At 35.8% G+C, this 72,089-nt stretch overlaps 1 protein-coding gene across 1 annotated transcript; it reads left to right on the top strand.

Annotated features, from left to right (window-relative positions):
• Positions 1 to 35,713: 35,713 nt before the first annotated feature.
• Positions 35,714 to 51,532, top strand: LOC140888281 (protein FAR-RED IMPAIRED RESPONSE 1-like). The gene is made up of 4 exons (XM_073295966.1): positions 35,714 to 35,918; positions 49,878 to 50,036; positions 50,169 to 50,929; positions 51,050 to 51,532. The coding sequence occupies exons 1-4, from the start codon at positions 35,714 to 35,716 to the stop codon at positions 51,530 to 51,532; spliced, it is 1,608 nt and encodes a 535-aa protein (XP_073152067.1).
• Positions 51,533 to 72,089: the final 20,557 nt, after the last annotated feature.

Genomic DNA, 72,089 nt, shown 5'->3' with positions numbered 1-72,089 from the left:
AAAAAAAAAAAAACAAGTGCAAAACAACGAAAAAAAGGAAAAAATTTTCCTCCAAAGTTCGGTTTTAATTTTGAGGAAAAAAATTACCCAATTGAAGTTACAAATGAAAAGGTTAATTAAACTTAATTGAATATATTTATAAAAGCTAAAATAACTAATATATCGATATAAACAGTAATAAAATCATAATATTAAATTGGTTCAATAGATTATTCTATTCAATTTACAGCTTATGCACACCCATTAGACCATCACAATCACAAAATATCTTGTCGATGTCATGAACAATTTCAGTGACATGACAAAGGTGAGCATAGAAGACCTTTCAACAAAAAATGGATACGATCCTGTTGCAACTAAAGATGTTTTTGCTGCTATGAGTGCAATTCCAGGAATGACAGTGGATGAGAGGGTCTTTGTAGGTGACAAGTTAGTGGAGAATCCAAAGAAATTGACATATTTCTTCAGTTTACCTGACGAGGCTCGATACTCCTTGGTTAAGCAACTCTTAAAAAAAGAGTGAGTTTGATTATCTTTCCTAGACTACGTGGTGAACTTTTACTTCATGCTAGTGTTTTGATGAATCTTTCCTAGACTACGAAGTGAACTTTTACTTCACGGACTAGTACTGTAGACATTTTATATTATATTGTCGAGAAATGAATTTATTTTGGTAGTTTGATATCTCTTTGTTTAATCAAATGCATTTATCATCATTTTTTAATTATGCTTGTTTAGTATTACATTTTGTTATGTACTAGTTAATTTTCTATATTTTCGTGCAATTTAATTATCGTTTTTATTTATATATTCGTTTTTGCGATCACTATTAATTTTATTATTAGGTCAAAAATAATGATATTTTAATTATTTTTTAGAGAGAAAAATATTTTTAAAAATTTTTTAATGTTTTTTTTTTTACAAAAACAGTTGAATAATATAAATTTTGCATTTAATTATATAGCAGATCCTATAATAATTTGTATTAAAAAAATACAAATTTAATTATTGCATTTATGGAAGTGCAAATCTAAATTTAGCAATGAGAAATAAAAGTTTATTATGATAAGGTTAATTTTTTCATTACACTTCAATATACATTTTCAATCACTCTTATTAGAATCATACCAAACATTCAATATGGTATCATACTACTTTACTTATCTTTAATTTATCCTTATACTATCTATCATGTACTTATCCTTTCATGGATACCAAACTATGCCTAAGTAAATATTATTTTTATTGTTTGATTATATATAAATACATTGAAATTACTCATTTATTTCTTTTAAAGGAGCACGAACATGGATTTCGTACAAATTGGGAACTTGGATTGCATACAAATTGGAGTGGAATCAGTCAAAATCTAATGCAACAATATTTATGTCAGAATTTTTCACAGGTTTGTATTACTTGGCTTTAGAAGGTATGCATATTGCAATTTTATTTTTATGGATATGAATAGTCATTAACTATCATAAACTGGGTGTATTGTTTTATAGAATGATTGAAGACCTCGCTGATTGTGGAACAGATTTTGGAGATTTTTAATGACATGATTAGAATATGATTTTTGCTTATTCACAATGAAAATACTATGTAATTCAACAATTTGTTGAAACATATATGATTGCCTTATGATTATAGAATTATATTTGACTATTGTAGTTTCTCATTTCGTATTAATTTGATATATATATATATATATATATATGAAAATATATAGCTATAACATTATGAATCATTTTATTGTCAATACTATGTCATACGATAAAAATAAAAACCTGCATAACTATTAACTAATTACTAATTTCTCATGTGATGGATTCATAATTTGATGATATAAAAGTAAAAATTGAGGCAAAATAAATAAATAAAATATTTTTGTTCAATATTAAAGTTAAATATACATTTAAAAAACTGCATAAATTTTAAACTAAAAGTAAGTATACGTTTTCGTATAATTGTAGAATTTGGTAACTTTATCTTTTAAATGATAAATATATATTATTTTTAATTTTGAAACATTCAATTTTGAAATTATATTTTAACACATAAATTCATAAAATTTGAGAGAAATAAGGTACACGTAATGTTTGTAATGTTAGAATTTTACGTTATAGATTTTTAATTTTACCATAAATATTGAATTAATGTGTGTAGATTCTATATAATAATATTGATGGTTGATGGTTAAAGAAGAACAATAAATAACCGTAGTTAGGAAGAGAAGGAAACAAGAAAAAAGAAAAAAAAAATAACAATAAATGAGGAAAGTGAAACAAAAGAAAATAAAAAAGAAACACAAAATAAAACAATAAAATATGACACGTGTCATTTATTGAGATAGGGGGAGTAAAGCTCCTGTGGAGCATAGACTCTCCCTCAAATAATCAACTGTCGATCACTGATCCCCTCATTATTTTATTGTTAATCTTTTAGCATTGGAACCGATTTATGTTCAGAAATATTACTTAATTAATCAATTCGTTGTTTACACCAAAACATAGAATCATATCACCATACATTTTATTTGTCAGTTTAATTTACAATGTAATATAAGAAATAATAATACAAATGAATCTATTATATAAAGTAGAAGCATGAGATGAAGACAATACAAGTGTATGGCTCGATCTCATATCACATATATATTGTTATTATTTCAAGGAAAAAATTGTTTTTTTGATCCTGTAAGTTTGTCATTTTGCGATTTCGGTCCTCTATATTTTCAAATTTCAGTTTTAGTTCGCTATCTTTATTTTTTGGCAATTTTAGTCCTTTTTTCGATGAGGCGCTGATGTTGCACCAATACAGTGCTGATGTGGATCTGAAATGTATAGTGCTACGTAAGCATTTTCGAATAAAAATGACTGAAATTGCCAAAAATCAGGATATACATGACTAAAACTGAAATATGAAAACATAGAAGCCAAAATCGCAAAGTGACAAACATACATGATCAAAATTGCAGTTTTTCCTTTTTTCAAAATATTGATTACTAAGTTGTAACCAAATTCAATACAAGCCTAAATATTTTATATTTTTCAGGCCCAATGAGGTTCATAATTTTGATGGAAATAAGTAAAGGTTAAGAGATAGTGTAGAATAGTTAGGAGTAACAATTCGGAAGGATCCAACAAAATGAGAAAACCAAGTAAAAGGGCACACATTTTTCCAGTGACGAACTCTGAATATTTTCAAGTTTAATCGCGTTCGTGCCATTTTCATTTATGTTTCTTGTAAACAATTTCCCGTTTCATTAATTTTGAAGTAAGCTTTGCATTTTAGTTGCCGTATGCGTGTTTGGTTCGGACTATTAGATTATTAAATGATTAGTAAATAAATAATTAAAATATGATTGACAGATAAATGTAATATGTGGTCATAAAATAGTTTTTTTTGTATTAATTTTGTGTAAGATATGTAAGATGTAAGATAAATGTAATATTGGCACACGTCAGTATTTTTCGGGTGACGTGTGTCAATGTCTAGCTGACACGTATGTGTTGGACGAAAATCACTGAAAATTAAAAGTTAGTGTATCAAAACCAAATTTTGAAAAGTAAATGGACCAAAATCAAAACATGGACAAACTAATGGGCCAAAAAAGTATTTCTCCCGAATTAAAATACATAAGATTTTTTGTTAGAAAACATTTGTTAATTCCATCTACAAACAAATAAAAACCAAAGTATTTTGGTTTTTTAATTTTTTTAGAAAACTGGATGAATATTTAATAGAAATTTTTTTAATTTTTTTTGTGAAAAAAATATGTTCACTTTATCTACAAGAAAATAAAAATCAAAGTATTTTGATATTTCAATATTTCTGAAAACTGGATCCTTATCTATAATGCACACACTTTGTCAATTTTGACTTTATCAAAATAATTGATTTTACAAAAACATTCTCACAGAATTTATCAAGTGTGTACAAATCAAGGACAAAATTATAAATACACAATGCAAAACTTTGACTTTGGCTCAAAATTTTATAATTGGTATAGATATGTTCTTTTAATTAATAAGAACATCACTCGGTCATTAATATGAGGGTTTTGGTTGACCCTTAATGAGGGTTTTGGACTAGCCAGAACCTCTAGAGAATTACGTGTAGGCATTTTTTCAACATAAATAAGGTAACACAATTTCTATTAAATAGATCTATGGGGAGGGGAATTACGTCGGGATTGATTGGCTCTTGAGACTCATTTCGTAAATCTCTTAGGGCACGTTTGGTAGGCTTGATAACTCCAGGATTGATTTTTAAGCCCATGTTTGTCTCAATTTTCGAGCTTAGATAAACATATGGATTGATAGAAATATACTCTAGTAGTTGGACAATGAATCTAACACTTTTTTCATGGATTAATTTTGTCCATATAGATTACACATCATCATTTACCATACTACCTCTTCAATACAATAATAAATAATAAAATCACAACTTATTCATGAAGGGGTGGATGAGAGAATTGAGGGAAGTAAGAGTATTTTGATCATGACATAAAATATATATTAATCAATCCCACTAATATATCACACACCAAACATAATATTAACTATCAAATACAAATATAATCTTCTTTTATCAACCAGTTATCAATCAATTTATTAATCATTTAGTTATCTCATCCTCCTACCAAACGGAGCCTTAAAGTATTGATGAAAATATTATTTCTAAGCACATTTTGAGTTGTGTAAACATGGATTTCCCAACTCTCTAGTTTATGTATTATTGAAAAAATTCCAAACACGTTGCTGCGATACATGCATTGTCAAAATATTTATTTGTCACAATTGAAATGATATTGTTGGAATAGAACAAATAGTGAGCTGCTAATTGTTCTACTGAAAGACTAAAAAAGCCCTCTATAGGTCCAACAGTGAGTTCAGTAATGTTAGCCACTGAACTCTCATTTTCTCTGAATCTCCAGAAGTCAACCAACAAGATATGGTTGTGCGAAAAAGGTCAACTGGGAGATTTGACTAGCATCATCTGGATCTGCTGGTGTATGAGAAGGAGTATAAAAGCAGTAGATGACACAAAAATTGTTTCTGGATGTTCAGAGACTCAATTGCTCCTACGTCACCCCTTCTTCCAGTTCTCTCAGAAGGTACCACTAAAGACTTTGAGTATTACAACCCTTGAAATATCCCACTTCAGTTAGGACTTATTCTACTGCCTACAACTGAGACTCCTAGTATCTATGAATCAGTTCTATACTGATTCTTACAAGAGTGTTTTGGTCAGTTCACAAAACTGATTAGTTTACAAAGATTGTACAACTCAACACATAACACAAAGTGATCCTAAGAGATTTGCTATATCTTGATGCGTGTGCTAGTGTTTTTCAGCTTTTGTAAATGTTGTTCTTCTGTAAGCATTGAACTCTTCTTGAATGTATGTAACAACTGAAGGTGTTCAGTTGTTCTTTGTAAGTGGTGTGAGTTCTTGTAAGCCGGTATCTTGTTCTGTATGATGTGGTCTCTCTTTATAGCTACAAGATAACTGTCGTCTTGATTCAAATACATCCGTTGATTAATAGTCGTTTTTTTGTCATTTGGTTTAATGTAGAGAGGTACAATGTGGCTGTGTAAGTCATTGTACTAGAGACCTTTGGGTAAAAGCTTGAACTGGTTAATAGGATGTTTTGTTCTGATCTGATTTTTTTCTAATGTCTTTTATTTGAGTTTTTGATTCTGCTTCTATAGTTTTGAGCTTTTCTGCTTCGCGGTCTTCTACTGCTTTAAGCTTTTTTGCTTCGCGGTCTTCTGTTATTGTTGTTGATGTGCAAAGTCATTTTGTTAAATACCGAAACTTAGGTAACTGATTTCTTAGCATTATTACAGTGGATACATCCCTCATATTGATTAAAATCAAGCTAAAGAAAAAATATTATATTCCTTGAAAAAAAACACTCACATACACAACAACAAATAATTTTAATACCAAACTGAAGTGGAAAGCCCTTGCTTTACTTGTTTCTTGTTTCAATGCAATGTTCCATCAATCTTTTTGCAGAAAATGTGTGGTCAATATGAAACGACCTACTAATTACTTATAACTAATTATTGAATAAAATACGGATTTTCAAAAAAAATTAAAAAAATTCGGCATGACTTATCTATTTATATAGCGACCCACCTGTCACAGACAACCAATTTAAAATGCCAACAACGACACTAAATAAACAAGATCGAGAAAAATAACCGAAAACCTGAGAAAGAGGTTTGACACCACAAACACCCAAAATATTTAACAATTCGATATATACGTGACCACAAACCATTATACAAATATTATCTTTACGTTTACATCAATTAAATTAACAAAATAAAGACTTTAAATCATTAAAATTGAACTACTTTTGCGGAAGACTGACATAGGTCGAAGGGATGTGGCGTGCCCGCATCACACTCCACTCGATAGTCCTGCCCCTCGATCTTTACAATAATTTAACCTGCACCAAGTAGATGTAGTAAGCCTAGGGGCCCAGCAAAAATATGGCACTAGTAGAAAATTTGCAATTTACATTGCCAGTTTTTACTTCGGCAATCCATATTGCCAAAGTAATACATATCTATTTACTGCGGTAATAAAATTAGTAAAGTAAAATGTATTTTAGACTTCATCAATTAGAAAACACGGGCTTCACTTAAATTTTTAAGTCACATTTTACTTCAGTTTATGAATTTGACGAAGTGCAAAAGGGAAAAAATAAAATTCTAATTTTTAATTGGTGAAGTAAAATGGGTAGGACCGACTTTATTTTTTTCTCTCCCTCCATCGATATCTCTGTTCTCTTTGTAATGTGTATCTTCATTCTCTCGTTAGCTAGGGCTTTCTCTCAATCTCTGCTTCCGCCTCTACGACATCAATTCTACTTTATATGATCCCGAAACTCCCAGGTCCTCTCTGTATTCGACTCTTCGTCGGAGGATCAAGCATGCCGCTGATAGGAGGTTTCTGGAGCACTCCAATATTATGAAGAGAAGCAAGTCGGAGCAATCTTCACTGGTAAATCGGAGTGTATTTTATGAATTCTGCAGAATGGTAAGCAATCTTCACTTACCCTATCGATAATAGTGAGATTTCGAGGTGTTTTGGTGTAAATCCGGCTTATTTTTGTGGCCAAATGCTTGTAGTTATCCTTTTATCTTTTTACAGAGTCATCCAACTCATCTTGTGAGTTCTTGATCTGGATTTCGACATTTTTTCCAAGAATTCGTTCTTGCGAGTTCTTCTGAATTGTTATTGCTTACATACAAGTCGTCAAAGATGGTGAGAACAAGGTGTTCAGTCCTGAGGAGATCAGTGCCATGGTTTTGACAAAGATGAATGAGATGGCAGAAGCTTATCTTGGCAAGAAAGTTAAGGATGATGTTATCACCGTACCTGGTAAGGTTTGGTCTTTGAAGTCTTGTAATGTTAGACGATGGATAGCTAGGCATTGTGTCTTTACTGAAATTATCCTACCTTCTTGCAACTTAATTTAATGATGCCTAGAGACAGGCATTAAAGATGCTGGAACGATTTCCAGATTGAATGTTTTAAGGATTATTAATGAACCAACAGCTGCAGCAATGGCATATGGTTTGGGCCAGAAAGGTGAAGAAATATAGTTGTTATTCAAACCCTAATGTGAGTGCTGTTTTGTGTCTTTCTCTTTTGATTTATACAACTAGATTGAAATATAAACTGAAGTCTCTTATAAACGCATGGTTTGGTTTACAAGAATACATAATATGAGTGATTTTTGAATTTATGTGTTTATATGTTGGAAATTTTGTTTTTAGTGTGAAAATACAACAATACATTTGAAAAAAAAAATTCCCCTCCCTTCAAATTTTATATTTATGTGTTTATTTCTCTCTCAACTCGTGTTAATTCTATTTTCGTTTTTATGTATTTGCTGAATTTGTCTTGTTTAGAGTAAATACCGAATGTTGTAAATTTTATTGGTTCTTGACTAAATTTGGCAGCTTATAAACGCATGGTTTGGTTTACAAGAATACATAGCATGAGTGATTTTTAAATTTATGTGTTTATATGTTGGAAATTTTGTTTTTAGTGTGAAAATACAACAATACATTTGAAAAAAAAATAAATTCCCCTCCCTTCAAATTTTATATTTATGGGTTTATTTCTCTCTCAACTCGTGTTAATTCTATTTCAGTTTTTATGTATTTGCTGAATTTGTCTTGTTTAGAGTAAATACCGAATGTTGTTAATTTTATTGGTTCTTGACTAAATTTGGCAACTTAAGAATCATTGTCTGGTGGGTTAACACTTGTGGAGCAACACGCTCCTGTTATCAAGGTAGAGGCCTTTTGTTTTAGTTATGAATTAATATTGATACCATTTGATTTATTTAATCTTTAAATTTTATTAATCTATGCAAGTGCATTGTTGATAAGTGTATTTTATACATTTAATTTATATATGATTTTAATTGTTAATTGTTTATTTCGAGCAGATTTATGTGGTGTTTTGTTGTTTTTGTGCTTGCAAAGAATTATTTATTTTATTTGGAAAAGTGAAGAAAAATGGGAATTTAGAAGAGAAAAGAAAAGAAGAATTTAGAAAGGAAAAGAAAAGAAGAAAGAAGAAAAGAACATACAAGAAACGAGAAGGAAATAATTGATAATGGGCTTTAGTATTGGGCTTATGGTTAGCGCTTAGTTGTAGCGCTAAAGATTCTGGGAATAAGCGCTATCGCGCAGCATTCCTTGACATATTGAGAAATAATTCTGCGAATTAAAGGCGCGCCCGCGCCTTCACTTGAGCGCCCGCCCCGATCGCTGCCATCCCAGATTTTAATTATTTCGGGCAATTTTTATGGGCTTGATTTTGTGTGCTTTTGTATGCGATATAAAAAGAGATTTTTTTCAGACATAAGAAAGAAGAGCCGCCACAACATATTATACGATATATCAGAGTTGATCGTGATTGTGATTTCTGGAGGATTTTGTGTTTAATTGAAGAACGAAGACGAAGATAGATCGACCGGATACGGCGTCGACGACAGATTTGTTTCCTTTAATTTTTATTTATTTTATTCTGAATATGTTTGGATTTTTGAACATGATTTGTTTTATTCAGAATTTTATTATGAACTAATTTTTTATAGTCTAGAGGTCGGATGGAACCTGGTGTAGACGCTTTCATGAATTTTTGATTTTATTGAATTGAGTTTCTTCTAGATTAATTGTTTTTCTAGAATTGATTGTCTTTTCAATTATCTGATCAATAATTGATTTGTTATATTTATTTGAAATCTGGCACTCGGGAGAGGAGATTTTGAATAGACCATTAGAAATTACACTGTTAATTATTTATACAGCTCGGGAGAGTGTATAATTTTAACAGAGCTTTTAAAAAGAACATTGTTTTGTTATAGATCACTGCAAGTAGATTCTTAATAGGGATATTGGAATTTAATTGTAGTTGATAAAAATTATTTGTTGCTCGGGAGAGGGAAATAATAAACTTAAGTGTTCTTGGCTATTAATTGACTGGAATTCATGAAACTAAATTAATTAGGATTGATTGTTGTTGAAACCAGGTGAAATCTATATCTCTAGACCATTTTTTCTGAATGAATTTTATCTGGAAGTTGTGTTCCTGCTTATCAAAACTCACTTATTATTTATTTTTCTGCAAAATTCTGAGTTATTGATTTTTTAGATAAAGTTTGGACTATTTTAATTACAAGCACTGAATATTTTTATTTTACTTTCTGTGGGATCGATATCTGATTTTATCACTATATTAAAACTTGACACTCGTACGCTTGCGAGCAATTTTCACAACAAGTTTTTAGCGCCATTGCCGGGGAGTAAATTTTGATTATTTTTTATTCTTGTTACCAATTAGTCTAGATTTTAATTTAGAGTTTTTTTTAAAATTTTAAGTTACTAATTAATATCTTCTTATTTTTAAATGCAGTTTATGCGACGATCTCAAAGTGCGAATTCATTACTTTTTGATTTGGAGATCGAGCGTACTGCACATGCTTTGAGAAGAACGAGACGAGAAGAATTAAGGAACATGGCTGAAGAAAAAATAAATCAAGCTCCCTTGGTGCCAATTAGAGACCACTTCAGACCTAAGATCCAGGCTCACTATTCTGAAATCGCGCGAGGGACCATTAACGCCAATATTTTTGAACTGAAGCCGGCGTTAATCATTATGGTTCAATCGAACCAATTTAATGGGAGTTCCACAGCTGATCCTCACCTGCATCTCAGGACCTTCTTGGAGATAACCGATACGGTAAAAATCAATGGTGTGTCTGAGGATATTATACGCTTACGCTTGTTTCCGTTTTCTCTCAGGGATCAAGCAAGGAGTTGGTTGCAGTCACTGCCGCTTGGAAGCATCACTACTTGGGAGGAGATGGCAGAAAAATTTCTTGCGAAATATTTTCCTCCTGCCAAATCCACCCAACTGAAGATTGAAATCAGCACTTTTAGGCAGAGGGACACTGAACAACTCTATGAGGCGTGGAAAAGGCACAAAGAATTACTTAGACGTTGTCCTAACCACAATTTTTGTGAGACCTCATTTCAAAACAACTAATCTCGGACGAAACAACCGATAAGCATACAAGAACCAAGATTAGAAGCAACCATAAATAAATTTTTTTTAAAAAAGGACGTTCGCGTGCCTGCGCTGAAGTCAGCGTGCCTGCGCCTCGCCAAAACCAGCGCGCCCGCGCCCTAACCTCGCCAAGAGGCCGCGCGCCCATGCCGTCCTCTCGCCCAGAAATCTAAGGCACCGAAAAAAAATCCAACAAAACCTAAACACTTGCATTTAAAGTATCTGATAAGCCAATAACAATACAAGAACAGTTTAGGGAAGAAAAACATTCGATTCGGTAGTACCTACATCGATTCTTGCTTACAATACAAAACGAGAAGTTCGAATGACAAAACATGATCGCAAATATAAACTAGATTGACATGCTGATTCGACTTCTAAATGAGTCTCACTTCTATCTCTTGCTCTTGACGCTAACCAGGTCTACGCTGACTTGATCCTTCCCCTCCTGTTGCCAAGTACACATACAAAATAAAGCAACAGCCGGATAAACCGGTGAGAATGATATTTCCAGTAAAAGCAACATAACAAGTAATACAATCAATCAACATGCTTCCAAGGCAATACATAATCAAATAACAACGTAATGAAATGCATGTCTTTAAATCGGGATATCAATTCTGATAAACAAGGGATTACTGCTGTGCTTTTTGGGATCACGAGGATGAGATCACGTGACGACTCACCAACTCTCCCAATCGAGGTGGTGCCACGTATCCCACTCCTCTAGACTTTGAGCAACTATAATGAGTATGCTAGCACTAGGCGCAACGACTACATCCTAGGCCACTCGACTATAGCTCCCAAACGTCTAACAAAAGGGCTGTTCTGCCCATCGAAACAATAGTGCTGGCTCAATATGAATGTATATGGGAACAAAAGGAACTTAGCCATATAATTCATTCAAATAATCAACAAAATACAGGTTCCATAAACTAGAACCAGTATCGATGCAATATGTGATTTTAAGGGAAACTCGAGAACCAACTGTCCCGAGTATGCTATCCCGCACAACGATGACTTCTTTTACCTTTCAAGGCAAGTAGTTCCAACTTTGGAAAATCTACAACAAAATATTGTATCAATAACTATACAACCTAAACAACAATCGACGGCTCAAGGAAAACTCTTTACCGATCTTCGTCCAACTCTTGACGATCAAATGTTGTTAATCCTGGGCTTGACAAACTCCAAAGGAATCTGTTCAGATACAATAAATGATCAATAACCACGATCAACTTACAAGCCAAGTTCAATAACTCAAAACGGTTCGAAATCTCGAAACTCAAACTGACGGCATAACGGCTATAAACTGAACAAACCGGAAATGCAAACAACATTTCAATATCGATATCAATACGAATCAATGCTAATACAACAACAAAAGCTCAAACCCAACCAATCTCAAAACTCAAACTTTTGAAAATAGCTTCCAATAATCAAAACAATTCCGAACGTCGCTCTATTTCAAAACTGACAAATAATAAACGATCAGAACTCCGCCAAGTACAACATACTCGAAATCTTGAACGATTCTAAAAACATCCAAAAACTAGAGTGTATCTTATCGTAGAAAAACTTACGATAAAACGGAGCTCTCGCTGCAGTAATCGCTAATCTGCCTTCAGAAATAAATTCCAACGGCCGGATCGAGCTCGGAATGAAATCACAAAGCTTGGAAACTCATTTGGGTGCCTACAATGGAGGTTCTCGGTTTGGAGAAGAAGAGGAATGCTTGGAATAGTCAACACAAGTGTAGATAATATATAAAACTCAATATTTGCGTTTTAGTCCCTGAAATTCCAAAATTTGCAAAATGGACCCTGATCAAAATCAAGTCGGCTCGTGAACTCTGTAATCTCCGATTAACTCAAATAAACTCATTTAAGATAAAAATGGGGCGTTACAATTTTGCAGATTGGGTACAGATCGAGTGGTTTTACAACGGACTAAATGCGCCTACAAGGATGAATGTGGATTCTGGTTCTGGAGGGACTATTTTTGCAAAGGACCCCGCTCAAGCCTATGATATGCTGGAACAGATGACGGTCAATAGCTTTCAATGTCCATCTGAGCGTATGGGAGTAAAGAAGCCAGCTGGAGTGTATGCAGTGGACCCTCTCACATCCATCACTGCCCAATTATCTGCACTGACTACACAGGTAGCTTCTTTGAATAAGATTAATGTTGCAGATTCAATTGGAGTCAAAGGATCACATACCCCAGAGGAAGTTAATTATATTAATCCTAATGGCTACCGAGGTTATGGAGCTTACAGAGGTAATCCTGTTCCCAATACTTATCACCCTAATTTGCGGAATAATGAAAATTTTTCATATGCTAACAATACTAATAAGGGTGATGGTAAGTTGTCTTTGGAGGATGTGGTTAGTACCTTTGTGCAGGAATCAGGTAAAAGGATGGCGAGAACTGAGTCTCGCCTTGACATCTTGGAGACGCACATGGCCAACATGGGTGCAGTGTTGCAGTCCATGGAGACTAGCATTGGGCGGTTGGCGAACGCACTGAAGGATAATAACAGAGGCCAGTTTCCGAGCAACACTGAGGTCAATCCCAAGGAGCAGTGCAGTACCATCGAGTTAAGGAGTGGCAAAGAAGTTGGAGTCCAAATCCCTACTGTTACGGAGAAGAAATTTGAGGTGAAAGAGAAGGAGCCTGAACCTGACTCGAAACCGATGTACAAGCCTCCACTCCCCTACCTACAAAGGTTCAAGAAGAAGACGTTGGATGAGCAGTTTTTCAAGTTCTTGGAGATTTTCAAGAAAATTCACATCAACATCCCCTTTGCTGAAGCTTTGGAGCAAATGCCGAATTATGCGAAGTTCATCAAAGAGGTGATGTCCAAGAAGAGGAGGCTGCTAGAGAACGAGGTGGTGAATTTAACGGAAGAGTGCAGTGCGGTGCTACAAAAGAAGATGCCACAGAAACATAAGGATCTAGGGAGTTTTACTATTCCTTGCACTATTGGTTCATCTTATTTTAATAATGCACTTTGCGATCTAGGAGCTAGCATTAATTTAATGTCTTTGTCTATTTTCAGGAGCTTAGGACTTGGTGAGGTAAAGCCCACAATGATCGCATTGCAGTTGGCTGATAGATCGATTACATATCCGCTTGGAATTATTGAAGATGTTCTGGTAAAAATAGATAAATTTATTTTTCCTGCGGATTTTTTTGTGCTAGATATGGTGGAGGATACAAATATGCCACTGATATTGGGGAGACCATTCCTGGACCCATACCAAGATCAAAGTCAAGAAGGGTGAATTATCTATAGGTGTGGAAGGCGAGAGAGTGATTTTCAACTTATTCACGAAAGCACCCAATCCACCCATAGAAGAACTGTGCTTAATTGAACCGGTTGTGAAGTTGGAGAGCTGTCCAAGAGCTGATTTTGAGGTTGAATCAAAGAGTAAAGCGCCAAATTTATCGACGAAGAAGGCCACGAAAAAGAAAGCAAAATTTAAAATGCGGTTCGTGGAATTTATTTGGCGAGTAAAAGAAAAAGGGAAGATCTAACACCGGTGAAAGTCGGGCTGACGACTTAAAACCAAGCGCTACTTGGGAGGCAACCCAAGCATTTTCTTTTATTTTCAGTTTATTTAATTTTTTGTTATTTATTTTTTTAAAGTATTTTTATTTTAAATTTGTGAGCTTAATTTTGGTTAATTTTCAAAAATTTTCAGGCTCCAGAAATCTCAATTAGAGGAGAGGGCGCGCCCGCCCCATTAATCGAGCGCTCGCGCAATACCCTGTACGAAATTGGAGTTGTTTTGCGAATTAAAGGCACGCACGCGCCACTCCATTCAAGCGCCCGTGCTTCCTCTTCGCTTCACTGATGCACGAGCAGCGCTCCAACATACGCAATCGCGCTACTAAACAGCGCTAATCAAAGCGCTATCGCTCATCACTACCTTGCTCCAACACAATCACCAACCGCGCAGAACATCAGCGCTTAATCAAGCGCAATCGCGCTACCAGCTCCAACATCTACGCTTCAACCTGCGCTAACGCGCGTCCCACCCTCCCCAACCGCGCAACCATCTGCGCAAACAAGCATCACCATCAGTGCCTTCATCATGCGCTAACGCGCTACACCTTGCGCGAACAACCCTGCAGCAGCCTCCCCATGCGCGTTAGCTCTCACCCTTGCGCCAACCAGCTCCTCAACATGGTACATCTGTGCGCTATCGCACCATTGCAGCAGCCCTCGCATGACAGCAACACTCCACCTAGCAGCACAAAATACTCCTTGCACGAGCTTACAAACATGCAACATCCTTGCGCCTTTGAGCATAAAAATGACAATACAAGTCGAGATAACATGCTTCTCGATTTTTTTGGGTTTCACTTTTGTGCCTTAACCGTGTGCATGTTCTCTTTTCAGATTAAAATGGATGTGGTCGTTGCTTATCACCTCCTCTCCAATGGTTGCGGTTGCGGTTGCGGTTGCAAGTTATTTTACTGGAAATTTTAATCACATCGAGTACTGATGCTCGATGGATGTCGAAGGTATGAGTCCTTTGTTCATTTTCTTGTTTTTAATCATTAGGGACAATGATTATATTAAGTTTGGGGGGATGAATCATTTTGTTTGAATTAGTTGTTTGGTTGATAGTTGATTAGTTAAGTGTTTTATTGTGCTTCATAGATAAATTTTTGTTGATTTTAGTTGTTGTTTTTGTTGAGTTGAGTTGAAAAGAAGTCAAGAAAGAAATGGATGCATGGCCAATGATGAAAGAAAAATTTTTTGTGCTATAACTGAAATCCATGATTGTCTACCTATCTGACAAATATTTTTGAAAAAAATGGAACTAATTGAATCAATAATTTCTTATATACTCTGTGATTAATACTTGAATCTGAATTTTTGAGACATACAGACATTGAGATGATTGAGGCGTTCTTTGAAATTTTTGGGCCTGAATTTTATTGAATAAAGTTATCTTTAGTTGCCCATTTGAGCCTACACGTATATTAATACATTTAGGTACGGAAAAAATTCTGAAATTTGTTGGAAAATCATCGTTTCCTGTTGATGATTTTTTTTTTTTTTTTTGCAATGATTGATATTTATATGAATTAATTGAGGATTGAGACTTGTCTAAAACTAGTTCGGACACTTTTCGAGGTGAAATACGGGCAAAACTGTGATAATGAATGATTTAGGCGATTTTTCTGAATTCGTTTGAGCCTTTCAAGCTACCTATTAATATATTTTATCCTTAGTACCTTGGTTGAGCTTTATTGAAAATCGAATGGAATGCGTGTAAACGTGTGATTAATCCCCCATTCGTCATTATTTCAAGGTCCTACATTGACTACCTGAATAGCCTAAACACTTTTTCCTACCTTTAATGGAGTAATTTGAATGTTAAAATGTTATATGCTCCTAGTTTTTATTTGTGAAATGGAATGGTGTGGTGGATGAATTGAAAAGAAAAGGAAAAAGGTAGTAGAAAAAAAAAATGTGTTGAAAAAGTTGTGAAAAAAATTGTTGGTGAAAAAAAGAGAAGAATGAAGAATGAAGAAGTTGAAAAATGAATGAAGTGAAATGAAGAAAAAATGTGAAATTGTGAATGAAAAAGAGTTGAAGTTAGTTTGAGCATGATTATAAATTACTCCTTATTTTTGAATTCTTATCCTTTATTTATAGCCATGAGCCAGACATTACATTAAAAACCTGATTAAGTCCTATTGACCGAGTCTCAGTTGCCCAATATACTAGTGGAGAAGAGTTGAGAGAATTTAGCCTATGAACTGTTGATTGATACTTTGAATGATTATGAATTTTGATCGAAACACGCACACACTAATTATTCTTTGCATTTACATATTCTTGAGTGTTTTTTATTTATATCCTATATTTGATCATATGCTACCTTGAAAAGTGTTAGAACCTAACGGGGGGGGGGGGGGGGGGGGGGGTTTAGGTTCTATTGGCAACTTTAGCAATTTAAAATGATTATGCAAGTACGCAAGCGGAAGACTTAAGCAATCAAATAAATAAGTGCGGTAAATAAATACGTAATGTAAATAAAGCAGTAAAAGAGAGATAGAAATTGTTTATGGAAGTTCGACGATAAATCGTCTACGTCTCCCCTTCTTGGTTAAGTACGATTAACCAAGGATCCACTAGCACTCGAACACTTGGCCTTGATGGCTCCAAGGATAGCCTTTACAACTCAACACGATCACCGCGCCGATACAACTCGAACACTTGGCCTTAATGGCTCCAAGGATAGCCTCAACAAAAACACTTGGCTTCACACTCAAGTGTTTACAACAATCTCACAATACACTTGGCTTCACACTAAGTGTTTACAACAATAGCACAACCAACTCACAAACTATTTTCACAAATAACTCTCAAATATTGATTGAGCACTTTGGTAGAGAGAATATTGCTTGCAAATGAGAGAAGAAATGAGTTGGGATGTCTCTGAATGGTCTTGGCAAGCCTCTATTTATAGTTGGCAAAGATTTGAATTTGAATTTGTGTGCTTGGAGCGTTTATTGGGAAGCCAAGGAGTAGAGACAAAGTGTAGGCGCCGCTGCCTTCTTTTTCCAGCACTGAGCAGCTTTTGTGGAAAAATCATATCTTCCAATCTAACCGTTGGATTGATCTGAAATTTAAACTGAAGCTTTAAACATCTGGATCTTCAATCTGAACGGTGGATATTTGATTCTAACGAGTCAAACATTTCCAGTAAATCTCGGAAGTCGCAAAATCACGTTCTCGCTTTTGTTCTGAGCATTACTTTTCAAAAATTCGAATCTCACAATCCATCCGTTGGATTGGCCTGAAATTAACACACAATCTTTGTAACATCCTGATATTGATCGTGATTGATGGAGATTGGATTTGGATGCCTCCATCGATTCCAGTAGTCTTCTGAATCCGATACTTCAGCAGTTAGCTCCTTGCAGAAATAGCTACTGTTCAACATATTTGAAAAAATCATAACTCCATATCCAGCCGTTGGATTGATTTGAAATTTGGATACAAACTTTAAAACATCATAGAAATGCATGTGATCGGTGCAGATCGGATTTTAATAACCGAAGCATTCCCAGTTATTTTCTGAAGTTGAGTCTTCATAGTTCATTCCTTGCAGAAGTAAGTACTGTGCAGCTTTGTTAAAAAAACTCATATCTCCATATCCAGCCGTTGGATTGCTATGAAATTTGGAGAGAAGCTTGAGAACATCCTGATCTTGATTTTCATTGTTGGAGATCTGATTTGGATGACTGGAAAGTGCCCGGTGAATTTTGCAAGTTTCTGCTTATAATATTGGCTTGTCCTTGTCCATTTCTTTTACAACTTCAAAGTAACTTCCAAGAATTTGATTGTTAATATGATCTAATCTGCAAAGTCTCACTTTAAATGGTTAGTAACAATTAACCGAGTTTTGTAATCATCAAAACATAATAATATGAGATTTGTTAATGCATTAAAAACATTAATCTCATAACACGAGATTTGTATGCGTTTAAGGCGTAACAAAAAGTTCTCATGATCTATGAATGTTTGAATTGAACTTGGATAAGGGTGTTTTGAAACGTGAGTTGCGGAGATTGTGAGTTTATGCGGTTATTTTGTTATGACTGAAAATTTTCAAGTGTTAGTAGGTTGGATGGGATTGGGTTTAAATATTTTTTGAAATTATTGCTAAGGCCATTCCTGCATAATATTTCTTGACTAGTATTGTTGATTTTTGATGATTTGAGTTTTGGAAGATATTGTTTTAATAGTTTTGCTCGGGACTAGCAAAAGTCTAAGTTTGGGGATATTTGATAAGTGTATTTTATACACTTAATTTATGTATGATTTTAATTGTTAATTGTTTGTTTCGAGCAGATTTATGTGGTATTTTGTTGTTTTTGTGCTTGCAAAGAATTATTGATTTTATTTGAAAAAGTGAAGAAAAATGAGAATTTAGAAGAGAAAAGAAAAGAAGAATTTAGAAAGGAAAAGAAAAGAAGAAAGAAGAAAAGAACAGACAAGAAACGAGAAGGAAATAATTGATAATGGGCTTTAGTATTGGGCTTATGGTTAGCGCTTAGTTGTAGCGCTAAAGATTCTGGTAATAAGCGCTATCGCGCAGCATTCCTTGACAGATTGAGAAATAATTCTGCGAATTAAAGGCGCGCCCACGCCTTCACTTGAGCGCCCGCGCCAATCGCTGCCATCTCAGATTTTAATTATTTCGGGCAATTTTTATGGGCTTGATTTTGTGGGATTTTGTATGCGATATAAAGAGAGATTTTTGTCAGACATAAGAAAGAAGAGCCGCCACAACATATTATACGATATATCAGAGTTGATCGTGATTGTGATTTCTGGAGGATTTTGTGTTTAATTGAAGAACGAAGACAAAGATCGATCGACCGGACACAGCGTCGACGACGGATTTGTTTCCTTTACTTTTTATTTATTTTATTCTGAATATGTTTGGATTTTTGAACATGATTTGTTTTATTCAAAATTTTATTATGAACTAATTTTTTATAGTCTAGAGGTCGTATGGAACCTGGTGTAGACGCTTTCATGAATTTTTGATTTTATTGAATTGAGTTTCTTCTAGATTAATTGTTTTTCTAGAATTGATTGTCTTTTCAATTATCTGATCAATAATTGATTTGTTATATTTATTTGAAATCTGGCACTCGGGAGAGGAGATTTTGAATAGGACAATTAGAAATTACACTGTTAATTATTTATACAGCTCGGGAGAGTGTATAATTTTAACAGAGCTTTTAAAAAGAACATTGTTTTGTGATAGATCACTGCAAGTAGATTCTTAATAGGGATATTGAAATTTAATTGTAGTTGATAAAAATTATTTGTTGCTCGGGAGAGGGAAATAATAAACTTAAGTGTTCTTGGCTATTAATTGACTAGAATTCATGAAACTAAATTAATTAGGATTGATTGTTGTTGAAACCAGGTGAAATCTATACCTGTAGACCATTTTTTCTGATTGAATTTTATCTCGAAGTTGTGTGCGTGCTTATCAAAACTCACTGATTATTTATTTTTCTGCAAAATTATGAGTTATTGATTTTCTAGATAAAGTTTGGACTATTTTAATTACAAGCACTGAATATTTTCATTTTACTCTCTGTGGGATAGATATCTGATTTTATCACTATATTAAAACTTGACACTCGTACGCTTGCGAGCAATTTTCACAACAGTTGTTGATTAAGAATGATCTATTGCATTAATTCTGGAATTTGTTGGACATAACTGTATCCAATGACTTGTCCGACAGGGTTTGGTGATTGAGTACGCGAAGAACCTGGCAAGATTTGCTGCTTCTAATGGAAAGAAGCATGTTATCATACACTTCAACTTGGACTTTGGGAGGTGGAAAAGCATTGACATGTCAAGTTATATACTGTAATTCATTTTTTTCTTTAACATGGCGGTGGATCCTAGCTAGAAGTTAACTTTACAGTCCATAACCGATCTGTACTCTGTATTTTTGTCTTGATTATCTTGAATCATGTTAACTCTATTTTTTCCTGCTGAGGAAATGACCTTGAAAACGTTGTTAAACAAATGTAAATGGCAATGACATGGTGAATTCCAGTGTTTTGAGAAACCATAGAACACATAGATGATATATAGTTTTGTGATGGTCATAGTATTTTCGGTGTAACTTAGATAAAATTTATGTGAACAATTTGATGCATTATGTAGATATAATGTTTTTTCTTTTATTTAAACATGATGATCAAAATTGAAAGAGGACGGCGAGACTCAAAAACTATTGAAACTATTTAACAAAATGTATAGTATTTAAAATTTTTAGCTAAAAGTTTTGTGTTCAGCCTTGATTTATTAAATGACGCAATATTATGTATTCAAAGATGCTGAGTTGGAAATAAGATCAGCTTCATTATTTTAAAGTTCAAATTTCAGAAGGACCCATCTTTTAATGATTTACTGCAAGTGAAGTCATGGTTGGTTTACCTGCTTCATAACCTATTCATGTGGCTATGATGGATCTTTAGATTACATAATTTCCATAAAATTTTGTTTATGTTCCAGCTTTTCCTTTGTAATTGAATTTTACATCATGTCTATGAAATATTGATTTGTAGGCCAAAAAGTTCAGCATGTACTGTTTCTGATTGAAACTTGGTGATACCTAGAATTGCATAAATATGTGATGTTGCTCAACAAAACAATGATGCAAATAATTTTGAATAATAATTAGCTTCATGAACCTTCATAACCTAATTGGAATTTATATATGTGTCGGGAGTCTCTATTTTGTGATTTATGTCTTTAAATTTTGGGGGAAGTAACTCTGGATCTGCTGGATTGATTAGGAACTTGATCTGAATGTCAGCACTTGTATCCACTCTCTATTTGCCTTCTGTGTTTCGAAGCACTTCTATTGTAGAAAGAATTAAAGATTATCGATGGGACTTTAGCATGTGTTGTGTCTAGTCTTTCTTGAGTTGTCTCTAGTAAGAATGCAAGATTATTTGGAGTTCTAGAAATTTGATCTTTTAAATTTAGAGTGGTATATTTGTCGTTATGTTTTTGGACTTGAATTGAATTCACATTTCTCATTTTCTTTGGTTTGAATATAGAATTGGTATTTGAAAATGGATGTGCAAGCGAAGAGGAAAGCCTTGTTTTGAGCCAAACTGAATGCATAGAAGCAAGAGTGATGCGATCATGGATAGTTCGCATGCTGATCAAGTGGTTAAGGATCCGTTGGAGATGCCAAGAGGACCGATTACGAGAGGTCGAGCTAAGAAATTCAAAGATGCGCTTCAATCGTTGATAATGGACTTTGGAATGCTTGAAGATCATTTTGAGGGATGCTATAATCTTACTGAAGTCCAAGAAAGTAAAGAAAGTGGAGGAAATATCAAAGAAAACACCAAAACAAGTGTCTTGGACAGTCACGCATGCGCGCCCGCGCCATTCCACGAGCGCCCGCGCGTGGATGCAATTTTAAAGTTTGGCGGACAGACCCTTATGCGCGCCCGCGCCTGATCTAGTGTTTTCAAGTTTTTATGGACAGAGTCTTGTGCGCGCCCGCGCCTGATCACGCGCGCCCGCGTGTCGATTCAGAAAGCTATGCGCGCCCGCGCCTGCACTCGTTTTCACACAGTTCGGCGTGTTTGTGTGTGTGCGAGACTTTTTGATATTTTGGCATTATTTTCCTATTTTTGAGTCTTTCAATTATACTAGAAAACTTTTAGGAGATATATTTGATATCTTTAGATATATTTTGAATTATTTTACGATATCTTCTATTATTTGTAGTTGTATTATAAATACAACAAAACATTCATTATTATATAGAATTCAGATTTTTGATATTGATCAATTAAAATTCTCTCTAGAATTTTATCAAGCTTTTGCTTACCCAAAAAAAAAATCAAACTTATCAAAGTTCTTCAACTTTGTGGCGTTTGTCGATTGATTATCCTCGTGGGTTGTCAGAAACAGGTTTTCTGAAGGTCCCGTTGTGATCAATTGTTTTCTTCGTGTTTAACTGTTGCTAGTTTCGTTGTAAGCTAGAGGTGGTTAATCCCAAAATTTTTTACTTGTTTTCAAGATTGGGCAATTTCTTGATTTCTTTTGTTATTGGATTGAGGGTACGATTTTAATATAGTCGTGTTTGCCTTCCATACATTAAAAATTCATATCAGTTGGTATCAAAGCCAAGGTTTTGAATCAAGTAAGTATCTATCTTCATCTATCTCTGTTCTTCGTGTTCCTCATTCTTATCTGAGTCTATTCTTTATCAAATTTCTGTGTCTTTTTCTCTCAAACTTGTTACCCAAGTCTCGTGTCTTGTGCTACAAGTTATAAATTTCAAAAAAAAAAAGAGCAAAATCGAAAATTTCAAAAAATAAAAAATAAAAAATTGAAGAAGCAAGATAACTTGTGGTCATTTTTTTGTTCTTGTTCATCCTTGGGTGCAAGTCAGAAATTCAAGTTCCTAAAATTCTTCATCTTGATTTTGTCAGTCTTCGAGAGTCAATCTTCAAGTGTCTACGAGTTGTAAACTTGAAAGTTTGATTGAATTCTACATAACGCAAAAGTCTGCATAAATTGAGTGAAAAAAAAAGAGTGGTTGAGTGAATTCTTTGGAGTGAATTGTGAGAATTTGTGTGAGGTAATTTTATTACTAACGTTTTCTTGCAGGTACGATGAGTTCTTCTAGCCAAAACTTTTCTCAAGGTAAAATGGATGAATTGACCAAGATGATGATGGCGACTTTGGGGCCAATACATGAGAAGTTGGATAAGCTTGAAGTTAATGGGGGTGATGGTAAAAATAAAAAGAAAATATTTGAAGAAGATGATGATGGTGGAGAGGATGAAGAGAGTTTGGGTGAAAATTGGGGTAGAAATAGGAGGGTTCATGAGGGTGAAAGAAATAAAAGGGGAGCTGTGAGAGGAAGATACATCGAAGGGAGTCGAGAGGATGGGAATATTAGTGGGATTAAGATGAAGATTCCTTCGTTCCATGGAAAGTCTGATCCGGAGGCTTATTTGGAGTGGGAGATGAGAGTTGAGTCGGTATTTGATTGCCACAACTACAAGGATGCAAAAAAAATAAAACTGGCGGTAGTTGAGTTTGTGCAAGGTAAATTTGAAACTCCTAATAATCGTTCTAGGGACATTAAATGCTTTCGATGTCAAGGTCTTGGTCATATTGCTAGTCAGTGTCCGAATAAAAAAATTATTATTATGAATGCTTGTGGTGAGTTTGAGTCAGAGAGTGAGGAGGAGAATTATGATAGTATGCCTGCGTTGGAGGATCCCGATGATGAGGGATATGATGCGGTGGTTGGAGAGTTGTTGGTGACTAGGAGAGTGTTGAATGTGCAACAAAAAGAGGAGGAAGAAAATCAAAGGAAAAATTTGTTTCATACTAGATGCTTCGTGAAAAACAAAGTGTGTAATGGGGGGTAGTTGTACTAATGTGGCGAGTAGTGAGCTTGTTGAAAAGTTAAGTTTGCCTACTTTAAATCATCCTCGACCATATAAATTGCAGTGGTTTAACGATAGTTCGGAGGTGAGAGTGACTAGGCAAGTTTTAGTGCCTTTCTCAATTGGTAAATATGAGGATGAAGTTTTGTGTGATGTTGTTCCTATGCAAGCTTGTCATATTTTGTTAAGAAGACCGTGGCAATTTGATAGGAAGGTGATACATGACGGTTTTAAAAATCGTTATTCTTTTACTATGAAAAAAGAGTCTGTTGTATTGTTGCCTATGACTCCAAAGCAAGTGTTGGAGGATCATTTGAAAAGGAAAAAGAGAGAAGAGGCCAAAAAAAAGAGTGAACAAAAAAGTGAGATGACCTTAAAAAAAAAAGAATGAAAGAAAAAAATATGAGAAAAAAATTGAGATGAAAGAGGCCGATAAAAAAATATACATGGCCCAAAAGAGTGAGTTGCGAGAGATTTTACATGTGCATACTCCACTTGTGTTGATTTTCTATAAGGAGATTCTCCTTAACACAAGTGATATAGCCGGAAATATTTCGAGCAATGTTGTTTCTCTCTTGCAGGAATTTGAAGAATTATTTCCGAAGGATTTACCTCAAGGACTACCACCTTTGAGAGGAATTGAGCATAAAATTGATCTTGTGCCCAGAAGTGCGTTACCGAATCGTCCAGCTTATAGGAGTAATCCGGAGGAAACAAAAGAGCTACAAAGGCAGGTAAGTGAACTTCTCGATAAGGGGTTTGTGCGTGAGTCGATGTCTCCTTGTGCTGTATCTGTTTTGTTAATGCCTAAGAAAGACGGTTCATGGAGAATGTGTGTTGATTGTAGAGCCATTAACAATATTACCATCAAGTATAGGCATCCTATTCCTAGGCTAGATGATATGTTGGATGAATTGCATGGTTCTAGCATCTTTAGTAAAATTGATTTGAAAAGTGGCCATCATCAAATTAGGATGAGAGAGGGAGATGAATGGAAAACTGCATTCAAAACAAAGTATGGGTTGTATGAATGGATGGTTATGCCTTTTGGTTTGAGTAATGCACCTAGTACTTTCATGCGTTTAATGAATCATGTTTTGCGTGCATATCTTGGGAAGTTTGTGGTTGTTTATTTTGATGATATATTGGTATATAGCAAAAACTTAGATGATCATGCGGAACATTTGAGAGTTGTTTTAATCACATTGCGTGCTGAACATTTATATGCTAACCTTAAGAAATGTGTGTTTTGTACAAAAGAACTCGTGTTTCTTGGGTTTGTTGTGAGTTCACAAGGTGTGACAGTTGATGAAGAAAAGGTAAGTGATATTCGAGATTGGCCAACACCCACTTCTATTGGTCAAGTTCAAAGTTTCCATGGCCTTGCAAGTTTTTACAGGAGGTTCGTGAAGGATTTTAGCACATTGGCGGCGCCTATGACTGCTGTCATCAAGAAAAACGTTCCATTCCATTGGGGCGAGGAGCAAGAGAAGTCTTTTAATATTATTAAGCAAAAGTTAATTAATGCTCCTTTACTTGTTTTACCTGATTTTACTAATATGTTTGAAATTGAATGTGATGCATCAGGTGTAGGGATTGGAGGCGTTTTCATGCAAGGGGGAAAGCCAGTGGCGTATTTCAGCGAGAAGTTAAGTGGGGCATCTTTGAATTATCCTACCTACGATAAGGAGTTCTATGCGTTGGTAAGGGTACTCGAGACATGGCAGCATTACTTGAGGCCAAAAGAGTTCGTGATTCATACGGATCATGAGTACTCCTTGAAGCATCTCAAGCGGCAACAAAAGTTGAATAAAAGACATGCCAAATGGGTAGCGTTCGTAGAAACTTTTCCTTATGTAATCAAGTACAAGCAAGGTAAGGAGAATGTAGTGGCGGATGCATTGTCGCGAAGGTACGTGCTCTTAACTACTCTAGATTCTAAGTTTTTGGGATTTGAGTATGTGAAGGAGTTGTATGACAATGATCATGATTTTGGTGAGATTTATGTGTCATGTTTGCATGGTCCGAGGGATAAATTTTTCATGCATGATGGATATTTGTTTAAGGAAGATAAATTGTGTGTGCCTAAATCGTCCATTCGTGAGTTACTTGTTAGGGAATCACATGGGGGTGGTTTGATGGGACATTTTGGTGTGGCTAAAACTTATGATACTTTGCATGAACATTTTTATTGGCCACATATGAAGCATGATGTTGAGAATATTTGTGAGAGATGTGTAACTTGTAGAAAAGCTAAGTCTAGGATACAACCACATGGATTGTATACTCCACTTCCTGTTCCTAGTGAACAGTGGGTAGATATTTCTATGGATTTTGTTTTAGGACTACCAAGGTCTAAAAAGGGGAGGGATTCTGTGTTTTTGGTGGTTGATAGATTTTCTAAGATGGCTCATTTCATTGCGTGTCATAAATCTGATGATGCATCTCATGTTGCGGACTTGTTCTTTAATAAAATTGTTAGATTGCATGGCATGCCTAGGAGTATTGTTTCTGATAAAGATACTAGTTTCTTGAGCTATTTTTGGAAAACATTATGGTGCAAGATTGGTACTAAATTACTCTTTTCAACTACATGTCATCCTCAAACGGATGGTCAAACTGAGGTTGTTAATAGGACGTTAGGAACTTTGTTACGTGCTATAATTAAAAGGAATTTGAAAAATTAGGAGGAATGTTTGCCATTTGTTGAGTTTGCATATAATCGTAGTGTGCATTCTACTACAAATTTTTCACCAATTGAAATTGTGTATGGTTTTAATCCTTTAACCCCGTTGGATTTGATGTCTTTGCCTATGAGTGAAAGGGTTAGTATGGATGAAAAGAAAAAGGCTGAGTTTGTGAGAAATTTGCATGAGAAGGTGAAAGCGAACATTGAGAAAAAGAACTTGCAATACACAAAGCAAGCAAATAAAGGTAAAAAGAAGGTTGTATTTGAACCGGGTGATTGGGTTTGGTTGCACTTGAGGAAGGAGCGTTTTCCGGAGAAGCAGCGTTCTAAATTGTTACCTAGAGGCGATGGACCTTTCCAAGTCTTGGAGCGGATCAATGACAATGCCTACAAATTAGATTTACCAGGTGAGTATAACGTCAGTGCTACTTTCAATGTTTCTGATTTGTCTCCATTTGATGTAGGAGATGATCAAGATTTGAGGACAAATCCTTTTCAAGAAGGGGAGGATGATGCGATCATGGATAGTTCGCATGCTGATCAAGTGGTTAAGGATCCGTTGGAGATGCCAAGAGGACCGATTACGAGAGGTCGAGCTAAGAAATTCAAAGATGCGCTTCAATCGTTGATAATGGACTTTGGAATGCTTGAAGATCATTTTGAGGGATGCTATAATCTTACTGAAGTCCAAGGAAGTAAAGAAATTGGAGGAAATATCAAAGAAAACACCAAAACAAGTGTCTTGGACAGTCACGCATGCGCGCCCGCGCCATTCCACGAGCGCCCGCGCGTGGATGCAATTTTAAAGTTTGGCGGGCAGACCCTTATGCACGCCCGCACCTCCTTGACACGCGCCCACGCCTGATCTGGTGTTTTCAAGTTTTTATGGACAGAGTCTTGTGTGCGCCCGTGCCTGATCACGCGCGCCTGCGCGTCGATTCATAAAGCTATGCGCGCCCGCGCCTGCACTCGTTTTCACACAGTTCGGCATGTTTGTGTGTGTGCGAGAATTTTTGATATTTTGGCATTATTTTCCTATTTTTGAGTCTTTCAATTATACTAGGAAACTTTTAGGAGATATATTTGATATCTTTAGATATATTTTGAATTATTTTACGATATCTTCTATTATTTGTAGTTGTATTATAAATACAACAAAACATTCATTATTATATAGAATTCAGATTTTTGATATTGATCAATTAAAATTCACTCTAGAATTTTATCAAGCATTTGCTTACCCAAAAAAAAATCAAACGTATCAAAGTTCTTCAACTTTGTGGCGTTTGTCGATTGATTATCCTCGTGGGTTGTCAGAAACAGGTTTTCTGAAGGTCCCGTTGTGATCAATTGTTTTCTTCGTGTTTAACTGTTGCTAGTTTCGTTGTAAGCTAGAGGTGGTTAATTCCAAAACTTTTTACTTGTTTTCAAGATTGGGCAATTTCTTGATTTCTTTTGTTATTGGATTGAGGGTACGATTTTAATATAGTCGTGTTTGCCTTCCATACATTAAGAATTCATATCAAAGAGAGCAGGAGAAACAGCGCATTGATTCTCCTCTCATTAGGTAATGCAAATTTCGTGGCAACATATATAATTCCATTGTTAAAGTTGCAGTAATTTTGCCCGTTCAAAACTTAATAATCTGGATCCGCAATATGGGTTATGTAAGTGGCGTTTTTCTGTTAGCTTCACAGGAGGTGACACCGGCATTGCGATTTCAAAGAAAGCCGGGATGGTTCCTTTGCAGATGGAGCTAGGCGGAAAAGATGCTTGCATTGTGCTTGAGGATGCTGATTTAGATTTGGTTGCTGCTAACATTGTAAAAGGAGGCTTCTCTTATAGGTATAATAATGAAATAAACTTTATGCTATTAAGATTTATTTAAAAAAATGTAATTTTCTCTCTATTTGTTTTTCTTTTTTTGAGTGGATTTATGTTAAGTTATTTTTTTGAGGGAATTTTTGTTAAGTTCTCTCTTACAGGCTAACTTGGAAAGTGGTGGATCCGATATGACTGATTTATGTTTGAGTATAAATTGGAAGCAATGACATTTGTGATCTTATTCTGACAGTTTCTTTACTTGTTTGCTTCCTAAAGTTACTTAATTTTTTACCGAGTTGAATTATTTAAACCAATTCTTCGATTTTATTGGGAAGAATCAAGGTTTAATTTGCTAAGAATGATAGGTGGAGTTATAGTTTCTCAGTGAAAAAAAAAATGACTTCTTGTCGCTGCACTTGTTTCTTTAGATTTTTATGATCAAGTAGGCCTTATCGAATATCGGTATCCAACATTGGTTGCATACAACATTGAGTGATTCTCTCTACGTCAGTACTATGCACACTATGGAATTGCTTCTTGAAGATTTGTATAGTTGTTAATTTTTTGTGAATGAATTGAGGACCAGTGTAATAATTCATGACACATACGGGTATCAAAATGATTGCTGATGTTTCTTATATTCACTCAAGGATACTCTATTCCCTTTCCCCTTGTATTTTTCACAGTTGTCTCTTTATTTCCTTGGGTGATTGTTGTTGTTCCACGGAGACTCTTTCCTCTTACATCGCCTTTTGATGGATGTTCTAACCTAGTTTTTCAGCAAATGATTGCTAATGTTTCTTATATTCACTCAAGGATTCTCTATTCCCTTTCCCCTCGTATTTTTCACGGTTGTCTCTTTTATTTCCTTGGGTGATTGTTGTTGTTCCACGGAGACTCTTTCCTCTTACGTCGCCTTCTGATGGATGTTCTAACCTAGTTTTTCAGCAAAGCATGGGTTGTTTCAGCTGTTGCAAGGAATATGACATGTATAGAGCTATTGATGATGGGCCATGCATGACAACCCATTCGGCAGGTAAGTGTTCTTTCCGGTTAGTTTTCAACGTTTAACGAAGTAGTTGCCACATTTACTTTTTATACGTTGAATGAAGGGGAATTGAAAAATAAACTTATCTTTATGATGCATAGTACTCCTTGCACCTGTACACCATGTCATGTACTTTCAAACACAGATACTTGATGAAACATATCAAATACTTGCATTAGATTCTACTGAAGTACCTATCAATTAAAATGAAAAGGGAAACCGAGAATGCTGCTCGTGTAAAGACAAGATATTCTGCCATGAATGTGTCTAGCTTAATGGTAATAAACTAATAATTAATAATTTAAAAAAAGTTCATTGTTATTTGTTAAATAACAGTTATAAATTCTTAAGAAAACTAAAAAATAAAAGTAATAATCTAGATATTGTATTTGAATTCATAGATGACATAATGTTAAAAACTACAAATCTCTTTTTTATTAGATTGCTGGTGTAAACCTAGGTGACTATAATTTTTAATAAATTTAGACAATTAACTCTTCATTGTGAAATAATATGCTTATTGGTTGTATTTAATCACCTTCGGTATATACTTATTAGTATGAGATCTTTGTAATATTGTTGTTATTGTCGTTTGGATATACCTAAATTAATGAATTCCATATAGAGGTCAAACATTGTTTCAGCGTATTGTTTTCTGTTTGTGAAGAGTCTTCTCCTTATGCTAATGAATCAGATTAAAGTCTGTCATTGTTATTAATTCTTTTTTCAGGACCTAAATATAGGTGTAGCAAGTGAAAAAGACTAAAATTCGCATTTATTATCCGTTGTCTTTGTCATTTTAAAACTGTTGTAATTTTCGGTGTTGTTAAAAGTTCGATATACAACGAAAAAAAACCGTTGTCTTTTCAAGGTAATGACAACGGATAAAATCCGTTGTCTTTGGAAATCAACGACAACGACAACGGATGACAACACCCAAAAGTACAACGGTTTTGAGACCCATACGACAACGGATTTTATCCATTGTCATTTGCCGTTTTTGTTGTAGTTCACGTGCACACCACCTTGCCAATTGGAGTTTTTCTGGTATGCTTGTTGCTCTGGTTATGAACGACAAACGTTCTACAGTTTTAATAAGTTCTTGATTGTAGATTAACTTTCACCCTATTACATGTTGGATTTAAGAAATCAATAAGTTTGTAGTGATTTTTTTTTCTGCCTTGTATTTTTTGCCTGCTCAATGATGTGAACTCTCACAGGATATAAGCTTCTACTAATACTTTGTTTTTGTCTGTTGTCTTCCATGTATTCTGGAGTCTGCAGAAATTTCTTGATATTTCATGTCATTTGTTGTGTTTCACTTGCAGACTCTGCCTAGGTGCATGGTCTGAACACGGTTAAAGAACTGGTGGATTTTATTAATGCAAGGAGTGGTGAGTTTATAAATTTGTTACTTCCTCATGTGTTTCTAACAGCTTTTTCTTCATTTCATGTCTCTTTTAAATTGATTTACCTGAGCACAAGTTGTATGAAAGTTGCAACCTTTTTCATTTATGTTAATGGTGTTCTATGTTTATAAATTAGGATAGTGCAAGCCACATTATAAGCATGTATCATCTTATGTATCAAGCCTGTAGTCTCATAGATGTTTTACATTAAAGTGATTTCACCAAGAAAACAATAGATGTTTACTTGTTTCCTGAAGATGATGGTGTTCCTATTGACATTGAGCTATCTTTTTTTACATTTCAGTTTGCAGGATCCATCAAGAACCAATATCACAACCAAGATCAATTTGATGAAGTTAGAAGTGAATGGAGTGAATTCATCTACTCCTATGTAGGTGCATAAATGTGTCATGCACGTTGGGATAATACTTTTTTTGTCTATGTGGATACACTTTTAGTTTTGTGGAAAGACTTGTGGATACATGCATATTTTTGGATTATTTTGGTGGATATACTTGTGTATTTATGGATGTTTGTCGTTTTGGGATGAATAATTTATTAATTTTATTATTCTATTTTAAGTTTCAAAAATATATTTATATTGTGGCATTAAATTTTAATGTAGTGAAACATATGTTTTTACTTCACTGAAATTAAATGGTGAAGTAATGCATTAAATTTTAATGTAGTGAAACATAAGTTTTTACTTCACTAAAATTAAATGGTGAAGTTAAATAAATAATTTACTTCACCATAAATCCGTAGCAACGAAGTCGTTCGAAGTATTTACTTCATCACTCAATGTAAATATTGAAGTCATATGTCTTCTATTACTTCGGCAATTTCATTAATCGACGAAGCAAACAAATGTCTTTTACTTCGTCAATTAGTGAAATTGCCGAAGTACAAGACATTCTTTTGCTTCGTCGATTAATGAAATTGTCGAAGTAAAAGACTTTCTTCTACTTCGTCAATTAGTGTCATTGCCGAAGTAAAAAAATTTCTTTTACTTCGGTAATTTCATTAATCGACGAAGTACAAACATATCTTTTACTTCGGGAATTTATGAAATTAATGAAGTAGACGACTTTCTTTAACTTCGTTAATTAATAAAATTGCCGAAGTAAAAGATATGCTTTTACTTCGGCACGACCCAATCCTGAACCGGTTTTGGCTCCATGAACCGACCAAAGACTTCGGTAATTTCAGGGCTACGACTTCGGTTATAACACGAAGTAAAATAGTACCCTATTACTTCACGTGACACTACTTCAGTAATTATCTATCTACGACTTCAGTTAATAACCGAAGTCTTTTGCGATTTTTCTACTAGTGTGGGGAAATAACGAGTACTATATAGATACATGCACACGCAAGATTAAAAATAGCTTGTACTAAAAATACTGTGAGACCTCGGTTAATCTCGGATTAAACAATAATTAAACATACAATATCCAAGATTAAAAGCAATAAAAGAAATTTTTTTAAAATAAACAGTGCCTTGTTTGATTGGTAGAACTCAACCGATCGAGCGAGCAAGTTTTCCAAACTTTCTGCCCGAAAGAAAACACCAGAACCGCTCGATCGGTAAAGTTCAACCGATCAAGCGGGCAAGCCTTTTTGCAAAAAACAGAGAAAAGGCTGCAGCTCCCTCGCTCGATCGGTTAAACTCTACCGATCGAGCGGCCAGCTCTGAACAAGAATTTCCAGAATTTAAGCATACCAAATCAACTCCAAAATTCATTCAATACATGATGAGGTACAATAAGCATGCAACAACATCATACAACCTCAATACTAGCATATTCGATACAACATAAACAACGAAGTTCGAGTTCTAAACATGTTCCAATATAAACTAGATAGACATGCTGATACGACTTCTAAACCGAGTCCCACTTCTATCTCTCACTCTTGATGCTAACCAAGTCTTCTTTGACTCGATCCTGCCCCACCTGTTGCCAAGTACACATACAAAACAAAGCAACAGCCAGATAAATCCGGTGAGAATGATATTCCCAATAAAAGCAACATAACATGCAATACAAGTAATATATCAACAACATGATTTCAAGACAACATATTCAAATTAAGACGAATGATATGCATGTCTTTAAAATCGGGATATCAACTCTGATAAACAAGGGATTGATGATATGCTTTTGGGATCCCGAGGATGAGATCACGTAACGACTCACCAACTCTCCCAATCGAGGTGGCGCCACGTATCTCAATCCCCTAGACTTCGGTGCGACTATAAGGAGTATGCTGACGCTAGGTGAACTTCTACAACCCAGGCCACTCGCAGTATAGCCCTCAAAACGTCTAAACAAAAAGGGTTGTTCTGCCCGCTGAAATCAAAGGTTTGGCTCAAGATGAATGCATAAGAAAACATAAAGCATTAAGCCATATAACAAAAGCTCAAACAACAAAATACAAGTCCCACATTCTAGAACAAGTATTGATGCAAGTATGTGATTTAAGGAAAATTCAAGAACCAACTGTCTCGAGTGTGCTATCCCGCTAAAACGATGACTGCTTGTAACTTTCAATTCGATAGCTCCAACTCTGGATACGCGCTACAAAATAGGTTATATCAAAATCTATACAACCTAAACAACAACAACGCTCAAGGTAAACTCTTTACCGCTCTTCGTCCAACTCTTCGACGATCGACTGTTGCTAACTCTGGGATCGACAAACTTCAAACAAATCTGTACGGAGACAAAAGATGATCAACACTGACGAAAAAACTCAATAGCCAAAGTTCATCAACTCAAACGGTTCAAAATCCCAAAACTCAAACCTACGGCATAACGACTATAAACTGATCAAACAGGAAACACAGACAGCAGTACAGCATTGCAAACAACTCAAATCAATGTTAAAACAACAATAACAATCCGAATCCAACAAATCACAAAATCTCAATTTTTGAATTAGGTTCCAAAAATCATAACAAATCCGAATGACGCTCTATTTCAAAACCGACTAAGAATAATCGATAAGAACTCGTTCAAGAACAACATAACCGAAACTCAATCGATTCTAACAACATCCAAAATTATAAGTATAACTGATCAGAGAAATACTTACGATAGAATGAAGCTCTCACTGCAGTGATCGCTAATCTGCCTTCAGAAATAAATTCCAACGAACGGATCGACCGAAAACGGAAATCACAAAGCTTGAAGAAAGCTTTGGGGCGCAACAATGGTGGAGAGGCGTGTTGGAGGTGGTGATGGGGAGTGAAGAAGAGTCAAACATTCCAAGATAATATAAAAAATCCCAAATTTGCGTTTTAGTCCTTGAAAAATACTAAATTTGAAAAATAGACCCTGATCAAAATCAAGTCGGCTCTTGAACTCTGTAATCTCCGATTATCTCAAATAAACTCAATTAAGATAAATTTGGGGCGTTACAAATACTTTGTGCCCTTACCCTTTAAACAAAAATAAACTTCTAAAAAGAAAGAGAACATGAATATAACATATGCATGTCTAAGTTTAACATAATCAATGTAACTGCATAAACTGTACTGAAACATAGTCATATAAATTTTGAACTTAGATCCTTGGATTGTGACTCTGTACTTTTTATTTCGATCATGGCTGTAGCATACTATGCCGCAAAGAAGTCAGGATATCTCCCAACTCGTCTTGCCCTATAGGTGGTAAGGGAAACCAGGATTTCTTCCAGCTCGTCCAAACCCATAAATTTGGTAAGGAAAGCCAAGATGTCTCCCAGCTCGTCCAAACACATACTTTCATATAGTCACAACCATCTCACATCGTTCATAAAAATATTTTCTTTCATTCTTGATTCGCATGCATGTGTAGATGTAATGTACTCATAAATATTTACTCAATAATCATGCAAGAGACTCAAATATAGATGACCGGGATGGTGATTTAGATAACTCACCAAGGGTATGAATCTAAATCATAAGTTTGCGCTTAAGACATTCCGAGCGGTTCGCCCGTAAAACTTATATCTCACTCAATTCTTATTCAAGAAGGATTCCGCTTGAAACAACAACTCCCACACATTTAAAACTAAGTATAGAAGTCATCCTCGATGCACCCCTCTTTGCTTAACCAAGCTATAAACTAAGACTCAAGCTTACAATACCAAAAGTTCTGCACCCCTTTAACCAAATGCCTAGAACTCGATTCGCCCGTAAAACTTATATCTCACTCAATTCTTATTCAAGAAGGATTCCGCTTGAAACAACAACTCCCACACACTTAAAACTAAGTATAGAAGTCATCCTCGATGCACCCCTCTTTGCTTAACCAAGCTATAAACTAAGACTTCCGGACAGCAAGCTTACAATACCAAAAGTTCTGCACCCCTTTAACCAAATGCCTAGAACTCGACCAAAACTTAACCAAATTAACTACCACTTTCACCGACATAATCCCGACATCTAAGGCTAATTCCAGCCCCGAGCCCATAACCAAATTATGATTTTAACCCAACCTTAGCAACAAGATTCCGGACAGCTCAAACACTTCCAAAAATTATGCTCAAGCCTTACTTTTTACCCTCAACCAAAAACTTAGCTACGTGACTCCCAAGTTCCAAGCCACTAAGCTAGGGTCAAGACCAACACTTAGGTTCATCTCCAACACCTAAAACCCGCCTATAACCTGCTTAAACTCAGCTCAAAAATGGCAGCCCTACACCCAAACAAAACCGAGCCCAACCATTCCCCACATTCAAAGAACCTTAACCCCAATCCTACAAGCTAACATCTCCCCATCCTAAGCACTACCATGTGAGCTACACTCTCACCCATGGTAGTTCCTAACTCACCATCCAAGAAACACAAAAGCACACCACCGATCGAACCAAGCATGCTAGAAATTCTGAAACTATTTGAAAAAAGAAACTTGGCACCATTGCAATCACCATTTAAATTTCATAACTAATTTCAATCCAAAACCATAACCATAATAAGATCATTTCTCAACACAAAATCACAATGACCAAAAACTTCAAAAATAAGCAGGGCACGACACTGAAATTTCAAAAATAAAAGATGAAATGCATAACACCATTCAATCACACGACATAAATAATCTACAAGGTGAGAAAGAATCCATATTCTTGCCTAAGCTATGAAAAATCGAAATGAGAGACTCAAACAAGCTGAAAAAAATCAATCCAATGAGCTGCAACAAGCTTGAACCAAGCTCAAAAGAAAAAGAACTAGCTCAACCAGCTTGCCATGGAGGAGCTTTGTCGGAAAAGAAGAGTTGCTGGCGGCGGGAAAGCTTGAAGAATTTGGAGGAGCCAATGGAGGTGCAAGGCGTGAGAGATGGAGAGAAAATTATGGGTGTGTGTGTGTGAAATGAGTGAGATTTGAGTGTGAATTTTAGGGGCTAGGGTTATGTATTAAGTTTGAGTGTGTATGTGTGTGTAAGTATAGATGTAAGTATATAAATGTGAGTGTGCGAGTGTAATGGGAAAAGTGCTACACACTTTTAAAAATTGCTACTCCAACTTAGCAACTAGGACTATAATTTAAATTGCACTAGATAAAACAAAAGCTTGAAAATTTTAATTTAAAAATATTAAATTGGATTTTACTAGTCCGAAAATTAAAAATGCTAATTTTTTCAAAAGTTTAAAAATAAGCTCTAGTGCGCGGGAAAAATGGATTTTGAGGCAACTAATTCTTTAAAGAATTTTAAACACTAACTTAGAATTAAAAATCAACACTTTAAATATTTTGATGTCACGACGATAAATAAAATTTTTAAACAATAAACAGAGCAATTAAAAATAATTTTAAACGAACTAGACAAACGTTTAAAATTAATTTAAATAAATACCCAAGCGGAAATAAAACATTTAAAATGATTTGGACAGTTAAAAATGATTTAAATAAATAAGGTAGACATTTAACATAATTTAAAGTAACTGCTAAACTTATGCTATTTAAAATAAATAAATTGGACACTCAAAAATATTTAAACAAATAAGATAAACAGTTAAAATCATTTAAAAGAATAAACTAAAAAATCAAAATCATTTAAATATGCAAGCTTAAACCTTTAAAATATTATAACAATTAAGTTGCTCAATAAAAATCATTTTGACAAATAAACTTAAACAATTAAAAACATTGATTAAATAGTTAGTACAATAAAAATCATTTGAATAAATAATAAAATATTGTATTAACCCACAATTCATATAAAGAATTTAAATCAATTAAACCTAAGAATAATAATTATAATATTTATTAAATTTAATGCATTTAATTTAGTAGATTGAATTTTAGGCGCTACAATTCCTTCCCCCCTTAAATGGAATTTCGTCCTCAAAATTCGAGACTTACTAACTAGTTTCGAATACCTTAGACCATAACAACACTAAATCCTCTTACCTCGCTCCCACAAGAGTTGGCCCAAATCAGCTTTCGCTGCGCACTCTGATGATTATTGATATCTATGTCATCAAAGATCTAACTAACCCTTATTGAAATATAAAATTTACAATTCTTACATCTTCCCAAGTGGTCTTATCCTTAATTTACCTTCGATCTAAATTTATCAAATTAAAAACATCGTCATACTGCACTGATAAGTTGTACAACCTACAAATTCGTAGGGCTTTATGTTATTGCACAACCTACATTTTGCTAACATTATATCCTACGTCGGAATTCCAAGAAATAGAGTCCATTTAACCAATAAATAATTTATGTCGACCTCGACCATAACTTAAAACTTTCTAACAACGAAACTATGCTTAATGTCTATTTGCCAATTAAACTTAACTCATATAATATACAACTCGAGCTCTTAAGAAATTTACAAGTTCCCAAAATAATTAGCAACTAACACTAAAATTTTCTAAATAGGATAGCTAAGGGACTATACAATTCTACCTCGTGAGACCTCTAGATACGAGATGGATCTAACACATACTCCCACAACAATTCTCTACGGTATGCCCAAACGATAAAACAAATTACCAATCTCCTCAACAATCGCATAAGGATCGACAAAACGAGTGAATTTTCTTATATTCCCAAATCAATAGTATTACAGAACGATGAAACCTTCAAGAATAACTTAATAACCATTTTGAAATTCTAAAGGTCTACGCTACTTATTAGCAGTGCTATAGAATAACTTAATAACCATTCCAAATGTCATATGGTGTTTTGTTGTGTTTCTTGTTAATCATAGATCTGTTTTGAGTGTAACATGCTATGTTAATTGCCTCTGCCCAGAGTCTTTGAGATACGTTAGAATCAGCAATCATAGTTCTAGCTGTTTCTTTTAGAGTAAGATTTCTTCTTTCAGCAACACCATTTTGCTGTGGGGTCCGAGCAGCAGACAACTCATTCTTGATTCCCTGGTCATCTAGATAAGATTCGAGGGTTTTTTTAAAAAATTCAGTGCCTCTATCACTCCTGATCCGATCTATCCCAGTACCTTTCTCATTTTGTAAACATTTTAAAAAAATTTATCAAGTGAGTAGTTGTTTGATCTTTGGACAATAAGAAAATTACCCAAGTGAAACGAGAGTAATCGTCCAAAATCACTAAGGTATATCTCATTCCCCCTAAGCTCCTGATCGGTATAGGTCCAAAAAGATCCAGGTGCAACAGGTCTAAGCATTTAGAAGAAGATATACACCCTTTGGTTTTAAAAGTAGCTCTCACTTGTTTGCCCTGCTGACAAGCCGAACAAACTCTATTCTTTTTAAAATCTCCTTTGGGCAGGCCAAGAACCAAATCATGTTTGCTCAGATGTTTAATAGACTTAAAATTCAAATGATTGAGCCGTTTATGCCATAACCAGTGCTTATCCTTTGAGCAATAAAATAGGTAGGAACTGATGGTTGTTCACTTTGCCAATTTAGCCTATAAGTGTTTTGTTCTCTTAGTCCGGTTAACATGATTTTACCGTTACTAGATTTGATCGTGCATGTGTGTTTGTGAAACTCAACAGTGTGACCATTATCACATAATTTACTAATGCTGATCAGATTATAGCATAGATTATCAACAAGAAATACGTCACTAATAATAATGTTACCATGAGTAATCTTACCCTTACCCACGGTCTTACCCTTTGAATTATCACCAAAAATTATTTTAGGCCCTTTGTATTGTGTGATTTTGGATAGCAGTTCTTTATTTCCAGTCATGTGTCTGGAGCATCCACTGTCAAGATACCAAGTTGTCTTTTGTATTGGACTATTCTTCTCGACTGATTTTACTGATATTACCTGCAAGAAGAATATATAACCATGGTACCCTTATCTATTTGGGTCCAAACTGGATTAGTCATTTTGGGACCCATACCTGAATTACTCTAACTATTTTACCCGCATGTGCATCTATAAAGTGAGTCAGTCGAGGTGCATGATGTGTACTTGTGTGTGGTCTGGATTTTACAGTGTGCTGTTTGAACTTTTGATCTTTTTTATCCAATCTATATCGTTTTTGAACAGACATCCGATTGAAGTACCGGTTTTGTGTCACCTGATGATTCCTGTACTTTGATTGACTTGGTTCAAACCTCGACTGCCTGAACTTAGATTGGTTTCTCTTTCCTTGTTCATTAAATCTAGATTTGTTCCATGTCTCTCGTTTTCTTGGATTCTGAGGCTCCACATATCCCAGCCTTTTGTGCTTACCTTTGTTCTCATAATGACTTGACTGTCCATATATCATTGATCTCAAATTCATCATGTTCATATATCGTACTAGATCAAACAAATCTTATTACATTAGGATTGTTCCCACTAGAATACGATTGAGTATTTTTCTTCGTAAGATTACATTCATTTGAGCCATATCCAAGACCGGTTTTATCACCTGCTTGTTTCTGGTTCTCATGTATCTTATACAACGAGGTAGAAGCATTATTCCAAGAGTTGATTGTTTTAAGCAACTTTTGATTTTCATATAAAGTGGCTTGGAATACTCGTTTCATATCATCATTCTTTATTGCCAACACATTTAGCTTAGTCCTTAGACCGTCAAGTTTTTTTTGCTGTGAACAACTAGATTCCCTTAACTGATCAATAAGACATGCTTTTTATGTTTTCACTTCCTCAAATGATGTAGAAAGCTTCTGATACTCAGTGACCATATCATTAAGTTCTTGAATAAGTTCTTCTTGTGTAAATTCAGATGAGTTAAAGTCAAATACCTCAGTATCGTCTTCTCCATTCTGAGATTTAGCCTTAAGACATTGTACTTGCTCATCCTCACTTTCCTCCGATGAGCTATCTATATCGGATGATTCGGATTCCGATTCTGCCCATTTGATTTTTTCTTCGTCTGCAACTACCACTCTTTGTTCTTCTTCTTTTGGAATATTTGTAACGCCCCGAATTTATCTTAATTATGCTTATTTGAGATAATCGGAGATTTCAGAGTTTAAGAGTCGACTTGTATTTGATCAGGGTCCTTTTTGCAAATTTCGGATTTTTGAGGGACTAAAATGCAAATATTGGATTTGTTAGATATTTATAATCTCTTTGACTCTTCTCCTTCACTCATCCTCCCTCCCACATGCCTCCCCTCCATTGACGAACTCCAAACGTGAGTTTCAAGCTTTGGAATTCTCCGTTTTTGTCGATCCGTCCGTTGGAATTTATTTCTGAAGGCAGATTAGCGATCACGGCTGAGAGAGCTTCGTTCTATCGTAAGTTTTTCTACGATCAGATACATTCTAGTTTTTGAATGTTGTTAGAATCGATTGAGATTTGAGTATGTTGTTCTTGGCGGAGTTCTGGTCGTTTATTATCTGTCGGTTTTGAATTAGAGCGACGTTCGGATTTGTTTTGATTTTTGGAAGATTATTCGAAAATGTGGATTTTTAGATTGTTGGAATTGAATTGAATTGAGTAAAGGATGATTGATATGAGTTGTTTGAATTGATATTATTCTGTCTGTGTTTCCGATTTATCAGATTATAGCCGTTATGCCGCCGGTTTGAATTTTAAGAATTTTGGAAGTTTTGTTGAGTTTTGGGATAGTTTGGTTTGGATGGATTGTTATTGGATTGTGTTTGTATCCGTACAGATTGATTGAAGATAGCGGAGTTCTGAATTGTCAGCTTTCGAATCGTTGAAGAGTTGATCGAGGTTTGGTATCGAGTTGATCTCATCCTCGGAAGTTGACTTGAATTATCTTCATCGTTGAACTTTTTTTGGAATGGAATTTTGATTTGGAATTCTTATTGTTGTTGTTTCCAGGTTTGGAGCATCGACGTTTGAAAGAGTTATAAGATGACTTAGACTGGAATGGAACGTGTGACTCGAATCCGACTTGATTCGAGTGTTCCGGAAAAATCACATACTGGCATGTTATTTGATTATTTGAGTTATTTGAGTTATGTTTTGCATTGCATTCATATTGAGCTAAGAATCCTTGATTTGAGCAGCGGGCATGACGGCCCTTTTATGATAGACATTTTGGGGGCTATATTGTGAGTGGCCTGGGTGTAGCCGTTTCACCTAGTGCTAGCATACTCCTTATAGTCGCACCAAAGTCTAGAGGATGGAGATACGTAGCACCACCTAGATCGGGAGAGTCGGTGAGTTGTTTACGTGATCTCATCCTCGGGATCCCAAAAGCAAAAGCAGCAACTCTTTTGATTATCCGACTTGATAATCCCAGATTTTAAAGACATGCATTGCATTTATGCATATGAATTGAGTTTTAGACATGCTTGTGGAATTGCATGGTTGTTATTTGAATATCTGGAAGATGATGCATTTCGTTTGAGATGTTTTTATGATATTTCATGTTAGTCTCTTTTACTGGGAATATTATTCTCACCAGATTATTCGGCTGTTGTCTTTGTATGTATGTGTACTTGGAAACAGGTGGGGCAGGATCGAGTCAGAGACAACAGGGATAGAACAAGAATGAAGAATAGAAGTGGGACTTCGAGTTAGAATTGGAAATGCATGCCAATCTAGTTTATGTTTTGAAAGCATGTTTAGAATTTGAACGTTGTTGAATATTAGAATTGATTATGAATGATGAATATTTAAGTTTGTATGTTAATTACACGTTGTTGGATTCGGAATTGAGCATGTTAGATTGATATTAGATTGAGTCGAATTGTTGAATTGAGATTTGAAACATGTTCAGTTTTCTGGAAAAATTCTGATCCCAGGGTGCGCTCGATCCTACGATTTCATGGGATCGAGCGCGGCCCCTGATTATTTGGAGGCAGTGACTTTGAACAATTGGTGCGCTCAATCCTGGCTTTTTGCCGGATCGAGCGCGGCACTTATATTTTTCTCGACAGAGAGTTCAGGAATATGGTGCGCTCGATCCTGGATTTTTGCCGGATCGAGCGTAGCACTATTCATCCGAAAAAAAAAATTCTTCCTTTTCTTTTAGGCTTTGATTAATGATGTTTAATTATGGATTATTTGATATTAGCCGATTAGAATCGAGGTCTCACATTAAGTGGTATCAGAGCGATAAGATTCTTGGACTGAATTTAGAAGTGAGCGGGGTAGATCGAGTCCGCATGAATTGAATTCTCGCATGTGATTGAGTTATTTAAATTAATTTGTTTAAATACCATGCGAGCATGCTTTATTGTTGAGAATTATTTGAGTTACATGATTATGTGATTTAAATTATAAAGCATGACTTATTTGAGATATGAACTGTATTTCATTTCGGATCCGAATTCCAATTGCTTGAGTAAGCAGAACAGAGGTTGTTTGAATTGCGAATGAGAATCAGTTTGAGATCCAAAATTCAGCACCTTTGGAGTAGAATGAGCTTATCAAACAGAGATTTTGGGCACCGAATTTTTGAGATGGAGATATTTGTGTCCCGACCATCTAGAATTATCAGAATTGTGTCATTGAAGAGTTTGAGCAGGCGACAACCAACATAAACTACTTCGACTGATCTAGATCGTACTACTATTGAGAATGATGATGGAGGCAGGAGTTGAATAGAAGAATCGATCAGTGGTTGACTCTCTTGACTACTCAGATGACCGTCGAATCCGGTTAGTAGTTGATCAACAATAGGTATTGCAAAGTTGGTAGAATTCGAAGAAGCTGTCAGGTCTGTCATCAGCCCAGACACTTTTGACTATTTTATTTCAGAGATTTGCGGAGGAATTCTCTTTGTTGTAGTTGATTTTCTAATCTAGCCCGAATTGGTTGATAAACCAGTGGTTAGAGAGTTTGCTGACGTATTTCAGATGAGATTTCTGGATTTCCTCCGAGTCATGAGGTTAGTTTCAGCAACGACTTGAGATCGGGACATCGCAGTTGAGAATTGAGAAGAAGCGTTCCTTAGACCGCACTCATGTAGAGGTACGACGCGTTGACTTTGTCATGCCATTTGATTAGACAGACGCTCCTGCAGCATTTGGGAATTTTAGGAGTCAAATCCTTCAGAGATATTTAGATGAATTCGAGATTGTTCTTATCAATGAATCCTTATCCGTTCGAATGGTCGTACTGATCTTTCAAACTCTTTTTGAGTTGTTTACTGATTGCATGCCGAGCAGTTATGCTATTCTATCGACTTCTGATTTCTGATGGGATCGAGTTGCCTCTCCTCAATCTTTTATATCTGAAGTTGGAATTTCAGTGGATCAACTCAAGACTAGAACCGAATTGTATTGATCGAGATCGACGTTATTACCTGAAATTGAAGATTTATGAGTTCTATCGCAGATTTTTGAGGAATTCTTATCGTTTGCAAACCTGATTACTCTGCAGATTTTGTTCTTCTGTCTGGACTTCATCTTATGAGACCAGTTCTTATTGTTGAAGAAGAGATTTATCAGCGCTTCTTTATCCCTTGTTTCTTCTGTATTGATGACCTTGCAAGTACTTTACACTTCTTCTTATTGAGGTTGGGGTATATTCTTGTTCAGAAGAATCACTTATTAGCTTGATGTGCCGAGACAGCTGAAGACGCGGGAGACTTAATGTTTGAATCTAGACTTTGAGCTCGCATCGATCTTATTGATTGGAAGATCTGACATCGTTTCTTTTCTTATGAGGAGATTTCCGTAATCTTCCCTGATCTTGGAAGATTGTAGTACTTGTTTTGCCGGTTGAACTGAGTATGAAGAAGAGAAGATGATTAGAGGTAATGAGGAACTTCTGATTTGGAGCCTGATTCTATCTTAAGAAATTGAATGCCAGCTGATGCTCTGAGCCGAAAGATCTGTTCTTGTTTTATCTACTATCTGTTTTGATTGATCGATTGATGGATTTGCCGTGTTTTCCCTACAGAGTGATTCTATGACATGATCAGATGATGGATATTCTGTCAGAATTTTGTCAGATTGTTTTGACTGCCTGATTTAGTCATTTCAGACAGAGATCTTTGTTATTCTTCTGGATTAGTCTCCGAAGAGTTTTTGTTATTCTAGTACATCTGAGTTCAATTGATATCCTCAGAACGACGGACAGTCAGATCAGACGAGTCGAACCTTAGAGGAGATGCCATGTGTTGTAGTGCTCGACTTAGCACTAGTGGCAGGATTTTGATTTTCGTGGAGACTTTGTACAACGACAACTATTTCATGAATTATTGGATGCACTTTTCAAGAGTTGTACGAGAAGAAAGGAAGATCCCCGTTGATTGGAGGTGATTTTTTGTGTCACCTATTTTGGAACCAGAGATGAGTCGAATTGTGACTGAGCAGAGGAAGATTATTCTGACGAGAATGAGTCGACTTTGGATTGACGAACTTGAAGGAGTTATTTGAGAGACAGAGTTCGTGTTGGAACCGCGTTTGATTTCGAGGACGAAATCTTTTCTTAGAGGGGGAGAATTGTAACGCCCCGAATTTATCTTCATTACGCTTATTTGAGATAATCGGAGATTTCAGAGTTTAAGAGTGCACTTGTATTTGATCAGGGTCCTTTTTGCAAATTTCGGATTTTTGAGGGACTAAAATGCAAATATTGGATTTGTTAGATATTTATAATCTCTTGGACTCTTCTCCTTCACTCATCCTCCCTCCCACACGCCTCCCCTCCATTGAAGAACTCCAAACGTGAGTTTCAAGCTTTGGAATTCTCCGTTTTCGTCGATCCGTCCGTTGGAATTTATTTCTGAAGGCAGATTAGCGATCACGGCTGAGAGAGCTTCGTTCTATCGTAAGTTTTTCTACGATCAGATACATTCTAGTTTTTGAATGTTGTTAGAATCGATTGAGATTTGAGTATGTTGTTCTTGGCGGAGTTCTGGTCGTTTATTATCTGTCGGTTTTGAATTAGAGCGACGTTCGGATTTGTTTTGATTTTTGGAAGATTATTCGAAAATGTGGATTTTTAGATTGTTGGAATTGAATTGAATTGAGTAAAGGATGATTGATATGAGTTGTTTGAATTGATATTATGCTGTCTGTGTTTCCGGTTTATCAGATTATAGCCGTTATGCCGCCGGTTTGAATTTTAAGAATTTTGGAAGTTTTGTTGAGTTTTGGGATTATTTGGTTTGGATGGATTGTTATTGGATTGTGTTTGTATCCGTACAGATTGATTGAAGATAGCGGAGTTCTGAATTGTCAGCTTTCGAATCGTTGAAGAGTTGATCGAGGTTTGGTATCGAGTTGATCTCATCCTCGGAAGTTGACTTGAATTATCTCCATCGTTGAACTTTGTTTGGAATGGAATTTTGATTTGGAATTCTTGTTGTTGTTGTTTCCAGGTTTGGAGCATCGACGTTTCAAAGAGGTATAAGGTGACTTAGACTGGAATGGAACGTGTGACTCGAATCCGACTTGATTCGAGTGTTCCGGAAAAATCACATACTGGCATGTTATTTGATTATTTGAGTTATTTGAGTTATGTTTTGCATTGCATTCATATTGAGCTAAAAATCCTTGATTTGAGCAGCGGGCATGACGGCCCTTTTATGATAGACGTTTTGGGGCTATACTGTGAGTGGCCTGGGTGTAGCCGTTTCACCTAGTGCTAGCATACTCCTTATAGTCGCACCAAAGTCTAGAGGATGGAGATACGTAGCACCACCTAGATCGGGAGAGTCGGTGAGTTGTTTACGTGATCTCATCCTCGGGATCCCAAAAGCAAAAGCAGCAACTCTTTTGATTATCCGACTTGATAATCCCAGATTTTAAAGACATGCATTGCATTTATGCATATGAATTGAGTTTTATACATGCTTGTGGAATTGCATGGTTGTTATTTGAATATCTGGAAGATGATGCATTTCGTTTGAGATGTTTTTATGATATTTCATGTTAGTATCTTTTACTGGGAATATTATTCTCACCAGATTATCCGGCTGTTGTCTTTGTTTGTATGTGTACTTGTAAACAGGTGGGGCAGGATCGAGTCAGAGACGACAGGGATAGAACGAGAATGAAGAATAGAAGTGGGACTTCGAGTTAGAATTGGAAATGCATGCCAATCTAGTTTATGTTTTGAAAGCATGTTTAGAATTCGAACGTTGTTGAATATTAGAATTGATTATGAATGATGAATATTTAAGTTTGTATGTTAATTACACGTTGTTGGATTCGGAATTGAGCATGTTAGATTGATATTAGATTGAGTCGAATTGTTGAATTAAGATTTGAAACATGTTCAGTTTTCTGAAAAAATTCTGATCCCAAGGTACGCTCGATCCTACGATTTCATGGGATCGAGCGCGGCCCCTGATTATTTGGAGCCAGTGACTTTGAACAATTGGTGCGCTCGATCCTGGATTTTTGCCGGATCGAGCGCGGCACTTATATTTTTCTCGACAGAGAGTTCAGGAATATGGTGCGCTCGATCCTGGATTTTTGCCGGATCGAGCGCAGCACTATTCAACCGAAAAAAAAAAAATTCTTCCTTTTCTTTTAGGCTTTGATTAATGATGTTTAATTATGGATTATTTGATATTAGCCGATTAGAATCGAGGTCTCACAATATTCTTCTTCATTCTTTGCCTTTTTTTTTTCTCATAGTGCTGATTTCTCTCATCACTCTTAGGCCTAGTACAGTCTGCAATGAAGTGGCCTTGGTTGCCACAGTTAAAGCACGCTGGACCATCCTCTGTATGGTCTTGTTTATAATAAGGTTTGTTAAACTTTGTTTTATTATTACGCATAAATTTACCAAACCTTTTTATGAAGAGGGACATTGTTTCGCCACTCATCTTCTCAGCTGTCTTCTTTGCTGATGTTTCCTCGGTCGGTTGAGGTGATATAGTTGATGTCAGTGCCTTGGTGGGGTTCGAGACAGATGGATCTTCCTCTGTTCTGATTCCGATTTCAAACTTGTATTCCTTGAGATCTGCAAATAAGTCATGAAGCTCTAGTTTGTTTAGATCCTTTCATTCTCTCATGGCTATGGTCTTGACATCCCATTTTTTAGGCAGTGCTCGCATAACCTTCAAAGAAATTTCACGATTACTGTATATTTTTCCGAGAGCAATAAGTTCACAAACAATATTACTAAATCTTTCATCAAACTAAGCCATAGTTTCTCCTGGTTTCATCTTGGCATTGTCAAACATCTGAATGGCTACGGTGAGTTTGTTTTCTTTGGTTTGATCATTTTCTTCGCACAGTTGAGTAAGCTACTCCCAAATTTCTTTGGCGGTTGAGCATGTCTTGATCTTGCTAAACATGTTTTTGTCCAGTGTTTTGTATAGTATGTCTTTAGCTACGTTATCAAGATTTGATTTCTTCTTTTCCTCATTACTCCATTCTGCTCTGGGTTTCTCAATCATCTGTGGTTCGCCTTCTGTTATGGCTATAGCAGTATTGACTTTGAGAATCTTCATGGGTCCATCAGTAATGACGTACCACATATCATCATCTCGAGCAGAAAGATGTGTCTGCATACGTATTTTCGAGTCATCATAATCTTCTTTAGAGAACATAGGGATTTTATTTAGCGAAGTCATGATGAATATCAACAGCTAAGGGAAAATCCCGCTCTGATACCACTTGTTGGGGATCGAATGTGTGTGTAGAGGGGGGAGGGGGTGAATACACACTCTTAAAAACTTTAACTTAAATTCAATGTGATTGAGCAAATGTTAGTTCACTCAACCAATTTTCTTTTAAATTTTTAGATATATTAGAGCTACTTAGAGTAGTGCGGAAACAATTCTTACTAAGCTAGATGATAATGATGAAAATAGTGTAATGCAGTAGCGTAAATAAACACAGATATGTTTATGGATGTTCGGAGCTCAATCTTCTACGTCACCCCTTCTTCCTCACGGGAAGGATACACTAGAAGACTTTGGTTATTACAACGTCTTGCAATACACCCGATCCAAGTAAGGACTTATCAAATGCCAAAGATGAAACTTCTAGATTCACACTGATAAGATTCCAAGTTCTTATCAAACTTTTTTCAGTTGATGAAGATAAATGTCTAAGCTGCTTGAAGGCTTAGAATCTCAAATCCTTGTAGCAGATGATGTTCTTCAAACAACAGCTGGATTTGAGTAACCCTTGAATAGATCTTCTTGTAGATCGGATATGCTTTTGAGCGAAAGGTTGAATGAGCGGTCGAGCATTCAAAGTAGATTCAAGTGCTCAAGTATGCAAATCTTTGTGAACGTAACTCTCTCTCTCTTCTTCTTGATAAGCTCTGATATTTATATCAGCTTGTCCAACGTCTATTTCCTTTTTGTCAATGGTAGGAAACGTTTTGAGTGTCAGATATCATTCCTTGATTCGTGAAATGTGATTATATCTTCTGAATATATGTACTTGGAGTGTCTTAAATTGTCTATTCAATGTATCTTCACATTAAATGCTATTTATGGCTTTTCAGACTTTATCAGACGGCTCCTTAAATGCTTCCTCCTTTGCATTTAAGTTGTCTTGTCAACTTTTCTAAAACTAAAAATTTGTGACTTCTTGAATACGGCAGATATCTTATCAATTTATGAGTTCAATAGGTATCCTTGATTTTGATAACCCAGATCAGTTGAGAATTAGTCGGTTGATATACTTTGCTCGGTTGACATATAACGGTTGACATGCTTAGATCAGCTGATATTGCTTATTCCAGTTGATATCTCTAGGTTAGCTGATATCTTGACGTCAGTAGATTACCTGTTTATACAAGTAAACGACGGCCGAACTATAACAACGAAGTATTATTTTGTTATCACCAAAAGTTAGAATTCAACACATATCAACAAAATATTTCTTTGTATCATTTCAGCTCATAAGTTCTTGCTATTTTTTTATTAAAATTTCAGTGAAAAAGTCTTTATCTTAGTTCTCTAAATGATCAACACTCAAGTGAAGTAAACTCTGTTGATTAATATATTATCTATTAATCATCTTCAATAACATCTACTCAACCTTTATTTTGAGTTTATTTTTTATTTTCTTTTGTTTTCTCTTTCCTCATTTATGTCTCTCTTGTGCTTTTTGAATTTCTCTTTCTTTGTTATCTTAACCGTGTGATTGCATTTATACATTTAACCATGGTTGAACAATGATATAAAAAAAAAGTTAAAAATAGTTTTAAAAAAGTCCGATTTTTCACCGCGTAAATTAAGTGATGCGAGCGTCTTTTTCCCGCCATTCAACAACACAAAGTGAATCCCAGTCCCATTCAGCACCATTAATTTTTAACGGAAGGTATGTATTTTGTAGTAGTTTTTTCAGTCCATTTAATTTTTTTTCAGAGTCGCCATTTAATGTTTCGTTGAGCAGTATACCCAAGTTTTATTTTTGATTTAATATTATTTTTCACCATTCATTTATGTTAAGAACACATTATTATAATGAATTTTTTTTAAAGAATAGCATAGATGCTCATAAAATTCAACATTGATAGGTTACTGTCATATTTTTTATAAATATTTTGCTTGATCGTATATATATCAAATAAAAGTGAAGATTATGACATGTGCTTTTTAACTTTTTTATATTTTATATTTTATATTAAAAAAATATAGAACATCACTTTATCTTTCTATTATATATATTTATTTACTTAATTCTATTGTGAATGAACGGTATTTAACATTAATAACTTCTATTTTCACCATACACGAAAGTGGGATTAATTGTTAGCTTAAGTGATTTGTCATTATAATCAATACATGTCAATGTTATTTTTTTTTGTTTTAGTTATGTTATTTAAAGGATATGATTAGCTTTTATAATATTTTTAGTCAATGATTTTAAATATTTATAACGTTTATCTCTATTTTTTTTCAATGCTATTTTATTTGTTTGAGTTATGATATTTAAAGGATATAATTAGCTTTATAATATTGTTAATTAATGATTTTAAATATTTATAACGTTTATCTCTATTTTTTTGTTAGATTTGATATTAAATGATGGAGAAGGTGTTACTGTTAACACCAATTTCACCAATGAAGACAGCAAAGCCGAAAATTTTGAGATGTCAGATGCTGAGAAAAAATGTGTTCCTACCGTTGAAGATTTTGAGCAAAGGTTAGCTATTGGTCAAACCATAAAAAGTATTGACGATGCATATTTATTATATTGTGAGTATACACACACTAGAGGTTTTAGTGCTCGAAGGGGATAGGAAGCTTATTTTAGTGGTTCGAAAGATCTTTATATGAAAGAATTTGAATGTTCATCTCAAGGAATAAAGGATGGAAAGCGGAGTGCAAATAATAATAGGCCATTGTATCAAAATCTAGAAACAAGAACCAAATGTAAAGAGAGACTTAGGATTCGAAGGGAAAAAAATGATGACTGGAAAGTAGTAATTTTTGAAATTGAACATAATCATGAAATGGTTAATGAAAGTCAAAGATATTTGTTGAGATCGGCTCGTAAAGTTTCATACGCTCAAGGTGAAACTTTAAGAGTAATGTCAGAGGCTGGGATAAAACCTTCTAGTGTGTTGTCATATATGGAGAAAGAATCACATGGAGTGGAGAATTTAGGTTTCATTCGAAAAGATGCGTACAATTATCTGAATTATGTAACTAAGGGACACTCGAGGGTTGAAAATGGAGATGCTTTTGAGTTGATACGGTATTTTAAAACCAAATCAAATGAAGAAGACTTGTTTTATTGGGATATTCAGATGGATGAAAATGGTCGTTTGTCAAATTTTTTTTACACGGATAGTCGAGCTAGGATTGATTTTGAGTATTTCGGTGATGTCTTTTCTTTTGATACAACTTATCGGACTAATAGATATAATTTAATATGTGCTCCATTTGTTGGCATAAATCATCACATGGATAATGTGATATTTGTTTTAGCTTTCATGTCTGATGAAACAGAGACTTCATTTCAGTGGTTGTTTAAAACATTTCTTGAGTCTATGGGGGGTAAACAACCAGAAATAATTTTTACAGATCAATGTCAAGCAATGATGAATGCTATTGAATCGGTGTTTCCTTGTTCACAACATCGTCTTTTCCAATGACACATTTCAAAAAATGCCCCTTCACATTTGGGTCACTTGAATGTCAATCATGACTTTAAGGGCATGTTTATGAAGTGTATGCAGTTTTGTTATTCTGAGAAAGAATTTGATGAAGTGCGGAAAAAAATGATCAGTGAATTTGGTCTTGAAAACCATTCGTGGTTGAGGGGAATGCACAAATTGCGACATAAATGGTCAACCGCATTTAGTAATGATAAATTTTGCGTTGGGCTTAAGGCTACCTCTAGAAGTGAATGCACAAACTCTATTTTGAAAGATGGTGGAAAGAGAAATTTTACTCTATTTGAATTTGTGAAGAGATTTGAAGAAATTCAGAAACGGTGGCGGATAAAAGAAAATGAAAAAGACTATAAGTGCCGACACAAAATGCCTACACTTGTAGTGAAAAATCAGCCCTTGCTACAACATGCCGCATCTGTTTATACAATTGACATCTACAAAATCTTTGAAAAGGAGTTAGTGAATGCCTTAAACATTGAGTTTGATCATCCACCTACATTCACGGGCAATCCAATGAAGTTTGACATAAGATCAGTTGGACAATAAAATAGGATCCGAAATGTCACATTTGATGTGGAAACTAATGAAATCAAATGCACTTGTCATTATTTTGAGACAGTTGGAGTGTTGTGCAAACACATTTTGATTGTTTTAAAATTTATGAATGTTCATTCGATTCCAACAGAATACATAAAAATGCGATGGACGAAAACAATTAGAAATAGGATACAATGTGGTGACAATTTTGGTGTGGAATGTGGGCACGAGTCCGGTGTGGTGTATAGAAATCAAATGATGAGACTTTGTTATGATCTTATCACAAAAAGTACGGTTCATGTTGATTCAAAAAACTTGATCAGTAGAAGACTTCAAAGTCGTTCAGCAGAGATGAATGAGATGCTTGAGAACATGAAGGTAGATGGTGACACTGTTGGTGAAGATGATCGTGGCATGGATCAAATGGTCGTACGTGATCCTGCTCTTGTTAGATCAAAAATAACTAGTAACTCTGGTATAACAAGCCATTGGGTTTCAAAAGGGAAGAAAAGAAAAGGTAACACTTATATCTAAACTTACATTGTAATTATATCACAGTTCGATTGATTATGTTATAGACTTATGGTGTGTATTATTTGAAAATGCAATGACTTAACCTGTTTTTGTTTGAAATAAAATTACATATATATATGTATATAAATATATATTACAGGAAGAATGATGAAAAATACAGCAAGTAGAGTTCAAATCATTCAACATGCAAGAGAAGAACCTTTACTTGGAGCAACAACTAGTCTTTCACATCATTCTCATCAAAATGGATCTCAAGAAATGCATCCTCTTCATTGGTCATCTCAAATACCTTGTCCAACGTTGTTAAATCATGTTATGCATATTGTAAGGTATAGTTTGGTACACTTGATAAATAAGGGATTAATTAATTATCCTTTTTCGTCCAATATTTGGTACATTTTTAAAAAGCCCAGGATTATGCAATGGGCCCTTGATAAATCTTTACACGCATGGACTATGCATCCCTTCAAATTCTTGTGATAAATTTAATACTTGTCAAAAATACTATAAAAAGACATAAATACCCTCCATATATAAATGCATCCAAACCCTAAAGACGCCTCATTCTCTCCCACATTTACTCGGCTGCTTGAATCTGAAGACCTTTGGCGGCTGGAAAAAGTCGATCGATCGATTTGTGTTCATGCGAAGATCTTACTCACTGAGGTCAGATTTGTGTCTCCAATTTATTGTTTTGTGTTTTGAAGGTATCTTTCTATCTGAATGACCGTTTTCGTTGTGTTGATTTTTTGAATTTTTCGTGAAGGCTTCTTCGAGAGTTCATGTAAATTGTTCCTTGTATTTTTTTTTTTTTTGCTCTTCAAAATATGAGCTTCTCTGAACTTTATTAAGTATATAATTATACTGAATGATGTTTTTTTATACTGAATCCCTTGTACATACTCGCTGTTTGATTCTTCATCTTTTTAGCTTAATTAGTTATGTGGGCTTCAGTTATATATATTTTGTTTTTTTTCAGTCTTTATAATATATATAATCTTGAATTTCTTAACTAATCATTCCGAGATTTGTTATTATTCATTGGATAAATATTTGATTTAGGATTGGAGTTGTTGGAGTTTAGACCGTACGTAATACAATTTATTGATCCCAAGAAAATTTATTTTCGTATATATTTTGTTGTAGGTTATACATGGGATATTTTCATTTATTTCTTAATTTTCTTTATTTTGTTGTACGTAATACTTCAATAATTATGGATAAAATGTTTTCATGATCAATAATTTTTCTAAAATGGATTTTAGACTATTTTGAGATACCAACAGTGGCAAAATTTATTCATTATGCTAATTGGATAATTATTGCTGTATACTCAATGAAATTAACACGCTGTACAATCTTCATTATAGTGTGGCAGAAATTGTTCTATCATGGACAATCAAGATCGGGACATCCAAGTGTTGCTAGTGCTACACCAAATACTTATGCGTGCATTTGTGTTTTTTACTGTTTTAGTACGAGTATATACAAAATATGTACTGCATCGGAAATGTAGGCTTCGTTCAACTTCAGAAGATGTCTCGTACAGTATCATAGGAAGACTTCATTCTCAAATGAATCACTTGCATAAGATTATTGAATTAGGAGATACACAATGCATCATCAACTTGAGGATGAATCGTAATGCATTTGCACGACTATGTTATTTTCTCACACATGTTGGAGGACTTTTAGAATCTAGGCATGTTAGGATTAAGGAGAAGGTGGCTATGTTCTTGCCCATACTAGCTCATCATAAAAAAAATAGAATCATAAGCCATAACTATATACGTAGTGGCCACACCGTCAGCACTCATTTTCACGAAGTTCTGAAAGCAGTCTTAAAGCTATACCCAATACTTCTTGCAAAACATGTCCCTGTTGATGAAAATTGTACCGACGAAATATGGAAATGGTTTAAGGTATGTTTATTCATGTTTTTAATATCATTATTAATCTATGCAGCCAAAGTTTTTTGAAAGTAACCAATAACTATTGTATGTAAGGGTGTCTTGGAGCCTTGGATGGAATATATATATGTGTTCATGTGTCTAATCAACAGAAACCCAGATACAGAACAAGAAAAGGCACCATAAGAAGCAAATATCTTGGGAGTTTGTGATCGAGAAATGAAATTCATTTATGCATTAACTTAAACAATCTTTTGATGTGGTAGAACATGGAGATGTCTATCATGAAATACATCTTATAGTCACTGTATATTCTAAAAGTTCCTAGTCGATTGAGCCGTCCGATAATAAGGATAAGGATCGCTCGAGTTTGAGACTAGCATTTGCGATGCGGAGTACCACGTTTCATTGGTAGGGAACATGGAGATGTTCGAAGCATGCAAATGGATATTAATAGGATGAATAGTCGAACTACCCTATCCGGACTTTCCAAGTGGTTATCACTTATCGAGTGGATAAAGTCCGCGGTTTTGGTTGTACACCATTAGTCCTTACGACTTGAAACATCATGGAGACTCTATATGCTAGTACTGTACTTTGACTCGTTTACCGACTCTGAGGGGGTCATCAGGTGTCGAGATTGGGTACAGTTACGACACATATAGGAGTCAATGCATTGTTGTCAAGGATTCACCACATACTTGCGAGTGTGGATATCCTATGCGATCTGAGGAGATATTAGTGTGACAAATCTCTGGCCAGAGTACTTGATGTGATTTAAGAAATGGTTTCTTAGTAGCACATGCGATGTCACTAATTTGATCTTCAAGATGTATTGCATAGTTATCGAATCTTGAGCGACTCTCGATATACCAATGGTTGTTGATTCGATCGGGATATATGGATGAAGGGACCGTACTGTACGTTAACCAAAATCTACTGGTTCTTGTAGGCACTATCAGTGATACCTAGGGAATCATGGGGCGATGTTGCTAGGCGCTTTACCATGATTCGTTGGGCAAGTCGGAAAGTGTTGTTCCGAGTCACAAGGAGTTGTGAGCCCACGGCTAGCTGTATCCCTGAACCATTGAGGGTCACACAGTGTAATGGAGTTTTAATCCCCGTTGAGATAGTTAAATTTAAAGAGTTAAATTTAATGAACTAAGGAGTTGGACTTCTTAAATAAGAGTAAGGGAGTAGGATTTCCTAAAATGACATAGGGATGGACATTTTTGGAAACCACTGAATTCGGATTCAGGAAAATTTATTTTGACTTTAAAATGTGCAGAAATGGTTTCTGTGCACATTGGTGAAATCGTTTCATAAATCGGAGTCACGATGAATTTTATATTAATTTCTGAACGAGCGGGCTTTGCTTGTCGGGCCCCAGCTTATGACTAATGGGCCCTAAGGTGTTAGTGGCCTGCATTATAAATAAGTTATTTCAGTACAGAAATTATACACGATAGCTCATTATTTTGAGAAGCAAAAATCGAAAACCCTAGCCTCTCAAAGTGATAATCGGCCGTCCCCTTCCTTGCTCTGCCCGAGAAAATTCCGGTCTGTGATTTTGAATCGCAGTAAGGAATAACGAATCAGATTCGTGTATTCTCTTCGCAGAAAACTTCTGATAGATTTTCTAGTGCAATCTATCAGAGGGATTAAACCTCTGTTCGTGGACCTGATTGAAGGCGTTCATCGGTTCCAGGGAGAGACAACAAGAGCAGAATTGTTCTGTTGGTGTCCATTAATCTCGTTGCGAGATTTGAGGTAAAATTAATTTAATTGTTATTTAAATTTTACACACACGTAATTCAATCGATGAACGGTTGATACCCACACCATGGAAACGTTCCATGAAAAAATTTTTAAACTTCCGCTGCACCGGGTATCAATCGTAATTGGTCTGGGAACTCGCCAGTTTTCCAACAGTGGTATCAGAGCCAGGTTGCTCAGATCAATCGATTGAATTAATCAATTGTACAAAATTTTTGAGTCTCGGTTTATGAAACAAAATAAATATTTTTAAATAAAAATTTTTTTTTTCGGGGCAAAACCCGGGCAGCGATTGGATCGCTGCCCGGTGGGGCAGCAATTGTTGCTGCCCCGGGCGGCGCACGGCGCCGCCCAAAGGGGGCGCACGGCGCCGCCCAGGGCGGCGACCGTCGCCGCCCAGGGCGGCGCACGGCGCTGCCGGGCAGCGCTGTGCGCTGCCCAGCGCAGCGCTGGGCGCTGCGCAGGGCAGCGCTCGGCGCTGCCCAGGGGCGGCGCTCGGCGCCGCCCAGGGCGACGCACGGCGCCGCCCCGCCGCCAGGGCAGCAAACGTTGCTGCCCTAAGGGGGCAGCCGGGCTGCCCCCGGCCCGCGCCCCGGGTGCGGGCCGGCCGGGAGTGTCCCGGGCGGCCCGCGGGAAAAATTATATTTTTAATTTTAATATTTAAAATTTTATTTTTGGTCCGGTCAAAAATTGTTTTTGATTGGTTCACGAGATTTCAGATCGAATTGTTCGAGTCCGTAAATTTTAAAATTGATTTGGATAAATTTGAATTTTTGGAAAATTTTAATATTTTATCCGTAAATTGAATTTTGAAATCAATTATTTTGGTACAATTGATGATAAGATATGATCTTATGATATATTAGATAAAATATGATTTTATTTGTAAAATTGGATTTTATAGATAAAATATGATTTTATTTGATATGGAGATAAAATATGATTTTATATGTGAAATGTGATTTTATATATAAAATATGATTTTATCTTGTTTAAATTTGAATTGCCACAGCATGTTATCCAATAAATTAATTTTGAATTAAATGTTATTGGATAAGGATGATCGATTGCCATGACCAATTTTGTAGGTGTATGTTAGGAATTTACATTTTGTCTTTATTGTTGTTGGTTTTATTAATGGGCCTGGTTTATGGCCCGATATGAATGTCATATGTAATAAAAGTGGGCTTGGTTTATAGCCCGTTCCCACCCCTAAAAAATGTATCCCCTACTTGTCATTGTTATTTATTGTAAATACATTAGATATAGTGGGAGATCAAGATTTGAAGATGGTGGGCCCAGCAGACAATGAAGACTGAAGAAATGTAAATTGGAAGCATATGTAATAGGATTGCATTTGCATACTGCATATTACCTAGGATTGGACTAAGACCCGTGATTGGCAACCACGGGTCAATTAGAAATGGAATCGATCATCCTATATAATATGTGATATTATGATTGTATGCATGTTTAGACATAAATTGCGTGAATCCGGCAATGCATGCAATAAATTAAAATGATGAGACAAATATTTTTATAAATAAAAATCCCTCATTTTAAATATGATTTAAATTTATATCAAGATAAATAAAGGAAATTTAAATATTGTTTAAATGTTCCTACCTTCCATCAACGGTCAATGTATGTGATGCTACCCGCGGATACGGTCCGGCTCATATTATTGGGGGGGCCCGTCCGTCGGAAAGCTGTACATTGGATCGACAAATGTTGTAAGTTGGTGGAACTCCCATGGGATCGGCTCATATTATTGGGGGATCCACATGGCGACCGTCCATCACAACTTAATATTGATGGGTCATCTTGACATGTCACTTTAAACGGCGTCATATTATTGGGCCCTTATTGGACATGAGGTTAAATACATGGGGGTTGCTTTGGAAGCAATTGGGCTCTACCTTTTGAGAATTATGGTTGGCTGATATTATTCGGGACCATAAGTTTGTCAATTGGACTCCATGTTCTCACTAAGGAAAAAGTTTCCGTTTTCACTAGAGGGTGGTGAAATCGTTAAAATAGTGGGAGTGAGATTCATAAAATTAAATTCGCCTATTTTATGTCTTAGTAAATTGTTAAACAATCATTGATATATGTCTGTTTTTTCTTTTCAGTATTTCATACAATGAATTCGCGAATCCTTTATTCTCGATCCTCGAACAAAACAAGCTGACTGGCGCCAACTATACGGAATGGTTCCGGAAGTTGAATTGTCTTAACTTCGGAGAAAATGCTCTACGTGTTAGAGAAAGCACCTCCGAAGGAAGCACCAGCTGACATAAGTCCGGAGGAATTGGCCAAACTTGATGCATGGTGCGACCATGACATCAAGACCAAATGCTATATGCAAGCCTCGATGTCTGATGAACTCCAGAGGCGATTGAGGACACGGTGAATGCTGCTGACATTCATACGCAACTCAAGGAACTTTTTGGGGCTCAGTCGAGGGCTGAAAGGTTCTCTACTGTTAAGGAGTTGATGACGTGCCGCATGCGTGAAGGGACTTCGGTCCGTGATCATGGGGTACGAGTGATTTGGCTCATACAGAAGTTAGCGACCCTTGATTTGGTGTTGGAGCATGAACTCAATGTGGACTTGCTGCTTCTATCTCTTCCTTCTTCATTTGATGGATTCGTGATAAATTTTAATATGAACAAGATAGAGGCCACCCTTGAAGAGATGGTCAATATGCTCGTTACATATGAATCCACACTTAAGAAGGATAAGCCAGCTTTCTTGGTGGGCTCCTCATCTTCTGCTAAGAAGGGGCCAAGTATGAAGGGCAAAACGTTCTGCCCCACCCAAGAAAGTGGAACCCGAGAAGAAGCAAAAGACAAAGGCTTCAAACGATGGAAAATCCAAGGATGTTTGCCATTACTGCAAGAAGCCGGGTCATTGGAAGCGCAACTGCAAGGAGTATCTTGAGCAGTTGGGAACTGCAAAGGGTATGTTCTATATCGAAATAAACATGTCACTTAATACAACTTCTTGGTATTGGATACCGGATGTGGTTCTCACATTTGCAATGATTTGCAGGTGATGACAAGAAGTCGCAGGCTTAGAATGGGTGAGACCCAGCTGAGGCTCGGGAATGGTTCCAGAGTTGAAGCTACGGCCATTGGAGATGTTTGTTTGATTTTGCAGAATGGTTTTAAATTATTGTTGAGAGATGTTTTATTTGTGCCAGATTTAATTAAAAACATTATTTCTATTTCTATGCTTGATAGAGATGGTTATTCTTGTAATTTTGTGAATGGGATTTGCAGTATTTACAAGAATGAATGTTTAATTGGAAATGGACAACTTGAAAACGATCTATATAATTTAAAACTAAAAGACGTTCCAGTAAATTGTATTGACAAACCGGCGACAACAAACAAAAGGAAAAACGATAGTCAAAACCCGGCAAACCTTTGGCACGCTAGACTAGGTCATATTTCCTCAAGGAGGATGAACAAGCTAGTGGAAGAGGGCATGTTTGATATGTCTGATATTAACTCTCTACCTACTTGTGAATCCTGCCTAAAAGGGAAAATGACTAAATCCCCTTTTAAGGGAAACCTGAGCGTAGTCAAAATCTGTTGGATTTGATCCATACAGATGTTTGTGGTCCATTTAGAGTAGGGACTCAACATGGCCACACCTACTTCATTACCTTTACTGATGATTATTCAAGGTATGGGTATTTATATTTAATGAAATATAAGTCTGAAGCATTTGAAAAGTTCAAAGAATTCAAGGCTGAAGTAGAAAACAAGCTAGGTAAAAGTATTAAAGCACTTCGATCGGATCGAGGTGGAGAATACTTGAGTACCGAGTTTTTGGACTATCTGAAAGAGAATGGGATTCTCTCAGTGGACTCCTCCTATGACACCACAGCTTAATGGTGTATCGGAGCGTCGTAATCGAACTTTGTTGGACATGGTTCGATCTATGATGAGCTTCACTGAGCTACCTTCGTTTTGGGGCTATGCGCTTGAAACGGCGTATTGTTGTTGAACAACGTCCACACTAAAGCAGTGGACAAAACACCATACGAGTTATGGAATGGCAAAGCTCCTAAGTATTCGTACTTGAGGTTTGGGGATGTCCAGCTTACGTGAAGCGGACAGTGGGAGATAAGTTGGATAGTCGATCCAGCTTGTGTTATTTTGTGGGTATCCGAAGAATTCAATCGGATATTATTTCTATTATCCTGCTGAAACAAAGGTGTTTGTTTCACGGAATGCCACCTTCTTGGAGAAGGAGTTCTTATTGGATAAGAAAGGCGAGATGATGGAACTCGAAGAAGTTCGAGAAGAACCCGAAATACAAAATAACGATCCCACACCTCAGGAACCATTGCTGGACACGCCTGCACCTAGAAGATCCGAGAGGACTTCTAGACCTCCAGTTCGATATGGTCTTCTTCTTGAAGAGGGTCAAGATGAACCCGACATTGGATGTGATCCAAGAAGCTTCAAGGAAGCAATTTCTGATGCGGATTCGAATTTATGGCTTGAAGCTATGCAGTCAGAATTGGATTCGATGCATACTAACCAAGTCTGGACTTTAGTGGATCCTCCCGATGGAATTGTTCCAATAGGGTGTAAATGGATCTACAAAAGAAAGCTTGGGCCTGATGGTAAGGTATTGACCTACAAGGCGCGATTGGTGGCTAAAGGTTATACTCAAAGGCAAGGAGTTGACTATGACGAAACCTTTTCACCAGTTGCAATGTTCAAGTCCATAAGAATCCTTATTGCCATAGCTGCATGGTATGACTATGAGATATGGCAAATGGATGTGAAGACTGCTTTTCTTAATGGAGACATTAAGGAAGAAATCTATATGAAGCAGCCTGAGGGGTACACATCCATGGGAAGCGAGCATAAGGTATGCAAGCTTCAGAGATCAATTTATGGTCTAAAACAAGCATCAAGAAGTTGGAACCAGAAATTTGATGAAACAATTAAAGACTTTGGTTTCATCAAGAACCCGGAGGAACCTTGCGTGTACAAGAAAGTAGTTAAGGATGCGGTGACATTCTTAGTACTTTATGTTGATGACATCCTACTCATTGGGAATGATGTAGGGATGTTGCAGTCAACAAAGATATGGTTATCAGGTAGATTTTCGATGAAGGATTTGGGTGAGGCATCCTACATTCTTGGGATACAGATCTATAGGGATAGATCTAAGAGAATGATAGGACTCACTCAATCAACCTACATCGATACCATATTGAAACGTTTTCAATGGATGGGTCCAAGAGAGGACATCTACCCATGTGTCATGGAGTTTCTCTATCCAAGTCTATGTGTCCCAAGACTGATGCAGAGATAGAAAATATGACACATGTACCATATGCGTCAGCTATAGGTAGTATCATGTATGGGATGATATCTACCAGACCGGATGTAGCATTTGCTCTGAGTGTCACGAGCAGATATCAGTCTAATCCTGGTCAGATGCATTGGAAAGCCGTGAAGGACATTCTTAAGTACTTGCGAAGGACTAAGAATATGTTCATGGTTTATGGAGGACGAGAACTCAAACTGGAAGGCTATACCGACTCTAGCTTCCAAAGTGATGTGGATGACTCGAAGTCAACCTCTGGATTTGTGTTCATGCTCAATGGCGGTGCTGTCTCTTGGAAGAGTTCCAAGCAGGACACCACAGCGGATTCCACCACTGAGGCTGAATACATTGCAGCATCAGCTGCTGCTAAAGAGGCCGTTTGGATGAGGAATTTCGTCCAAGAGTTGGGCGTCATTCCTGAATTTGTTGGTCCAGTCCCGGTGTACTGCGACAACACGGGTGCCGTTGCTCAAGCAAAGGAACCAAGGTCTCATCAAAGATCCAAACACGTACTGAGGAAATACCACATAATCCGGGAGATTGTGGAAAGAGGAGACATCAGTGTCGAACGAGTGGCCTCTGCAGACAATATCGCTGATCCACTTACTAAGCCTTTGCCAGGACCATTGTTTGACAAACATCGCGAAGCAATGGGTCTACGTAGTATGACTAGTTGGCTATAGGGCAAGTGGGAGATTGTAAGAGTGGGTGCCCAGTGAGCCAACAGTGTGGCTATGGGCTTTGTTGACTCTTTGTATAAACAATCTTTTGTTTAATATTATTTACACTTTTATGGCAATGACTTTATATTACTTCATATTGTTATATTGTGATATACTATTGTTGTTTTGATAAAGACCTTGAATATACTATAGTGTATGTAAGATGTGGTAGAACATGGAGATGTCTATCATGAAATACATCTTATAGTCACTGTATATTCTAAAACCGTTCCTAGTCGATTGAGCCGTCCGATAATAAGGATAAGGATCGCTCGAGTTTGAGACTAGCATTTGCGATGCGGAGTACCACGTTTCATTGGTAGGGAACATGGAGATGTTCGAAGCATGCAAATGGATATTCATAGGATGAATAGTCGAACTACCCTATCCGGACTTTCCAAGTGGTTATCACTTATCGTGGATAAAGTCCGCGGTTTTGGTTGTACACCATTAGTCCTTACGACTTGAAACATCATGGAGACTCTATATGCTAGTACTGTACTTTGACTCGTTTACCGACTCTGAGGGGGTCATCAGGTGTCGAGATTGGGTACAGTTACGACACATATAGGAGTCAATGCATTGTTGTCAAGGATTCACCACATACTTGCGAGTGTGGATATCCTATGCGATCTGAGGAGATATTAGTGTGACAAATCTCTGGCCAGAGTACTTGATGTGATTTAAGAAATGGTTTCTTAGTAGCACATGCGATGTCACTAATTTGATCTTCAAGATGTATTGCATAGTTATCGAATCTTGAGCGACTCTCGATATACCAATGGTTGTTGATTCGATCGGGATATATGGATGAAGGGACCGTACTGTACGTTAACCAAAATCTACTGGTTCTTGTAGGCACTATCAGTGATACCTAGGGAATCATGGGGCGATGTTGCTAGGCGCTTTACCATGATTCGTTGGGCAAGTCGGAAAGTGTTGTTCCGAGTCACAAGGAGTTGTGAGCCCACGGCTAGCTGTATCCCTGAACCATTGAGGGTCACACAGTGTAATGGAGTTTTAATCCCCGTTGAGATAGTTAAATTTAAAGAGTTAAATTTAATGAACTAAGGAGTTGGACTTCTTAAATAAGAGTAAGGGAGTAGGATTTCCTAAAATGACATAGGGATGGACATTTTTGGAAACCACTGAATTCGGATTCAGGAAAATTTATTTTGACTTTAAAATGTGCAGAAATGGTTTCTGTGCACATTGGTGAAATCGTTTCATAAATCGGAGTCACGATGAATTTTATATTAATTTCTGAACGAGCGGGCTTTGCTTGTCGGGCCCCAGCTTATGACTAATGGGCCCTAAGGTGTTAGTGGCCTGCATTATAAATAAGTTATTTCAGTACAGAAATTATACACGATAGCTCATTATTTTGAGAAGCAAAAATCGAAAACCCTAGCCTCTCAAAGTGATAATCGGCCGTCCCCTTCCTTGCTCTGCCCGAGAAAATTCCGGTCTGTGATTTTGAATCGCAGTAAGGAATAACGAATCAGATTCGTGTATTCTCTTCGCAGAAAACTTCTGATAGATTTTCTAGTGCAATCTATCAGAGGGATTAAACCTCTGTTCGTGGACCTGATTGAAGGCGTTCATCGGTTCCAGGGAGAGACAACAAGAGCAGAATTGTTCTGTTGGTGTCCATTAATCTCGTTGCGAGATTTGAGGTAAAATTAATTTAATTGTTATTTAAATTTTACACACACGTAATTCAATCGATGAACGGTTGATACCCACACCATGGAAACGTTCCATGAAAAAATTTTTAAACTTCCGCTGCACCGGGTATCAATCGTAATTGGTCTGGGAACTCGCCAGTTTTCCAACATTAACTTGTTGGGAAGGATCGGCAGCAGATGCTAGGGTTCTTCGAGATGCAATTCATCGACAAAATGGGCTTAAAGTACCACGAGGTCAGACATGCATCTTTTGCTCTCTTATTTCAAGTTAAATAGTACTTATGTTGATTCTTTTACTTAATAATTTTTCATGTTGTAACTAAAATGACAGGTCAATACTACTTATGTGACAACGGATATGGCAATGTAGAAGGTGTTTTTAACACCATACAAGAAAGTGCGATACCACAGGGATGCATGGGGAAATAGGTCCATTGGTCCACAAAATTACAAGGAGTTCTTCAATGCAAAGCACTATTCTGCACGGAATGTAATAGAAAGAGCATTTGGATTACTGAAAAGAAGATGGGCCATCTTGCGGAGTCCATCGTTTTACCCATTGAAAGTTCAAAATCGAATTATCATGGCATGCATTCTCATACATAGTTTCTTAGAAAATGTCATGAAGAAAACCTTTCCAAATACAGATTTGCGGGCCAATCCTCACATCAATTCAAAAATTCATGTGTGGAAAAAGTTTCATGGTATGTTAATAAAATTTGAAGGGATGCATAAAATTGGTAAATAAAATTGACCCATAAGATGTGACTTTGATTTTTATTTTTTTTTCGTAAAATAAATCCCAACTAAAAGAAAATGTTTAAATGACAAATTATGTTACAAATTAAGTAAAAAAATATTATCCTTGATTGGTATATGATTTTTATCTATTATTTTCTTATATTAGGAGTTAGGACAAACCCCACCTTAATTAAATTGGCATCAAAGACTTCTACTTTCAGTTATCTATGAACTATGATTACTTACACGCACGCAATTTTTTCATTTGCAGATGCCTTTTAAAAAAATAAACAAAAAAAAAAAAAACAAGTGCAAAACAACGGAAAAAAGGAAAAAAATTTCCTCCAAAGTTCGGTTTTAATTTTGAGGAAAAAAATTACCCAATTGAAGTTACAAATGAAAAGGTTAATTAAACTTAATTGAATATATTTATAAAACCTAAAATAACTAATATATCGATATAAACAGTAATAAAATCATAATATTAAATTGGTTCAATAGATTATTCTATTCAATTTACAGCTTATGCACACCCATTAGACCATCACAATCACAAAATATCTTGTCGATGCCATGAACAATTTCAGTGACATGACAAAGGTGAGCATAGAAGACCTTTCAACAAAAATTGGATACGATCCTGTTGCAACTAAAGATGTTTTTGCTGCTATGAGTGCAATTCCAGGAATGACAGTGGATGAGAGGGTCTTTGTAGGTGACAAGTTAGTGGAGAATCCAAAGAAATTGACATATTTCTTCAGTTTACCTGACGAGGCTCGATACTCCTTGGTTAAGCAACTCTTAAAAAAAGAGTGAGTTTGATTATCTTTCCTAGACTACGTGGTGAACTTTTACTTCATGCTAGTGTTTTGATGAATTTTTCCTAGACTACGAAGTGAACTTTTACTTCACGGACTAGTACGGTAGACATTTTATATTATATTGTCGAGAAATGAATTTATTTTGGTAGTTTGGTATCTCTTTGTTTAATCAAATGCATTTATCATCATTTTTTAATTATGCTTGTTTAGTATTACATTTTGTTATGTACTAGTTAATTTTCTATATTTTTGTGCAATTTAATTATCGTTTTTATTTATATATTCGTTTTTGCGACCACTATTAATTTTATTATTAGGTCAAAAATAATGATATTTTAATTATTTTTTAGAGAGAAAAATATTTTTAAAAATTTTTTAATGTTTTTTTTACAAAACAGTTGAATAATATAAATTTTGCATTTAATTATATAGCAGTCTTATAATAATTTGTATTAAAAAAATACAAATTTAATTATTGCATTTATGGAAGTGCAAATCTAAATTTAGCAATGAGAAATAAAAGTTTATTATGATAAGGTTAATTTTTTCATTACACTTCAATATACATTTTCAATCACTCTTATTAGAATCATACCAAACATTCAATATGGTATCATACTACTTTACTTATCCTTAATTTATCCTTATACTATCTATCATGTACTTATCCTATCATTGATACCAAACTATGCCTGAGTGGATAAATATGTTAGAAATGAATACAAGAATGTTGTATAAGTTGTTAACTACATGTGTAACTTGTGTAGGAAAGCTTATCAGATGTTATTAGATTGCATGTTTATGATTTTGAAGCTTAAATCAGAGTATGTGTTGATATGTTTCAGGTTTGGACATCATAAATCCTCCTTGCATTTTCTGGAAAATGTAGCTCGCTCGATCGAGCGAGGCCCTTTTTGAGCAAGGCAGAGAAGTCAAGTTTTGTGCCCGCTCGATCGGTAGAAATTCACCGATCGAGCGAGGCCAAGAATCCCTGGACCCGAGAGTTTTAGTTTGAGCTCGCTCGATCGGGCAATTTTTGCCGATCGAGCGAGACAGTGTAATTTAAAAAAAAAAAATTGTTTAGCTCTTTGATCCTTTAATTCTTTTAAGTACTTGATTAATTGTTAATGATAATAAATTGCCCTAAGATAAGATTAGCAACCCGGGTCCCCACACTACCTGTGTAGTCAGTGCAGATAATTGGGCAGTGATGGATGTGAGAGGGTCCACTGCATACACTCCAGCTGGCTTCTTTACTCCCATACGCTCAGATGGACATTGAAAGCTATTGACCGTCATCTGTTCCAGCATATCATAGGCTTGAGCGGGGTCCTTTGCAAAAATAGTCCCTCCAGAAGAGAATCCACATTCATCCTTGTAGGCGCATTTAGTCCGTTGTAAAACCACTCGATCTATTCCCAATCTGCAAAATTGTAACGCCTCGTTTTTATCTTAAATGAGTTTATTTGAGTTAATCGGAGATTACAGAGTTCACGAGCCGACTTGATTTTGATCAGGGTCCATTTTGCAAATTTTGGAAATTTCAGGGACTAAAACGCAAATATTGAGTTTTATATATTATCTACACTTGTGATGACTATTACAAGCATTCCTCTTCTTCTCCAAACCGAGAACCTCCATTGTAGGCGCCCAAATGAGTTTCCAAGCTTTGTGATTTCATTTCGAGCTCGATCCGACCGTTGGAATTTATTTCTGAAGGCAGATTAGCGATTACTGCAGCGAGAGCTCCGTTTTATCGTAAGTTTTTCTACGATCAGATACACTCTAGTTTTTGGATGTTGTTAGAATCGTTCGAGATTCGAGTATGTTGTACTTGGCGGAGTTCTGATCGTTTATTATTTGTCAGTTTTGAAATAGAGCGACGTTCGGAATTGTTTTCATTATTGGAAGCTATTTTCAAAAGTTTGAGTTTTGAGATTGGTTGGGTTTGAGCTTTTGTTGTTGTATTAGCATTCATTCGTATTGATATCGATATTGAAATGTTGTTTGCGTTTCCGGTTTGTTCAGTTTATAGCCGTTATGCCGTCAGTTTGAGTTTCGAGATTTCAAACCGTTTTGAGTTATTGAACTTGGCTTGTAAGTTGATCGTGGTTATTGATCATTTATTGCATCTGAACAGATTCGTTTGGAGTTTGTCAAGCCCAGGGTTAACAGCATTTGATCGTCAAGAGTTGGACGAAGATCGGTAAAGAGTTTTCCTTGAGCCGTCGATTGTTGTTTAGGTTGTATAGTTGTTGATACAATCTTTTGTTGTAGCTTTTCCAAAGTTGGAACTACTTTCCTTGAAAGGTAAAAGAAGTCATCGTTGTGCGGGATAGCATACTCGGGACAGTTGGTTCTCGAGTTTCCCTTAAAATCACATATTGCATCGATACTGGTTCTAGTTTATGGAACCTGTATTTTGTTGATTATTTGAATGAATTATATGGCTAAGTTCCTTTTGTTCCCATATGCATTCATATTGAGCTAGCACTATTGTTTTGATGGGCAGAACAGCCCTTTTGTTAGACGTTTGGGAGCTATAGTCGAGTGGCCTAGGATGTAGTCGTTGCGCCTAGTGCTAGCATACTCATTATAGTTGCTCAAAGTCTAGAGGAGTGGGATACGTGGCACCACCTCGATTGGGAGAGTTGGTGAGTCGTCATGTGATCTCATCCTCGTGATCCCAAAAGGCACAGCAGTAATCCCTCGTTTATCAGAATTGATATCCCGATTTAAAGAAATGCATTTCATTACGTTGTTATTTGATTATGTATTGCCTTGGAAGCATGTTGATTGATTGTATTACTTGTTATGTTTCTTTTACTGGGAATATCATTCTCACCGGTTTATCCGGCTGTTGCTTTATTTTGTATGTGTACTTGGCAACAGGAGGGGAAGGATCAAGTCAGCGTAGACCTGGTTAGCGTCAAGAGCAAGAGATAGAAGTGAGACTCATTTAGAAGTCGAATCAGCATGTCAATCTAGTTTATATTTGCGATCATGTTTTGTCATTCGAACTTCTTGTTTTGTATTGTAAGCAAGAATCGATGTAGGTACTACCGAATCGAATGTTTTTCTTCCCTAAACTGTTCTTGTATTGTTATTGGCTTATCAGATACTTTAAACGCAAGTGTTTAGGTTTTGTTGGATTTTTTTTCGGTGCTTTAGATTTCTGGGCGAGAGGACGGCGCGGGCATGCGGATATTGGCGCGGGCGCGTGGCCTCTTGGCGAGGTTAGGGCGCGGGCGCGCTGGTTTTGGCGAGGCGCAGACACGCTGACTTCAGCGCGGGCGCGCGAACGTCCTTTTTTAAAAAAAATTTATTTATGGTTGCTTCTAATCTTGGTTCTTGTATGCTTATCGGTTGTTTCGTCCGAGATTAGTTGTTTTGAAATGAGGTCTCACAAAAATTGTGGTTAGGACAACGTCTAAGTAATTCTTTGTGCCTTTCCCACGCCTCATAGAGTTGTTCCGTGTCCCTCCGCCTGAAAGTGCTGATTTCAATCTTCAGTTGGGTGGATTTGGCAGGAGGAAAATATTTCGCAAGAAATTTTTCTGCCATCCCCTCCCAAGTAGTGATGCTTCCAAGCGGCAGTGACTGCAACCAACTCATTGCTTGATCCCTGAGAGAAAATGGAAACAAGCGTAAGCGTATAATATCCTCAGACACACCATTGATTTTTACCGTATCGGTTATCTCCAAGAAGGTCCTGAGATGCAGGTGAGGATCAGCTGTGGAACTCCCATTAAATTGGTTCGATTGAACCATAATGATTAACGCCGGCTTCAGTTCAAAAATATTGGCGTTACTGGTCCCCGCGCGATTCCAGAATAGTGAGCCTGGATCTTCGGTCTGAAGTGGTCTCTAATTGGCACCAAGGGAGCTTGATTTATTTCTTCTTCAGCCATGTTCCTTAATTCTTCTCGTCTAATTCTTCTCAAAGCACGTGCAGTACGCTCGATCTCCGGATCAAAAAGTAATGAATTCGCACTTTGAGATCGTCGCATAAACTGCATTTAAAAATAAGAAGATATTAATTAGTAACTTAAAATTTTAAAAAAAACTCTAAATTAAAATCTAGACTAATTGGTAACAAGACTAAAAAATAATCAAAATTTACTCCCCGGCAACGGCGCCAAAAACTTGTTGTGAAAATTGCTCGCAAGCGTACGAGTGTCAAGTTTTAATATAGTGATAAAATCAGATATCGATCCCACAGAAAGTAAAATGAAAATATTCAGTGCTTGTAATTAAAATAGTCCAAACTTTATCTAGAAAATCAATAACTCAGAATTTGCAGAAAAATAAATAATCAGTGAGTTTTGATAAGCAGGCACACAACTTCCAGATACAATTCAATCATTAAAAATGGTTTAGAGATATAGATTTCACCTGGTTTCAACAACAATCAATCCTAATTAATTTAGTTTCATGAATTCCAGTCAATTAATAACCAAGAACACTTAAGTTTATTATTTCCCTCTCCCGAGCAACAAATAATTTTTATCAACTACAATTAAATTCCAATATCCCTATTAAGAATCTACTTGCAGTGATCTATAACAAAACAATGTTCTTTTTAAAAGCTCTGTTAAAATTATACACTCTCCCGAGCTGTATAAATAATTAACAGTGTAATTTCTAATGGTCTATTCAAAATCTCCTCTTTCGAGTGCCAGATTTCAAATAAATATAACAAATCAATTATTGATCAGATAATTGAAAAGACAATCAATTCTAGAAAAACAATTAATCTAGAAGAAACTCAATTCAATAAAATCAAAAATTCATGAAAGCGTCTACACCAGGTTCCATCCGACCTCTAGACTATAAAAAATTAGTTCATAATAAAATTCTGAATAAAACAAATCATGTTCAAAAATCCAAACATATTCAGAATAAAATAAATAAAAATTAAAGGAAACAAATCTGTCGTCGACGCCGTGTCCGGTCGATCGATCTCCGTCTTCGTTCTTCAATTAAACACAAAATCCTCCAGAAATCACAATCACGATCAACTCTGATATATCATATAATATGTTGTGGCGGCTCTTCTTTCTTATGTCTGAAAAAAATCTCTTTTTATATCGCATACAAAAGCACACAAAATCAAGCCCATAAAAATTGCCCGAAATAATTAAAATCTGGGATGGCAGCGATCGGGGCGGGCGCTCAAGTGAAGGCGCGGGCGCGCCTTTAATTCGCAGAATTATTTCTCAATATGTCAAGGAATGCTGCGCGATAGCGCTTATTCCCAGAATCTTTAGCGCTACAACTAAGCGCTAACCATAAGCCCAATACTAAAGCCCATTATCAATTCTTTCCTTCTCGTTTCTTGTCTGTTCTTTTCTTCTTTCTTCTTTTCTTTTCTCTTCTAAATTCTCATTTTTCTTCACTTTTCCAAATAAAATCAATAATTCTCTGCAAGCACAAAAACAACAAAACACCACATAAATCTGCTCGAAATAAACAATTAAAATCATATATAAATTAAGTGTATAAAATACACTTATCAACAATGCACTTGAATAGATTAATCAAATTTAAAGATTAAATAAATCAAATGGTATCAATATTAATTCATAACTAAAACAAAAGACCTCTACCTTGATAACAGGAGCGTGTTGCTCCAACAAGTGTTAACCCACCAGACAATGATTTTTAAGTTGCCAAATTTAGTCAAGAACCAATAAAATTAACAACATTCGGTATTTACTCTAAACAAGACAAATTCAGCAAATACATAAAAACTGAAATAGAATTAACACGAGTTGAGAGAGAAATAAACCCATAAATATAAAATTTGAAGGGAGGGGAATTTATTTTTTTTTCAAATGTATTGTTGTATTTTCACACTAAAAACAAAATTTCCAACATATAAACACATAAATTCAAAAATCACTCATGCTATGTATTCTTGTAAACCAAACCATGCGTTTATAAGCTGCCAAATTTAGTCAAGAACCAATAAAATTTACAACATTCGGTATTTACTCTAAACAAGACAAATTCAGCAAATACATAAAAACGAAAATAGAATTAACACGAGTTGAGAGAGAAATAAACACATAAATATAAAATTTGAAGGGAGGGGAATTTTTTTTTTCAAATGTATTGTTGTATTTTCACACTAAAAACAAAATTTCCAACATATAAACACATAAATTCAAAAATCACTCATATTATGTATTCTTGTAAACCAAACCATGCGTTTATAAGAGACTTCAGTTTATATTTCAACCTAGTTGTATAAATCAAAAGAGAAAGACACAAAACAGCACTCACATTAGGGTTTGAATAACAACTATATTTCTTCACCTTTCTGGCCCAAACCATATGCCATTGCTGCAGCTGTTGGTTCATTAATAATCCTTAAAACATTCAATCTGGAAATCGTTCCAGCATCTTTAATGCCTGTCTCTAGGCATCATTAAAGTAAGCTGCAAGAAGGTAGGATAATTTCAGTAAAAACACAATGCCTAGCTATCCATCGTCTAACATTACAAGACTTCAAAGACCAAACCTTACCAGGTACGGTGATAGCATCATCCTTAACTTTCTTGCCAAGATAAGCTTCTGCCATCTCATTCATCTTTGTCAAAACCATGGCATTGATCTCCTCAGGACTGAACACCTTGTTCTCACCATCTTTGAGGACTTGTATGTAAGCAATAACAATTCAGAAGAACTCGCAAGAACGAATTCTTGGAAAAAATGTCGAAATCCAGATCAAGAACTCACAAGATGAGTTGGATGACTCTGTACAAAGAGAAAAGGATAACTACAAGCATTTGGCCACAAAAATAAGCCGGATTTACACCAAAACACGTCAAAATCTCACTATTATCGATAGGGTAAGTGAAGATTGCTTACCATTATGCAGAATTCATAAAATACACTCCGATTTACCAGTGAAGATTGCTCCGACTTGCTTCTCTTCATAATATTGGAGTGCTCCAGAAACCTCCTATCAGCGGCATGCTTGATCCTCCGATGAAGCGTCGAATACGGAG

The sequence above is a fragment of the Henckelia pumila genome, chromosome 3, assembly GCF_033568475.1.
Source record: "Henckelia pumila isolate YLH828 chromosome 3, ASM3356847v2, whole genome shotgun sequence".
Taxonomy (NCBI): Eukaryota; Viridiplantae; Streptophyta; class Magnoliopsida; order Lamiales; family Gesneriaceae; genus Henckelia; species Henckelia pumila.
This window is presented reverse-complemented; position numbering and strand designations above follow the sequence as displayed.

Bases quoted from the DNA above. Each gene is read 5' to 3' on its own strand.
- LOC140888281 (XM_073295966.1), top strand. From the start codon at position 35,714: ATGAGAGACTCAAACAAGCTGAAAAAAATCAATCCAATGAGCTGCAAC. The intron at 35,919-49,877 runs GTGTGTGTGTGT...TTTTTTTGTTAG, and splicing joins AGATGGAGAGAAAATTATGG to ATTTGATATTAAATGATGGA. The intron at 50,930-51,049 runs GTGTTTCCTTGT...AAGTGTATGCAG, and splicing joins TGATGAATGCTATTGAATCG to TTTTGTTATTCTGAGAAAGA.